The 72,089-nt window shown below is 42.2% G+C and overlaps 2 protein-coding genes across 2 annotated transcripts; one reads left to right on the top strand and one right to left on the bottom strand.

Annotated features, from left to right (window-relative positions):
* Positions 1 to 21,383: 21,383 nt before the first annotated feature.
* LOC126252511 (UDP-glycosyltransferase UGT5-like) lies at positions 21,384 to 50,780 on the bottom strand. The gene is made up of 4 exons (XM_049953407.1): positions 50,747 to 50,780; positions 43,340 to 43,525; positions 39,109 to 39,328; positions 21,384 to 21,660 (listed from the first exon to the last, which is right to left on the bottom strand). Exons 1-4 carry the CDS (start codon positions 50,778 to 50,780, stop codon positions 21,384 to 21,386), a joined length of 717 nt encoding a protein of 238 aa, XP_049809364.1.
* An 11,037-nt stretch (positions 50,781 to 61,817) lies between these two features.
* LOC126252510 (uncharacterized) lies at positions 61,818 to 62,591 on the top strand. The gene has a single exon (XM_049953406.1). It carries the CDS (start codon positions 61,818 to 61,820, stop codon positions 62,589 to 62,591), a length of 774 nt encoding a protein of 257 aa, XP_049809363.1.
* The last annotated feature ends 9,498 nt before the right edge of the window (positions 62,592 to 72,089 follow it).

Genomic DNA, 72,089 nt, shown 5'->3' with positions numbered 1-72,089 from the left:
TGCTTTTCTATGTTTACTTTGAGATGGGACTGTCATTAAGCATCTTTCTGTATGCACAGAAAAATCACAACTTCTATGGTAACTGCCAGTTTGTAATTGCCCGCATCTCGTGGTCGTGCGGTAGCGTTCTCGCTTCCCACGCCCGGGTTCCCGGGTTCGATTCCCGGCGGGGTCAGGGATTTTCTCTGCCTCGTGATGGCTGGGTGTTGTGTGCTGTCCTTAGGTTAGTTAGGTTTAAGTCGTTCTAAGTTCTAGGGGACTTATGACCACAGCAGTTGAGTCCCATAGTGCTCAGAGCCATTTGAACCATTTTTGTAATTGGTGTATTGACTTGCTGCTTCTAATCAGGGATTCCAAATACTAAGCCACCTTGTAAGATGGCTGGCTACTAAGAAGTACTTGTATATTTGGCTATTCTTTTTGGGAATGTTATTGTGGGAATCAAATCAAAGCTGAACAACAGTAACTCCCTAAGTGATTTCAATAATCACTATCCATAATAAGACCAGTGTTGATATCTCCACATATAATTACTTCTCAGTTATTTCTATTAAGTTTTGTCAGTACACTCTATAATTCGTTAATGTAGTTTAACATATTTGTTGTTGGAGGCATGTACCAAAACAACTATCTTGTATGTTTACAAATTTATAACTGAAGTGTAACACTCAAAGAATTGTTCTGCACATTATTCACTGACGTCTCTGGTCTGGGACTGTATTCCCTGTTTTTGTATATAGCTCCCCTTTTCCTCAGATTATGCTTCAGGTAACGATATACTAACTTGTATCCATCTTGTTCTCTTTCTGTAACTTATAAACGATTTCCTGTTATGCATCACACATCTGCAGAAATACCTCTAGATGTTTAAGTAGGTGTGGATACATTATAATTGTTAATTGTTAGGAATAATGTACTCAAATATATATTGCTTATAGAAAGATTTATTCACTGCTGTAAGTGATACAAGCATTACTCACAACTGCATCAAAACAGCTGAAATCAGAATTAAAAAAATAAAGAGAAAGTTACAGAGGGGTGTGTTAATGACCACATCGACCGTGATCTCTGCAACACAAAGTCATTACATATATATAATCATATCAATGTGGACTTGTGTTTTAAGCAGCTTTCACACACTCCCATAGTACCTATTCTTATTTTATTGCGGAATCAAAGATTTAACTCAGTCTTTCATACAGATATTTCAGTTAGTTTCTTCCATTCCAATCAAAGTTTTCACTCAAGATAACATTTTCACTGACAGACTTTTAGAGAAAATGTCTATGCCTGATCTAGTGCTGAAACATTTTCTACATTGATCTTCTCACGCGATAACTGCTGTATATACTGATAATGTGTTTCAGTAAGCTTAGAGTGTTCATAGAATATTGTACCTTTTATGCATTTGATAGTACTTTATCAATATGCAACATAGGAATTGAACTTTCTTGAATAATTTCAATTTCCTCCAGTAATTGATCCTGCCATACTAATGATTTACATTCCTTGCTTGCAACAACCAAGTTGGCTTCAATATTTTGAAATTATAGTTTCAGCTGTTTTTCCTTCTCATCCCATCCGGTAAGTCTCCCCTGACCTAGAGTTCTGGGTGACTTTTCTAAACTATATCCTTCTCTAAACCTCTCCAGTCCTTTTCCTTCACCCCTCTTCCTTCCCTTTCAACTCTTTCACCAGAAGAAGGAGCCACAGCATCTGAAAGCTTGTGAAAGTTAAATCCTTTTGTGTGCGTGTTTGCGTGTGTGTGTGTGTTCCCCTGCTGCTGCTTGGTAAGTAGATTTTTTTATCTGTCCATTTACATTACATTATCAATAATTGATTATTTTCGTTATTACATGAATAATGTTTGTATCAAGTAGAACACCGAATAAATCTTTACTTGAGCATTATATTTTTAAGTGAATTGAGCATAACAGGGAACCATTATAGCGTAAGTGTAAGTAATCAAAAATGAATTTGTGTCTTTTCCAATTTGCATTTTTCATTAAAACTAAAACAAACATTATTCAGGTTATTAAACGAAACCTTGGATTACAAAATAGATCAGAATTTTTCTGCAGTACAAAAAGAGAATCAGCCCTATCTCATACATTCCTAAGGTTATCTGATGTGCTTGGAAAAAAGGGATCACTGTTGATTGTTGTTTCAAAAAGACACCTTAACACATATATCAGACTTTAATTATTTGAAATGGTTGAGACACTTTGTCATCAACAGGCTTGTAAACAAGACTAAAAAGCATGATAACAGTAATAGGTAAGATAGAAACAAATAATTGATGACTCAATGTTCCATATTTTGTTTCTGTTTCATATTTTACAGCTAGCAGCCTTCTCAGTCTTGTTTATGCACCTGTCAGTATCTCACTAACTCAGATTAACTACTTAAATTTTTTATAAGGGGAAATCAAATGAAAATGAAACTAATGGAAAAAGTAAGTTAACTGTTTATCAATTCAAAAATAATCACCATAATTATTAATATATTTATCCCACTGTGGACAATGTGACCAATGCAATTATGAAAAAGTGTTTTGCAATTGGCTACAGAACCAGTATTCATGAGGAGCCTGGATTCCTTACCGTGCTGTCTGCCAGACATCAGCAAGCAGTTAACAGTCCATGGTGACTTCAGTGTAGATTTTCTAAAGGATTCTGATATGAAAAATGATCTGAAACCTTATTTGGATCCTACAATTTGCTCTCAGTAGTTAACTTTCCAATACGGGTGGATAAAGACAGTAAGTCCCTAATTGATAAAGTTTTCTTTGATGAGGCACAAAGCAAGAAAATAACTGTTTACCCAGTAACAAATGCTCTCTCTGATCATGATGCATAGTTAGTCAGGATAAATGACATAGTGCCATACAGTGTAGACACACCTCAGTGGAAATCAGTTAGAATCATTAATGACTACAGGCCAAATGTTTCTAAGACTAGTTTACAAGAAACAACCTGGGATGAAGTTCATAAAGAACCAAATGACAATATAAAATTTAATCTATTCCATGATAAATTCATATCGGTATTTGAAAATAGCTTTCAACATAAGCTAATCGGAAGGGACATTAAACAGTCATGTAAAAACCATGGATCACTAAGGGGATTAAAGTATCATTTGAAAGGAAAAGGGAAATGTACCTTTTGGTAAGAACAAGTAGAGACCCTGCAGTAGTTGCACACTACAAAAAACTACTCAAAATTACTAAGGAAGGTTATTAAAAAATCAAGAAACATGCACATAATGTCAGAAATCAGTATGCCTGATAAAGGAGTTAAGGCAATATGGAACATAGTGAAGCAAGAAACAGGACAACTGACCACAGAAGAAGATAACATTACTACTGAATTGAATGGAAGAGCTACAAATGACAAGTCACAGGTAGCAAATATATTTAGTAATCACTTCTTAAACATAGTGAAAGCACAGGGATTTCTGGGTGGGAAGGCATGCTGGTCCCTGGCAAGAATCCACCCAGTGGATTAGTGTTGAAGTCCAGTGTGCCAGTCAGTCTGTGGATAGTTTTTAAGGAGGTTTTCCATGTGCTTCAGTGAATTCGGACTGGTTCCCCTTATTCCACCTCAGTTACACTATGTCAGCGATTGCTGCGCAATCACTGTCTTCACATACACGTACACTATAATTATTCTACCACACAAACATTGGGGTTACACTCGACTGGTGTGAGACATTCGTGGAGAGAGGGGGGGGGGGGGCACTGGGGGCCGAACCACACAATAACCCCCTGCGTTTGGTGTGGGGCGGTGGTGGGGTGAGTGGACTGCTGTAGCCTGTTGTGGGGTTGTGAACTACTGAGGGCTATGGCGGGGACAAAGCCTCTCTGTCGTTTCTAGGTCCCCAGTTCCATACAATACAATACAATACAAGCATAGGGACCAACAGTTCAAGAGAAAGATCACAGCAGTATGTTGAAGAAGTAACTCTCATGAAATTACATCATATGAATGTATCACCAACTTCTACTTCTGATATTAAGAGGGTCATATATTCTCTCAAGGATAAAAGCTCTTCTGGATTTGATGGTGTTTGCAACAGAGTACTAAAGATTTGTTCCCACATACACATATCAAAAAAAGTTTTGCATCACCCCAGTTCCCAGAACTTCTGAAGAAAACGGTTCAAATGGCTCTGAGCACTATGGGACTCAACTGCTGAGGTCATTAGTCCCCTAGAACTTAGAACTACTTAAACCCAACTAACCTAAGGACATCACAAACATCCATGCCCGAGGCAGGATTCGAACCTGCGACCGCAGCGGTCTTTCGGTTCCAGACTGCACTGCCTTTAACCGCACGGCCACTTCGTCCGGCGAACTTCTGAAGATAGACATTGACTATGGATATTGTATCACAGACACAGTCCCTTTGACTGTTCAGAGATGTCACTATACCCACCAAAAGATGTAAACAACCATGCATGAGCAGCATCTATTAGACGATAACGGCTCCAACAGCCAATCAGTTCCAGTCACTCCACCAGGAAGGGGGTACATGGCTAGTGTTGCCTGTAGTTCAACCATACCTAGACAGTCAATGCCACAGTTTGATCACATCTGTATTGTCTCTTTGTGCCAGGAAGGGCTCTCAACAAGGGAAGTGTCCAGGTGTCTCAGAGTGAAACAAAGTAATGTTGTTCAGACATGGAGGAGATACAGAGAGCCAGGAGCTGTCGATGACATGCTTCACTCAGGCTGCCCAAGGGCTACTACTGCAGTTGATGAGCGCTACCTACAGATTATGGCTCAGAGGAACCCTGATAGCAATGCCACCATGTTGAATAATGCTTTTCATGCAGCCACAGAGCATTGTGTTATGACTCAAACTGTGCGCAATAGGCTGCATGATGCGCAACTTCACTCCCAACGTCCATGGCGAGGTCCACCACACCGTGCAGGACGGTACTGATGGGCCCAAAAACTTGCCAAACGGACCGCTCAGGCTTGGCATCATGTTCTTTTCATCAATGAGTGTCACATGTGCCTTCAACTACACAATCATCGAAGACACGTTTGGAGGCAACCCGGTCAGGCTGAATGCCTTACACACGCTGTCCAGGGAGTGCAGCTAAGTGGAGGTTCCCTGCTGTTTTGGGGTAGCATCATGTGGGGCCGACGTACACTGCTGGTGGTCATGGAAGGCACCATAACGGCTTTACGATATTTGAATGCCATCCTTTGACCGATAGTGCAACTATATCGACAGCATATTGGCAAGGTATTCATCTTCGTGGACGACAATTTGCACCCCCATCATGAAAATCTTGTGAATGACTTCCTTCAGAATAACAATATTGCTCGACTAGAGTGGCCTGCATGTTCTCCAGACATGATCCCTATCAAATAAATTGAAGTTTTATGGAACTGATGGTATCACCAACCAATTGATCATGTCATATCTAACTGAAAGAATGCAGAAAGTTGTACTTAGTAGTAATTCAACTAACAGAATCCAGAGACATAATTCTGACAGGGGAGAAATCACATATGGGGTTCCCCAAGGCTCAATCTTAGGTCCACTACTGTTTGTCATGTATGTAAATGATCTACAATCTAATGTACAACAAGCAGAATTAGTTCTTTCTGCAGATGCCACCAGTATTGTAATCACTCCCAGTATACATTCAGAAATGGAAGAAATGGTGAACAAGGCTCTCAAAAGTATCATTGTCTGTTTTTTTGCGAAAGGTCTCCCCCTGAATTTCACAAAGACACATCATATTCAGTGCCAGGGATTCTGCAGCAGCGATAAGTGTAACACATGTTGATGAAATAATAAATAGAGTGGAAACTTCAAAATTATTAGGTGTCCATATTGATGAGAATTTACATCAGAAAAAAACGCATTTTAGAACTCTTAAAACAACATAGTTCAGCCACATTTGCACTTAGAATCATGGCAAATTTTGGGGAGAGAGAAATCAGTATGTTGACACATTTTGCTTATTTTCATTCAGTAATATGGAATAATGTTCTGGGGTAACTCATCTTTAAGAAAGAAGGTCATCGTTGCCCAAAAACGTGTTGTAAGAAGAATATGTGGTGCTCACCCATGATCATCTAGTAGACATCTGTTTAAGGAGTTGGGCATTCTGACTACTGCTTCAAATTATTTATTCCCTCATGAAGTTTGTTGTAAATAATTCACTACAGTTAAAATGGATCAATGATGTACATAATTACAATACTAGAAGAAAAAATGACATTTGTTACTCAAAATTAAGGTTGTCTTTAGCACAGAAAGGGGTGCACAATGCTGCAACAAAATTTCTTGGCCAATTACCCAGCGATATAAAATATCTGACAGACAGCAAGGTAAAATTTGAAATTGAATTGAAAAAGATTCTCCTTGATAACTCCTTCTATTCCGTAGAAGAATTTCTATGTTTGTAGTGTGTAAAAAGTGGTGGGTAGGCATTGCTAACTCAATCTGTATATCTGGTTTTCATTTCAGGGGGAAAAAAAGAAAAAAATAATTATATGGTGATGTTTAGAGTACAAACAGATGTACAAATTAATTTGCAATATGAATGTAAAATGAGTCATTCCACATCATGAAAATTTATCATGGAAAATGATCCATGGAACATAAAAGTAACTAACAAACTAACTAACCATGATTGTACCCAGGTTCATCCAATGGAAACTGACAGCCACGAATGTCTTCCTTCAGGACTCCAAATACACTCCTGGAAATGGAAAAAAGAACACATTGACACCGGTGTGTCAGACCCACCATACTTGCTCCGGACACTGCGAGAGGGCTGTACAAGCAATGATCACACGCACGGCACAGTGGACACACCAGGAACCGCGGTGTTGGCCGTCGAATGGCGCTAGCTGCGCAGCATTTGTGCACCGCCGCTGTCAGTGTCAGCCAGTTTGCCGTGGCATACGGAGCTCCATCGCAGTCTTTAACACTGGTAGCATGCCACGACAGCGTGGACGTGAACCGTATGTGCAGTTGACGGACTTTGAGCGAGGGCGTATAGTGGGCATGCGGGAGGCCGGGTGGACGTACCGCCGAATTGCTCAACACGTGGGGCGTGAGGTCTCCACAGTACATCGATGTTGTCGCCAGTGGTCGGCGGAAGGTGCACGTGCCCGTCGATCTGGGACCGGACCGCAGCGACGCACGGATGCACGCCAAGACCGTAGGATCCTACGCAGTGCCGTAGGGGACCGCACCGCCACTTCCCAGCAAATTAGGGACACTGTTGCTCCTGGGGTATCGGCGAGTACCAATCGCAACCGTCTCCATGAAGCTGGGCTACGGTCCCGCACACCGTTAGGCCGTCGTCCGCTCACGCCCCAACATCGTGCAGCCCGCCTCCAGTGGTGTCGCGATAGGCGTGAATGGAGGGACGAATGGAGACGTGTCGTCTTCAGCGATGAGAGTCGCTTCTGCCTTGGTGCCAATGATGGTCGTATGCGTGTTTGGCGCCGTGCAGGTGAGCGCCACAATCAGGACTGCATACGACCGAGGCACACAGGGCCAACACCCGGCATCATGGTGTGGGGAGCGATCTCCTACACTGGCCGTACACCACTGGTGATCGTCGAGGGGACACTGAATAGTGCACGGTACATCCAAACCGTCATCGAACCCATCGTTCTACCATTCCTAGACCGGCAAGGGAACTTGCTGTTCCAACAGGACAATGCACGTCCGCATGTATCCCGTGCCACCCAACGTGCTCTAGAAGGTGTAAGTCAACTACCCTGGCCAGCAAGATCTCCGGATCTGTCCCCCATTGAGCATGTTTGGGACTGGATGAAGCGTCGTCTCACGCGGTCTGCACGTCCAGCACGAACGCTGGTCCAACTGAGGCGCCAGGTGGAAATGGCATGGCAAGCCGTTCCACAGGACTACATCCAGCATCTCCTCGATCGTCTCCATGGGAGAATAGCAGCCTGCATTGCTGCGAAAGGTGGATATACACTGTACTAGTGCCGACATTGTGCATGCTCTGTTGCCTGTGTCTATGTGCCTGTGGTTCTGTCAGTGTGATCATGTGATGTATCTGACCCCAGGAATGTGTCAATAAAGTTTCCCCTTCCTGGGACAATGAATTCACGGTGTTCTTATTTCAATTTCCAGGAGTGTATATGGAAATCATGTGAGGAGAGATCGCCATATGGACACTTTGCAAAAATTTAAGTGCACCATCAAGTCCTGTTGCAGGATGATGCCAATAAATATGTTGCCAAGCTTTCTTTGACTACACTGCACAAGTTTCACTGGGCAGGCCTGACGTAATCTTCATACAGTCCCGATCTCTCATCATGCAATTTCCACATTTTAGGAGACGTGAAGAAAGACATTTTTGCTTTGGATGAAGATATGCATGTCTGGATACCATCATGGTCTCAAAGGCAACTGAAAAAATTCTTCCATGAAGGCATTGACCACATTGTGTCACAGAGAGATAAATGTACTAACAGTTATGGGAATTATTTTTGAAATAATAAATAGATTTCTTAGTTTTACCCATCTGTCTTGTTTTCATTTGTCTGCCTCTTGTACATTCTATCACAGACTTTCAATTACAAAATATATGTCAAACTCAACACAGACAATTACAACAACAGGACAGGAAAAACCTAGGGAATTATAATAAGGGAGGCTGGGAAATACACAGAGTGTCTCTAATAACCAAATAAAACATGGCAGCATTCAGGTACAAAAGACATATGTGGATGTCAAAATTTTCAACAGCCTTTATTTTATAATAGCAGATGTTGGCTGTAAGAACACCACAGATGTTTATACTTCTGCCTTAACCTCCCAATTAATGATCAGAACAATGCAACAAAAACTAAAATTAATACTTTAGAATTATATCTAAAAACAAAAATGCTGTAACTTACCAAATGAAAGCGTTGATATGTTGATAGAGACAATAAAAGCAATAAAAAACACACACACAAATTTCAAGCTTTTGCAACCAAAGGTTGCTTCATCAGGAAAGAGGGAAGGAGAGGGAAAGACGAAAGGATGTGGGTGTGTGCGAGTGTATACCTGTCCTTTTTTCCCCCTAAGGTTAGTCTTTCCAATCCCGGGATTGGAATGACTCCTTTGATTTTGTATTTATAACCCTGTATTTACCTGACCAGAAGTCGTCTTCCTCCTGCTACCGAACTTCACTGATTTTCACTATATCTAACTTTAACCTGTCCATTTCGCTTTCTACATTTTCTAATCTAGTGGCCTTTTAAGGGATCTGACATTCCATTCTCCGATCCACAGAATGCCAGTTTTGTTTCTCCTGATAACTATGTCCTCCTGAAGATTCCTCACCTGGAGATCCAAATGGGGGACTATTTTACCTCTGGAATATTTTACACAAGAGGATGCCATCATGATTCAACCATGTAGTAAAGCTGTATGCCCTTGGGAAAAATTACGGCTGTAGTTTCCTCCTTGCTTTCAGCCGTTCGCAGTACCAACATAACAAGGCCATTTTGGTTGATATTACAAGGCCAGATTAGTCAATCATCCAGACTGTTGCCACTGCAACTACTGAACAGGCTGCTGCCCCTCTTTGGGAACCACATGTTTGTCTGGCTTCTCAACAGATACCCCTCCATTGTGGTTGCACCTATGGTACGGCTATCTGTATCGCTGAGGTACGCAAGCTTCCCCACCAATGGCAAGGTCCATGGTTTATGGAGGGCTGGGGGGGGGGGCATTAGCAGCAAAGCCTTGGGAACTCTTCTGCTGGAATACAAGGAGAAAGGAAGAAATTTAAAATATTCTTGCATTCACATGATGCATAACTATGACATACTGTTTAACATATTGTCAAAAAAGTTTCCTGAGAAGACCTCTTGCCAACTGTGTTAGTTCTGTTGAAAAGATGTGTTGCGATCAGTGTATTATATAACAAAATGACACTAGCAGACAAGATATTGATAGTGCAAAAGAATTCAACTCTGAAATGCTTGGAATATAATGTTACCCTACCTATAAAATGGTTTGGGAGTTTTCATGAAAGGTCACTTTATTTTAATTTCACTAAATTGTGTCAGTAGTATTACAATAAATTTTCATACAGTGTTCATGCATGAAAGAATAAATATCTAATGTAAAAGAAATGTAGTAATTATTTGTACAATAGGTCTACTCTTAAGTCCACTTTTCCAAAAATGGAAAATTAGAGAAAATGCAGATCTGTACCCTCCTGGGACTGTTGTTAAAAAATGGAATGCACTAAAAACTGAGATTAAACTTTTTAAATGCAGAAAATCCTATATGGATAATGGTTGTGCATGCTTAAGACATATAAAATCCATAAGAAGATTAATTTCTTAAGGAAAAAACAAGTTGGTTCCAGGATGTCTAAGGAAAAGCTCTATAAGTGAAAGAAATCACTTTTAAAGTTATATAAGTAAGGAACTTGGTAAGTGACACACCTCTATAAGCATGAAAAAGTTTCTGGTCTGTTGAGCTCGTACTGACAGTGATAAGTGTAAAGTCAGTTAAATGCTTTGGCTGAGGGTTTTCATAAAAACAGCACCTAAATGGTATAGGAGAAGGAGCAGTGGCTTTTTCAAAATAGCTGTTTCTCTTCTATCATACACTGATAAAAGTAATCCAAATAATTGGCTTCATTCTCAGTGTGAGCAAATTAGCACTAGTCATAACTCGATGATAGCTTACTTTACAGAAATAGTCAGCAATGGGTGCTTCTGCTAGTTAATGAATAACACGACTTATTCCACAACCCGGAAGACTTTCCTTCATGGCAGGATTTATGGAATATGATCTGTGAACAAATGGCGAAATGAATGGCATAATTTAATTATACTGTTGCCATATCAGTTCATCTGTGAGGGTACAGTAAGTACTGGAGTGACCTGAGGGCCTGGATTGTGTTCTTTGTTGTGTCTTACATTGGTAAATGGTGTGAAATAACTGTGAGCAAATTTACCCTCTTTGCAGATGATTGCGGCATCTGCCAAAGAATTCTGCATGAAAGTCGTAATATGTGATCTAATAAACTCACTCTAATCCTAACCAAAAATTTTGGTGAATATAGTTCCAAAACTCTCAGGGTAGTTAATAATACACAAGTTTAAAAAAAAAATGAAGATGAACAGATAGCTTCAGCAGATTCACCCAATTTGAGAGGCTTACACAATGACAATAGGCTAAACTGGCTTTTCCATATTTTTAATCTGAGTAAAAACTTATCATTTCACATAACTGTATTGACTATTGATAAACATGCTACAAGAACTGTCTATGTATGGTACTTCCACTAACTGTCATCATACGTTATAACTCTTGGGAGAAAATCTTTGTTGGTTGCTAGTTATTTATCCAATCAACATGTGGTTACATCCAAAAGACTGAAGTAGGAATCTTTCACAAACTGTAGAGTAGACACTCACAATGAAATCACTTGATTAAAACGAATTGAAGCAAACTAGGGTCCTTTGCAGAAATTATACATTGTTTAGGCACAGTAGTGTTCTGTGAATCGTCACCACATGTCAAGAACTTTGTATAGACCTAACTCCAAAACTGAAGGAAAACTGCATCACAATATTTACTCTTTTGGTAAACTTTGGAACTTCTGGTAAATAGTGTAGGGTGACCTGACGTTCTGAATTTTAAGAGATCATCCCTTATTTAGCTTTAGTGTCCCATTTCCCAGACAAGGTACTTAAGGGGTGTATATTCACCTATTTTTCACTAACTGTCCTGCATATTCTGAACTGGCTGCCTAGTGAGCTAATTGGTAAAGTGCCTGACTACAAATTCAAAGGTATTAGGTTAATCCCCATTCAGTCCTAGGTTTTTTATTTGTCATTCATCACTTCTTTCAAGTCTGGCAATGTTCATTGGTACTTAAAATGTCAGTACAAACTATTCTAATTTGCTCTGAAGAACGACAGTGGGTTCCCATCTCTCTCTGTTTTCGATACTGCAATGCCTAAAAAAAGGGAAAACCAGTTTATTTCACCCCATATTATATTATGCCTTTGTGGTGTACTGCAAACTCTTCACAGAAATGCCAAAAAGGTAATGTGTATTTACTGGTGAAATTAAGGCTGAGTTTCCATTTCTGCATTTCTGAAATTAGAACAACAAAGTGAGAAATTATTTTGCATACTGCATAAAAATACTTTTTCAGCTGACCATGGACGTCAATCTGCAACATATGAATGTGAAGAAACACGAGCTTGTAGCTTCACATTATACTTCATCACAAAGCCACAAAGTGTAATTTTTTTTGTTACAGAACACAACAACAGTGCCATTATAAATTATGAAGAAAAGTTTATTGTTGCTGAGGAAGATTTGCTAGCTTCCCATGCAATGAAACAACAATTCCATCAGGTCAATGAACTGTACTGCTGCGATGATCAGGACACTGCTTGACAAGAAATTTACCTGCTCCAGAGCAAAGTGTGGATCTATAATAGAAAGTGTTGGCTCCATACACATTGTATCAAATTTTTGAAGAGCTGAAAGATGCCGTTGGCACTTCTAATTACAAAAGTGTAAAATTGGTACTAGTGATCGTTAGATACTTTGCACCAAGTAAGGGCACTTATATGAAGGTCACTGACTGCCAGCAATATAACAAGTGAAACAGCTGATGTTATAACAAATATTATCATGGAAGCTCTTAATAAATTCCATCTGAGGGATAAAATTGTTGCAGTTTGTGGTGACACTGTAAACAAAATGTTTCAATATTTCCTCACTCACACCATTCCTGTTGAAGAACTGGAAGGGTTTTGCGAAGTGGGATGTAAACAGGTGCTTGGTAGAGTTAAAAGCAGATCGCTTCCCTTGGAATCAATTGTTAACAGAATTACTGATACTTATGATGGATTCAGATCTTGTTATTTGCTCAAGGGAAATGTCCTACTGTCTTAAAATCATTCTTTAGGGTTCCTCAATCACTGTTTTGGCTCTGTTTCATTCAGAGACAATTCAGTTCACTTCAATTTATTATCATCCATTAGGTCATGTATATGATATAGGAATTGTCATATCCAGGGTGAAAAGTATTTAAACCGACAAACTCTGGGAGGTTGTAGGGGACATCAAAACAAATATTTTTCCCTGATGTAATTTTTTCCCATGAGGATTATTTAAACAAGTAGAAGCCGTATTACGCTCTTCAGTTGTTAGTGGTTGTATTGCGATCTTCAGTTGTTAGAGGGCATATTATGCTCTTCAGTTGTTAGAGGGCATATTACGCTCTGTGTTGTAGGCAACTGCTGTCCACCAGTGTAGTAATGCATTGTCTCTGTTTGCTAACGGAGCGATACAACTGGAGTGAGTACAGTGATATGGCTGGTGCGTACTACATAGTGCACCACAACGGATGAGCTGCACAGCGGGTTTATCAACAACAATATCCTAATCGCCGTACCCCACATCATACGCCCTTTACTGCTGTGTACCAACGTCTGCTTGAGACCGGGTCATTTTACAGATTACCTGGACAGGGATGCCGTCGCACGGTAAGAATGCTGCAATTGGAGGAAGCTGTCTTGCAGTATGTGGAGCGGGATCCTTCAATCAGCACTTGTGCAATTGCACGTAACATGGGGACGAATCAGACGAATGTAAGAACAGTCCTCCGAGGGCAATTGTTACGTTCATTTCACCTACAGTGTGTCCACAACCTGGAACCAGTTGATTATCCACCCAGAGCAAAGTTTTCGCAGTGGTACCTGGAACAGTGTGAAATGCATCCAACATTTCCATCCTCTGTGTTGTTTACCGATGAAGCAACGTTCGGGCATGATAGAGTCTTCAATATGCACAATTCGCATGTTTGGAGTGAGGATAACCCACATGCCACAGTTACTAGCGCTCATCAAGTGCGGTTCTTTGTTAATGTGTGGGTTGGTGTCATTGGGGACTGTTTAACTGGGCCGTATCTGCTACCTAGGCCATTAAATGGCAGGCACTATTACAATTTTCTCACCAGAGCATTGCCAGAATTGCTGGAAGACGTCCCGCTCCCTACAAGACAACGCATGTGGTTCCAACATGACGGGGCGCCAGCACATTTCAGTCGTTGTGTGCATCGATTCCTGGACCGACGGTTCCCAGAAACGTGGATTGGCAGAGGTGGTCCTGTACCATGTCCTGTTCGATCCCCAGACATGTCCCCTCTGGACTTTTTGTGTGGGGAGGGATGCGCAACCTTGTTTACGCAACTCCTGTTGCATCAGAAGAGCATCTGGTTGCCCGGATAGTAGCAGCAGCAGGAACAATTCAGGATACTCCTGGGGTTTTTGCCCGTGTCAGACAGAACATGATCCGACAGTGTAACCTTTGTTTACGTGTCAATGGAGGCATTTTTGAAAATCTACTGTAATTGAAATTGGGCTGTGTTAATGTGTTGTCTCTTGGTCATAAAAAAATGGAAAAGTGTTTGTTAATTTAATTAATTTGCCGCCAAAGAAATCTTCCTCTACCGGTTTAAATACTCCTCATAGGGAAAAATGACATTAGGGAAACGTATTTGTTTTGATATCCCTTACAACCTTCCAGAGTTTGCAGTTTAAATACTTTTCACCCTGTAGAAAGAGAGAGAGAGAGAGAAATTTATATTTCTAACAATTAAAGGAAATAACATTATTTTTTAATTACACTTTACGTATTTGTGCAATTTGTTGTCTTACTTGTGCATATAGGTTACATAACAACAGGAATAAATCAAGTGATACAACCTAACTGTTTTGATAACAAAGAAATTTATCAACACTATAATATGTTGTTGCAGTTTGTGGTGACACTATAAACAAAATGTTTCAAGATTTCCTCTCTTACACCATTCCTGTTGAAGAACTGAAAGAGTTTTGCGAGTTTTGTGGAGTGGAATATAAACACGTGCTTGGAAGTCTTAAAAGTAGATCTCTTCCCTCGGAAGTTAACAATTCAGTTTCTTTAATTCTCTTTAAATTAATGTAAGTTTTGTAGTTTTTTATTTATCTAGGCAAGGCATTGAACATAATTTTTGGAAGATACATCACACTATTTTGGTACATGGCATTTGAATGAATGTCTCTGTGAAAATCTTACCTGTTTCTGGTTTCATACTTACTTACTTTACTGTTTAGAGTAGAGAACTCTTGATGTGACTTATGACAACATACAGATTCATCAATGAATAAACCAGGGAGGGTCAAAATTTTTAATTCCTTAAAGCGTTCTCAACATGGCTCCCTGTGAGGAACACCCTTAAGAATTCAAATGGCTCTTGTTTGGAGCTTAAAATAATTTTTTTGTAAATGCTGTATTCCCCAGAATATAATACCATACCTTATAAGGCTATGTATATAAGAGTAGCGGGCACATAATACTGTTTCAAAATTGCAGTATTGTTTAAATTTTCTTAATATATAACAGTATCTACTAAGTTTTTTATTCAATAATTCAACATGTTTTTCTCATCTTAAATTTTCGTCCAGCCGTACACCTAAAAATTTGGTGACGGATGTTTGTTCTATTACACAGTTCCCCAACTCTACTCAAGAGTTATTTTTTACTTTGTTCTCTATGTGCCTAAAATTCTTCCATTTTTTTGGCCATTTGTAACCAAACAGTTGCCATGAACCATTCTGCTGGCTCATTTGTTGTTGAAGTTTTTTTTCTCATATGTCAGCTTTGCTCTGTCCTTTCATAAACAGGGTTGCATTATCTGAAAAAATTATTTTTCTCATATGTCAGCTTGGCTCTGTCCTTTCATAAACAGGGTTGTATTTCTGAAAAAATTACTTATTCAGCTCTTGTTAGATGCTTTAGAAAGTCATTAATAGAAACCAAGAGCAGAGGGCTTAAAACAGAACCTTGGGGTGCACCACAGTTAACTTTCTTGAATGAAGAGTAATATTCTTTGCCATTATGTGTTATTTCTACATTTTGATACCTCTCACACAGATACAATTTAAACCAATTTTCCATGAACACCATAGCAATATAGCTTCTCTAGCAATTAGTCATGGTTATTGAGGTAAAATGCCTTGTACGGATCTAAAAATACTCCACAGCTTTAGTCAGCATTATCTACTGCAATTAAAACCTGTTCTAGGAAGTGATACACAGTTGTATCAGTAGACCTGTTTTTCCTGGAGCCATTCTGTGCATTGGTAAAAATTTTACATTTGTCTGGGAAACGCAAGTCTCTCATACATTTCCTCTCAGTAAATTTAGCAAAACCTGATAATTGTGGCAATGGTCTGTAATTTTGTGCCTTACATGTACAGTCTTTCTTTTGTAAAGTGGTTTTATTATTTATTTTTTAAGTGCAGAAAGTAATTCACCAATTTTGAAGGACATATTAATAATATCAGTTAGTTCAATTATTATTTTGTCTGAACTAAGTTGTATGACTCTATCATGAATACCACCACATCCACATGACATTTCATTTTTCAGCTTATTAATTTCATTTCTTGCTTCTGAATGTGTAATTGGATATAAAAAGATTGTTCTTTCACATATGTGAACTTTTATGTTTCTAACTTTTTTAGTTTCTCAAGTTCTTGCTAAGATTTTGAGGAATGTTAATATAGCAGTCCTAAAACATAATTACCAACATTTTGAGGGTCTTCAACAACTTTTCCTCCTTGTTTATAAACAAATTTTTCTCTGTCAGTTAGAATTTACCTACGCTCTATTTTATGACCTTCCAAAGGCATTTGGTTTTATTGCTGCCTTTCTGATAAAAGTCATTGTTCAGCTTTTACTGCTGCATGCACGCCCTTTCTATAGACTTTTCTATAGCATCTAAGATGTGACTTTAGAGCTGCATTACAGTTTGTAAGCCTTCTGGGGGTTCTAGAGCGCCTGCAGATTTCTTAATTCCTGCAGTTAGCCATGAATAATATGTAGCCATGAATAATATGTAGGCTTGTTATTTCAGTTATTTATTAAAAAAACAGCGAGTTAAATATGCTGCTAATGTTGTTTACCGTCGATTCATGCCAGAAAAGGCTGATCCACTCACAAAGCTGGGTTAACAAGGCGCCACAGTGACATACAAACTGTATACACGGGGCAGAAATTGCTAATGACGATCAAGCACTGTGCTATAGATCTGTCTGTTATTGCAGACTTTATTTCATTCTCACAAGCACTGGCATGGCAGATGAGGTGAATATCATGTATTGGACCCCCTGATATCTCGGTAGTGGTGACACATTAATCTGTAGTGCAGGTCGGGGTCTAGGTTAGGTTGGAAGGTGATCAGTTTGTTTTGACTTGGCGAAGCCAAAAGTGAAACCAGAAAATCTCGTTTTCCTAACAAATTGACCTGCCCAAATTTAAGGCCTCCCAACGCTGATGAATGCAATGGTAGAGGGGCAGGTGGCAGTGCAATTAAGTTTTATCGCACGTACACAAACATCTCCGAACTTAACCTAGAAATCGGCCTTCTTTCCGGGATGGGGAGGGTAAGTAAGGAAAATTAACTTCTTTCCTGGATTCACTGTGATGTAACAATACTGGTATTAGTACAGAATTTGCAGTGAATATTACACATTAAACAACTTCTATAATGTTTTAGGCTCAGTATGGGCAACCGTTGGTTCTTTTCTTACCCACACAGATGGGATTCCATATGGTCTGGTTCGTCATTGCGGTTGTCTGGCAGAGCTGAGTGAATGATGCAGTCACTAAGTTTTTTCTTTATTATTTCAAAAGACGTCATTTATTACATGCAGGTAATCTCCTGAGTTTGATTCCCTCTTCTTATCACAAAATAACCGGAATTTTCTTTCCATCATAACAGAGTCATTTTTCGTACTTCTTACAACAATGCCGCGGTGCCCCTAAGAGAAAACATGACATGCTTCGATCTAAACAAATTCTAAGTAATTTCACGTGTCCTTTAACACAAATCTGTTGCTACTGCAGACACGAATGTATTACCTGTATTGTGTATAAAGTTTTGTGCTCTGTGGAAGCGCAAATTCTACATTTATATTTTTCTCCACTTTATTGCGTAGAGTAGGTAAACTTGGTGCCGGCAACTTAATAATTTATGATTTGAAGTATTTCTCAATATATTATGCGAGCGTGTGAGTTTGGGTAACAATTGACCATAATGCGAATTAACTTCTTCGTTAGGCTGTGATGCACTATACCCAGCACGCTGGAGTTACACAGATTACTCATTAGGCATTGTAATTCCTGAAAATACCATAGAAAAAGAATAAGAAATTGCACAGTACCATACAAACTGACCAAGCAGTATCTTCTCCAGTTCGAAAGACAATTATATGAATGCAGCAGAGATTTCAGTAAATCTATGAACTATTTAACAGTTTAATATAAATTCTGTCAATATTTGGAGAGTTATTCCGCAGCAGACTTTTCTTTTGTTTCATCATAACGTTAGGGCTAGCGCTCACGTGTGATTTCTGTCACCGTGACTGTTGTCACTCTTGTCCGATCTGTGGACTGGTTGGTTGATCTTGGGGAAGGGACCGTGGATATAAACGTAGATGCGCGCATTTTAGGATGTGACAGCCGGATGACACTTCTGTCTGCCCATTCGCGAACAAGCCCATGACAAAACTGTCACTGCGCTTCTAGGTTTTGATAGCAGTGCGCGCACGGGTGACAAAATTGTCACTTTCCGTGCATTCTCCACTCTCCATTTGCTTTCCGACCAACGACAGTGACACGCAAACATGGCATCAACGTCTTCGCATCGTTTTGCTTCGCAGAACGTAACTATGCACAAAGCTCTGAAGAAGTGTGAAAAAGACCAGCCCTTTTCGGCTGGATGGATCATTCGGACGTAAATATGAAAGTTAAAGTATATGAAAAATCGGTGGAATAATATTTTCAACTACTTATTATCAGTTGGTACAGGCAGCCTCATGTTCGTATTTTTGTGTGTGAATGCCGATAAAACGCGAAGTAATTCATCAAACTTTCAACACTCATTCGCTCAAAAATAATGGAAAAAAATTCTTGGATGTTGTCGAAGTTTTTGAAACAATGTGTTAAACGTTCCACTTGTAGCCTGCCACACCGAAAGGGGTGCACCCAGCATTATTTTTATAATACTTTCTTTTACGTATCAAGGGTTCGCAAATAATGACCATCTCTTCAAAATCCATCTCGAGAAATGATGTCTAGATTACAAATAAAGATTAGTCATCCTTCGTAAGCGCACTCGACTTTGACGACGTGACGTGACACTGACGGAAACTTTTTTGTTACTGTGGTAAAAATCACGCGTGCGCTCTAGCCATGATCTACGATTATCGGTCTTTCAATTTTTTCCAGTGGTATCATTAATAAACGGTGATATGCAATAGGAAATAATGTTACTTTTAGCCAGTTGAAAATAGTTACTGAAATTCTTTGTATCATATCTCCCTTGGTTCAATAGACAAATAAATAAAAGCAATTTATCTAAATGCTAGCGTAACTAAAAGCTACAACAATTTCTAGAGTGTTACAGAGCAACAGTAAATGATAACGAAAAATGGCTTTCACGTAATAACTAGAGGTAGCACTGATTTACACAAGAACAAGAAGAGTATTAGTTTATGCTCGTATACAATACAACAACCAGTAGAAGCAACTTGCAAATCTGGACATAAATAAACACTTTGCCAGAATATGATGATTACCAGTATGACTGTCGTCAAAGCGTGCCACCAGACAGTAACCCGAGAACTCTTCGTCAAACCAACTGACAGTTATTACAGCTCTCAAAACTCTCTAGATTTCATTAATTGTGCAGCCTCACATGCGAATTTTATTAACTATAGCCCATTACAGGAACAGCAGATAAATAGATATTAGAAACATTAACAATTACAAAATGGATCTGAAATCAACCATCACAATAAATCAATTATTATGACAAGTACAGCAGTTCCAAGAATATCAGAGTCACATTTTGGAAAATAGCTACAATCTGCAGTGACAACTCTCTAAAGCTAAGACGTGGATTTCAGAACATTTGACGGTAAATAAACACTTAATTGTTATTATCTGCACAGATGGCTATATAGAATGTATTTGCACAAAGAGTGTATTTTACTCGACTGGTAACTGCAGCGTATATACCGGGTGATCAAAAAAGTCAGTATAAATTTGAAAACATAATAAGTCACGGAATAATGTAGATAGAGAGGTACAAATTGACACACATGCTTGGAATGACATGCGCTTTTATTAGAACCAAAAAATACAAAAGTTCAAAAATGTCCGACAGATGGCGCTTCATCTGATCAGAATAGCAACAATTAGCATAACAAAGTAAGAAAAAGCAAAGATGATGTTCTTTACAGCAAATGCTCAATATGTCCACCATCATTCCTCAACAATAGCTGTAGTCGTGGAATAATGTTGTGAACAGCACTCTAAAGCATGTCCGGAGTTATGGTGAGGCATTGGCGTCGGATGTTGTCTTTCAATATCCCTAGAGATGTCGGTCGATCACGATACACTTGCGACTTCAGGTAACCTCAGGTAACGGACTGAGGTCTGGGGACCTGGGATGCCAAGTATGATGAAAGTGGTGGCTGAGCACACGATCGTCACCAAACGACGCGCGAGAGATCTTTCACGCGTCTAGCAATATGGGGTGGAGCGCCATCTTGCATAAATATCGTACGTTCCAGCAGGTGTTTATCAGCCAGGTTGGGGATGATGCGATTCTGTAACATATCGGCGTACCTCTTACCCATCACGGTAGCAGTTATTGCTGTCCAGCGCGATCTGTCGAACATTTTGTTCTAATAAAACCCCATGTCATTCCAAGCATGTGTGTCAATTTTTACCTCTCTATCTACATTATTCCGTGGTTTATTAAGTTTTCAAATCTATACTGACTTTTTGATCACCCAGTATTTGCTGATAAACAGAAAAAGTGAAGTAGGTAATTATAAGTAGAAAGTTTGCCTCTTTTGTAATACGGTATGTGTTTGTTGAACTCTACTAAAAAGGGTCGTAACTACTGTGTCTAGAGCCTAATCAGTTGCAGCAAAAGACAAACATTTTAATACACAGTAAGTAGCGTTTGATGAACATACGTTAACTTGACTTTCGTTACCCAGTGCGGGACGTGATTTTGTTGCAGAGAGCAGTCTTAGAGATGATCATCACGATCTCGTGCTCTTCCTATGTCGAACTTCATGCAGCTAACACATGAATAGCCGGTTGTCATGACGTGTATGCTCTAGCGATTTTATCACTTCCCAAGGACACTCGTTAAAGTTGCAGGGATGAGTCTGTTAAGGAGGCGAAAGTCGCGCACACTATAGGAGCACTCCTACGAAATACGACTATAGCATGCAAGAGGTCTCTGCCAGATTTCTGACACGTGATGCAGGGACACTTTCACTGTTTCTTTAGTTTGCTGGGACGAGTGAGCCACGAGAAGAACCACCGAGTCAGCTTGTAGAGGAGAAACGCCGCCACGGCCGCCACAGCCAGTATGAAGGCTATGACGTCGAGCAGCAGCAGCTGCCACCAGTGCAGGTCGAGGGCTGCGCTGCGCAGGTGAGGCGCCCCCTGGTGGCGGATCACGTACTGCACCCACCACACCGCCCTCTCCAGGGACGTGCTCTGGTGCTCCCGGTAGATGGCACAGAAGCGCTTCATGTTCTCCTGGTAGCTGCAACAGAGAAACGGCATCATTCCAAGACTACTAGGTTTAAAATATTTGATAGTTAACAGCTTAGCATGATGGACTGCTTCCTCCAATAATATACTAACAGGAAACTGGCACTGTCAGTTCCAACAGTTCCGCCGCTAGCGTTGCGCAAAGCATTGTGCCTGCCGGCCAGTTCTCAAGAGGCTAAAACTTTGCTGATTTAAAGAAAGAACGTAACTCCCTCCATAATTAAAATAAAGAATTTCAGAATTTTTACATGTATTTGTAGAAGATAGTAGTATTTTTTTAAACGTCAAACTTTTTAAGTATTAAATATTCCAAAAATTGGTAACTAAAGAAGCAAACACTCAAGCTTATACGTAGCAAATGCAATCCGATTTGCAACTTCGGAGTGTCCCCTTGCTGCGATTTGTATTTTGATTGACAACGAAAAAAATATTTCAGGGAGTTCGGTAGCTTTAGAGACACGACGAGACAAGTTTCTATCTGTTTAGAGGCACTGAACCTACGACTTATCTTACACGAAAGATTAAGGAAAGGCAAACCTACGTTTCTAGGATTTGTAGACTTAGAGAAAGCTTTTGACAATGTTGATTGGAATACTCTCTTTCAAATTCAGAAGGTGACAGGGGTAAAATACAGGGAGCGAAAGGCTATTTACAATTTGTACAGAAAGCAGATGGCAGGTATAAGAGTCGGGGGGGGGGGTGTATGAAAGGGAAGCAGTGGCTGGGAAAGGAGTGAGATAGGGTTGTAGCCTATCCCCGATGTTATTCAATCTGTATATTGAGCAAGCAGTAAAGGAAACGAAAGAAAAGTTCGGAGTAGGTATTAAAATCCATGGAGAAGAAATAAAAACTTTGAGGTTCGCCGATGACATTGTAATTCTGTCAGAGACAGCAAAGGACTTGCAAGAGCAGTTGACCGGAATGGACAGTGTCTTGAAAGGAGGGTATAAGAAGAATATCCACAAAAGCGAAACGAGGATAATGGAATGTAGTCGAATTAAGTCGGGTGATGCTGAGGGAATTAGATTAGGAAATGAGACACTTAAAATAGTAAAGGAGTTTTGCTATTTGGGGAGCAAAATAACTGATGATGGTCGAAGTAGAGAGGATATAAAATGTAGACTGGCAATGGCAAGGAAAGCGTTTCCGAAGAAGAAAAATTTGTTAACATCGAGTATAGATTTAAATGTCAGGACGTCGTTTCTGAAAGTATTCGTATGGAGTGTAGCCATGTATGGAAGTGAAACATGGACGATAAATAGTTTAGACAAGAAGAGAATAGAAGCTTTCGAAATGTGGTGCTACAGAAGAATGCTGAAGATTAGATGGGTAGATCACATAACTAATGAAGAGGTATTGAACAGAATTGGGGAGAAGAGGAGCTTGTGGCACAACTTGACTAGAAGAAGGGATCGGTTGGTAGGACATGTCCTGAGGCATCAAGGGATCACCAATTTAGTATTGGAGGGCAGCGTGGAGGGTAAAAATCGTAGGGGGAGACCAAGAGATGAATACACTAAGCAGATTCAGAAGGATGTGGGTTGCAGTAGGTACTGGGAGATGAAGAAGCTTGCACAGGATAGAGTAGCATGGAGAGCTGCATCAAACCAGTCTCAGGACTGAAGACGAAAACAACAACAGAGATCTCTGCAGTGCAAAGTCCCATACTCGGGATATGAGCGTAGGCGAGCAGATGCAGAAACCACCCATGGCAGTGTGCCAGTGGAGGTGGTTTGCCGTTGCCTGCCTCCGACCTGTTATGAAGTGTTAAGTCTGTATCTGTGTCGTGTGCATGAAGTGGAAGAAGGTGAAACCCGGTGGCCAGCACAGCCTTCCTCTCGCGGAAAGCACCGGGCTTAACGTCCCTATCCGACGGACGAATCAACAAGTGTCACATGCCCTCACTTCATGAGACACTGCGCTGAGGTTTGGAACTGAATCCAGGAGTTTGGCGTGAGGACTGGTGAACAGGAACATTACACCAACACCACTTTCCCCCTTGCCGGGCAAATACTGGAAGTGAAAATTGTCATCCACCACCAGGATTCGAACCACTTACCTCCGAGTCGAGTGTCACCGCTCTAGTACGCGTCAGCGACCTCGGCTACTCATAGAGATCTATACCGTACTTGAATTTCAGTTTTTTACTAGACTTTTGTGAGACATAGAAGCTTTACGGAGATTCTCTGTCGACAATGAGAGGGAAGTGCTGTGGGGGCTGCTTGGACTCGTGACAATTTCTTAACTGTCGACACTAAACATCAGACAACTAATTTAAATCAGACTGTAGTTGTTCCAAAAACTATCTTGATCATGTGTTTTTAAGTGCGTTTTGGTGGATAGTTATCTTTGTACTGTGTACAAGTGCAACTACGAAAGGAAATCAACATGCGGTGTACGCCAATATGCAGCGCGGCAGCGTGTATTCCAGTATTGTAACTGAGGAAGAAGCTACATTGTTGTGAACTGTGTGCGAAATGTTAATAATGGCATCAGCAATCGCAAATCTCAACTGACTGTGAAGTAATGGCACTGATTCATTCACCGTGTGAAGAAAAAAAGGAATCGGTATACTTTCTCGATGAAATGTATGCAGTTTATGGAGAGAATGTGAAACATTTATATCGCATGTTTTGGTACGTACGGGCAAGGACGAACTTGTTCAAAAAGTGAGTGAAAAAAGGTACAGAACATTATCTGAGTTTTGTAGGAAAATGGAAGAGTAAATGACAAGTTGAAGCTTAGAGTCAGTCCATAACAATATTTACAGCATTTACAGTATTTACAGCAGATATTAACTACATGTTTTCTCCAATGGGAAATCCTGTCTAACACATTCCGAAAAACATTATAAAGGTAACTTCATCCACTCTTGTTTCATGTACAAGTATCCATATCTATATACGGATCGCGTAATTGGGGGGGTGGGGGGGTACATCTCATGAAAGGAGGTATCTCTTTCCGAATTCCGTTCTGGTTTACAGTTTTAACTTGTCACATATATTTCATTCGATCATTTTCCCGAAGCAGCAGCCGACAGATACGGCTACTGCGAGTTTTGTGCTCTTTTGGGCTCCGACATTTCCTTCAGATGACCGTAATATCCAAGGACGTTTCTGATAACATACGCCGACGAAGGTGATTGTTTTCAATAGTACTTTCTGCAAGAAAAGAGACGTGTGTTCTGTTCGTTTATGGCGAGACAAAACAACAGTCTACTGAGAGAGCTCACCCAAGTTTACAGAAGCTTATGAAGTGTCGCAGACGTTTTCTTAAAAGATTTGCTCAGTGGTTCAGTTTACAGATTAACTCACAATACTCAATTCACCAAAGTACAAGGAAAAATTGAAATCATTTTTTATTACTTAGTCGGCATTTCTTCTGAGGTCATCAGTCCCCTAGAACTTAGAACTACTTAAACCTAACTAACCTAAGGACATCACGCACATCCATGCCCGAGGGCGGATTCGAACCTGCGACCGTAGCAGCAGCGCGGTTCCAGATTGTAGCGCCTAGAACCGCTCGGCCACTCCGGCTGGCAGTCGACATTTATATTTCCCTTGTATAGGCACGGGCTGGCTCTTTAATGAAAATGAAAGTAATACAAATGTACGTTCTAGCGGGACAACTACTTAAGGTGCCTTAATTTCACGTAAATTTATGTTAAGACATAACTTAAGGTTCATGTGTATATAGTAAAACTTGATACATACGTTAATGTATTTTTAATAATAACTGACGTTAATTTCCAAATTGCAATCGTGTTAAAGTTTCTCCTCCTAACATACAGTGTCAAAAAGCGGGGACGGGTAGTGTGAGGGATTATATGCTTCTGTGGAAGGGTGATTTGTACAATGTGACCTCCAGAATACTGACGTGAGCTTCGGGATTTGATGCAGAGTTGATATTGTAGCTGGCAGCACAAATTATTCACCTCCTTCCTAATCGTGCGTGATTCTTAACGAGGTTCGATGATGGCTGCCAGTTTCTGCGAGGCGGACATCTCTGTCCAATCATTCTGTCACAGCAACCCGAGCAGCCTAGACAAATTTCCTGCTTACCGCTTCGGACGTTTGGCACAATTTACCGGAGATTTTCATCTGCATTACCTTCAGAGAGCTTTGTGGACCTACAAAGTCGCCATCTACGTGCGCACGGAATTAGCATGACATATCACCGCCAGCACAGCGACTACGCTGCGACTCTACTCGTGAGCAACTCGGGAACTTCTGTTCTAAAACCAGTCTGCCTCATCTCAGAATTCAAAGAAGGAAAAAATTGAAAGGGGCCAAAACTACCAATGAACAGGACGAACTTTTTCGTGGTACAAGGGATCTTCTCCAGTCAGACAACTGTTCAACATCTGAAATTCGAACGAACGTTTTGTGCCTCGCGCGTGGCTTTAAGAACCAATGCTAACTCTAAGTGCAAACTGAGATGCGTATAACACGTGAGAAGTGACACGATAATACAGCGCGACGCGCACTTTCCGCACATGTCGCGCTTGTTCTGCGCATATTGAGCCGCGTACACATTCTTTGCCCGCGCCGATTGGCGCCGGTTCGCAAACGATTTAACAGAAACTATTCTGTAAAGAAATTGATTTTTACGTTACCTGTAGCTTTATATGTTAGCTTCATGGTGAAGGAGCCATTATTTCACTAATGGTCGTACTTATTGTAATACATTTAACTAAGAGTTAAAGTTTCCGATTGAAAATAGGGGTTGCTATGACTTTGCATTTATTGCATGTTACATTATATGTTGCTGTCTATAAAATTTAACTAAAATATTGAATTTTTCTTTCTCCATTCTTAAGAAAATGGATGTATGTAATGCGTTTACTGCCGATCGCACTCGCGAGAGAATGAAATATTCATAACATCCTAAGTACCTCTTGAACACATTGAGACATCGAAACGAGATTTTGGCGAATGACAGCACATAAGGAGGAGAATATTTTGCCAAATCGTCAACAAATGGTTCAAATGGCTCTGAGCACTATGGGACTTAACATCTGAGGTCATCAGTCCCCTAGAACTTAGAACTACTTAAACCTAAATAACCTAACAGCATCACACACATCCATGCACGAGGCAGGATTCGAACCTGCGACCGTAGCAGTCGCGCGGTTCCGGACTGAAGCGCCTAGAGCCGCTCGGTCACCGCGGCCGGCAAATCGTCAACACATATAACTCCATTATCTACGGCGATGTCGCAGGAGCTATAGTTTTATTTTATTTTTTTTTTTCAATCCAGAACTGTAATCTTTTAAGTCATCGACAGCCAGCGAAAAGAGAATTTCCTAGTATGAAAATAAACATGAAATTTCTTCTGGTATGTTACTGCAAACCGACACAATGAGGATTTTCATAAGCTATTGACCTCCTGGTTGCCAACTGCTTGTTTACCGAGGTACTATGTTTCAGAAATCTGTCGCAATAACTAATGCAAGGTGCGTTTGTGCAAATTATACAGTGTTTTCACAAAAGAAGAGCAATTACACCTATCAACAAGAGAGATGCGACCGTTACTCATAAACGATGATACTTCTTCGAATGAGGAAAAGTAAACAATTCACACAAAAATAAACCGCCAATTCTGTTCCAATTTTGGCGGAATCCCAGTAACTAAGTTTTTAATAAGTGAACAACTGAAATGGAAACTTACCGAAGGATTTTCGTTCTGTTCTTCATGCAAGGAATATCAAAATAGTGAAGAGTGTATGCTTCACACGCACATGCCAGATGCTGGTTCTAGGTCTAGAGGACTGATGACCTCAGATGTCAAGTCCCATAGAGTTTAGAGCCATTTGAACCATTTTTTAGAAGTCATTCCTCGCCAGGTGACGCTGCTATTGCCTGGACTTGATATCGGTAGTAGGTCAGTGGTCATAGTGTTCTGGCTGATAGGTGTATATAGAGAAAAGGAGCGGATCTATCGCACTTCCTTGGGGCAGTGCTGACGATACTTTCGTCTCAGATCAACACTCGCCGTCCAAAACTACGTACTATATTCTACTACTTCAAAAGTCTGCGAGCCACACATACACTCCTGGAAATGGAAAAAAGAACATATTGACACCGGTGTGTCAGACCCACCATACTTGCTCCGGACACTGCGAGAGGGCTATACAAGCAATGATCACACGCACGGCACAGCGGACACACCAGGAACCGCGGTGTTGGCCGTCGAATGGCGCTAGCTGCGCAGCATTTGTGGACCGCCGCCGTCAGTGTCAGCCAGTTTGCCGTGGCATACGGAGCTCCATCGCAGTCTTTAACACTGGTAGCATGCCGCGACATCGTGGACGTGAACCGTATGTGCAGTTGACGGACTTTGAGCGAGGGCGTATAGTGGGCATGCGGGAGGCCGGGTGGACGTACCGCCGAATTGCTCAACACGTGGGGCGTGAGGTCTCCACAGTACATCGATGTTGTCGCCAGTGGTCGGCGGAAGGTGCACGTGCCCGTCGACCTGGGACCGGACCGCAGCGACGCACGGATGCACGCCAAGACCGTAGGATCCTACGCAGTGCCATAGGGGACCGCACCGCCACTTCCCAGCAAATTAGGGACACTGTTGCTCCTGGGGTATCGGCGAGGACCATTCGCAACCGTCTCCATGAAGCTGGGCTACGGTCCCGCACACCGTTAGGCCGTCTTCCGCTCACGCCCCAACATCGTGCAGCCCGCCTCCAGTGGTGTCGCGACAGGCGTGAATGGAGGGACGAATGGAGACGTGTCGTCTTCAGCGATGGGAGTCGCTTCTGCCTTGGTGCCAATGATGGTCGTATGCGTGTTTGGCGCCGTGCAGGTGAGCGCCACAATCAGGACTGCATACGACCGAGGCACACAGGGCCAACACCCGGCATCATGGTGTGGGGAGCGATCTCCTACACCGGCCGTACACCACTGGTGATCGTCGAGGGGACACTGAATAGTGCACGGTACATCCAAACCGTCATCGAACCCATCGTTCTACCATTCCTAGACCGGCAAGGGAACTTGCTGTTCCAACAGGACGATGCACGCCCGCATGTATCCCGTGCCACCCAACGTGCTCTAGAAGGTGTAAGTCAACTACCTTGGCCAGCAAGATCTCCGGATCTGTCCCCCATTGAGCATGTTTGGGACTGGATGAAGCGTCGTCTCACGCGGTCTGCACGTCCAGCACGAACGCTGGTCCAACTGAGGCGCCAGGTGGAAATGGCATGGCAAGCCGTTCCACAGGACTACATCCAGCATCTCTACGATCGTCTCCATGGGAGAATAGCAGCCTGCATTGCTGCGAAAGGTGGATATACACTGTACTAGTGCCGACATTGTGCATGCTCTGTTGCCTGTGTCTATGTGCCTGTGGTTCTGTCAGTGTGATCATGTGATGTATCTGACCCCAGGAATGTGTCAATAAAGTTTCCCCTTCCTGGGACAATGAATTCACGGTGTTCTTATTTCAATTTCCAGGAGTGTATATTTGAGGACCTATTCCGTATGCTCGGACCTCTGTTAACAGTCTGCAGTGCGACACTGTGTCAAACACTTTCCGTAAATCTAGCAATGTGGAATCTGCCTGTTGCTCTGCATCCGTGGCTCGCAGTATATCGACAGAGAAAAGTGAAAGATGAGTTTTTCACGATCGATACTTTCTAAATTCGAGTTGATCTGTGGGTACAAGCTTTTCTTTATCTAGGAAATTTATCATACTAGAATTTAGAATACACTCAATAATTTTTCTGTAAACTGACTTTGGTGGTTCATGGTGTGGGTTCCTGTTGTCATGGCCTAATTCATGAACCATGGGCAACGTATGAGTGGCCAAGTAAGTGGTCCTGACAGTCGGGATACCAGTTACTTTGGAATAAGGCCGGGCATCTCGGACATGTTCTAAGTCGTGGTCACCTTTGTGCTCAGACGGCAAAGACTACCAAATCCACCGGTTAGTCACTCAACCGTTACGGGTAAAACTCAATGGGACCCAGGGCAGGTAAGGCTAGCAACCTGCTTCCCTGGAACTTTAAATATAGTGCTGGCAACAATCAGAGCAAAATGCCTCGGACCTTTGGAGGTGACGGAGTCCCACCTCTAATTGACAAACCAGGGACTCCTAAGATACGACTCGGCAGACGAATGGTAACGAGATGGGGAGCTATTAATATCAATGGGGGCTACTCTGGGAAGAAGGTAGTGCTGGCAGAGGCTGCAAGTAAGATGGGGTTGGACGTTTTAGCTGTTAGTGACATTCGGGTAAGGGGTGAGAAAGAAGAGGAAAAGGGAGAATACAAGGTCTACCTTTCAGGAGTCAAAGCAGGAATAGCACAATGGAGTGTAGGGCTTTACATCAGGAAAGAAATGGAACCCAGTGTAGTTGAAATAAGGTACGTAAACGAACGACTGATACGGATAGGTTTGACAGTGTCTAGCAAGAAAATTAGGATTGTGTCAGTATATTCGTATTGTGAAAGGACAGATCAAGATAAGATGGATAGTTTTTATGACACGCTCAGTGATGTAGTTGTTAGAGTAAAGGACAAGGACAGTGTTCTGCTCATGGGTGATTTTAATGCCAGGATTGGAAATCGAACAGAAGGGTATGAAAAGGATATGGGTAAATTTGGAGAGGATATGGAGGCCAACAGGAACAGGAAACAACTCTTGCATTTCTGTGCCAGTATGGGCTTAGCAATCACAAACTCCTTTTTTAAACATAAGAACATTCACCGGTATACTTGGGAAGGCAGGGGAACCAGATCTGTCATTGACTATATAATAACAGATCAGGAATTCAGAAAGCCTGTGAGGGACACACGTCTATTCATGGGATTCTTTGATAACACTGATCACTATTTAATCTGCAGTGAAATTGGTATTGTGAGGCCGAAAGTGCAGAAGGTCAGGTCCATATGTAAGAGGATAAGAGTGAAGAAACTTCAGGATAAGGAAATCAGGCACAAGTACATAACAGTGCTCTCAGAAAGGTACCAGTTAATTGAACGTAGTCAATTACAGTCATTCAAAAAGGAATGGACAAGGTACAGGGACACAGTACTAGAAGTGGCTAAAGAATGTGTTGGAACAGTAGTGTGTAAAGGTAGGATGAAGCAAACAGCTTGGTGGAATGACACAGTCAAGGCAGCCTGTAAAAGGAAAAAGAAGGCGTATCAAAAATGGCTACATACTAGAACTCAGGTAGACAGAGAAAGTTATGTTGAAGAAAGAAACAAAGCCAAACAGATAATTGCAGCATCCAAGAAGAAATCTTGGGAAGACTTTCGAAACAGGTTGGAGACCTTGGATCAAGCTGCTGGAAAACCATTATGGAGTATAATTAGCAGTCTTCGAAAGGGAGGTAAGAAGGAAATGACAAGTATTTTGGGCATGTCAGGAAAACTGCTAGTGAATCCTGTTGATGCCTTGGGCAGATGGAGAGAATATTTTGAAGAGTTGCTCAATGTAGGTGAAAATACGATCAGTAATGTTTCATATTTCGAAGTACAATGGGATAGGAATGATGATGGAAATAGAATCACATTTGAGGAAGTGGAGAAAATGGTCAATAGATTGCAATGCAATAAAGCGGCTGGGGTGGATGAAATTAAGTTGGAACTCATCAAATACAGTAGAATGCCAGGTCTTAAATGGCTACACAGGATAATTGAAATGGCGTGGGAGTCGGGACAGATTCCATCAGACTGGATGAAAGCAGTAATCACACCAATCTTTAAACATGGAAACAGAAAAGGCTATAACAACTACAGAGGTATCTCTTTAATCAGCATTGTGGGTAAAATCTTCTCAGGTATTGTTGAAAGGAAAGTGTGAGTATTAGTTGAGGACAGATTGGATGAAAATCAGTGTGGGTTTAGGACCCTTAGAGGTTGTCAGGACCAGATCTTTAGCTTTCGGCAAATAACGGAGATGTGTTACGAGTGGAACAGGGAATTGTATCTATGCTTTATAGATCTAGAAAAGGCATATGATCGGGTTCCTAGTAGGAAGTTATTGTCTGTTCTACGAGATTATGGAATAGGAGGCAAACTTTTGCATGAAATTAAAGGTCTTTACATAGATAGCCAGGCAGCAGTTAGAGGGTAAATTGAGTTCATCGTTCAGAGTAGTTTGAGGGGTAAGACAAGGCTGCAACCTGTCTCCATTGTTGTTCATATTATTTATGTATCATATGTTGAAAACAACAGACTGGCTGGGTGAGATTAAGATATGTGAACACAAAATAAGCAGTTTCGCACATGTGGATGTCTTAGTTGTGATGGCAGATTCGATTGAAAGTTTGCAAAGTAACATTTCAGAGCTAGATCAGAAATGTAAGGACTATGGTATGAAGATTAGCATCTCCAAAACGAAAGTAATGTCTGTGGGAAAGAGATATAAACGAATTGAATGCCAAATAGGAGGAACAAAGTTAGAAGAGGTGGATGGTTTCAAGTACTTAGGATGCATATTCTCACAGGATGGCAACATAGTGAAAGAACTGGAAGCGAGGTGTAGCAAAGCTAATGCAGTGAGCGCTCAGCTACGACCTACTCTCTTCTGCAAGAAGGAAGTCAGTACCAAGACCAAGTTATCTGTGCACTGTTCAATCTTTCGATAAACTTTGTTGTATGGGAGCGAAAGCTGGGTGGATTCAGGTTACCTTATCAATAAGGTTGAGGTTACGGATATGAAAGTAGCTAGGATGATTGCAGGTACAAGTCGATGGGAACAATGGCAGGAGGGTATCCACAATGAGGAAATCAAAGAAAAACTGGGAATGAACTCTATAGATACAGCAGTCAGGGTGAACAGGCTTAGATGGTGGGGTCATGTTACACTCATGGGAGAAGCAAGGTTGCCCAAGAGACTTATGGGTTCAGCAGTAGAGGGTGGGAGGAGTCGGGGTAGACCAAGGAGAAGGTACCTGGATTCGATTAAGAATGATTTTGAAGTAATAGGATTAACACCAGAAGAGGCACCAATGTTAGCACTGAACAGGGGATCATGGAGAAATTTTATAAGGGGGACTATGCTGCAGACTGAACGCTGAAAGGTAAATGATGATGATGATGACTGACTTTAACGGTATTAGTATGTAATATTGCATGCCTGTTTTTCTTATATACGGGAGTCATCTGCGCTTTCTTTTTCAGTCACTTGGGATTTCCCACTGAGCAAGAGATTCACGATAAATAGAAGCTAAGGATGGAGCTAAGGGCGAAGAATTCTCTGTGAAACAGATTGGGATTCCATCCTGACGACTTACTTGTTTTCAACTCTTTCTATTAGTCCATTTGCTTGTTATTATTTGCCAAAAACTACATTTCGATATGTTAAACTGTACATGAAATATGAGTGGTCTCGTGACTCATCATGCTACGAGGTGTGTTTTTAAGTAAGTGCCATTTTGAAATTAAAAAAAGATGTGGTGAGAATCAGTAGCTCAATAATTTTATTTTTACATGAAAGCCTGTACCTTAATCTACTTTTCTGCATAATTTCTGTAAATATTGAGGCACTTGTCATAACGTTGTACCAGTTTTTGAATACCCTCCTCATAGAAGTCTGCCACCTGACTTGTTAACCACTGCATCACCTCTGTTTTGACTTCGTCATCATCTTGAAGACGCTGACTGCCCAGGTGTTTCTTCAGGTGCAGGAACAGATGGTAGTCACTGGGCGCAAGATCAGGGCTGTATGGAGAATGATCTATAGTTTCCCATCGAAAAGATGTGATGAGATTTTTGGTCTGATTCGCCACATGCAGATGGGCATTGTCTTCCAGCAAAACGATGCCCTTGCTCAACTTGCCACTGAACGGCGTAGATTGTGCAATGTCTTACAGTAAGCTGCTGCATTGATTGTCTCATTATGAAGCAGAAATTCCACAAGCAATACTCCTTTTCTGTCCCAAAAAACTGTGTACATGATTTTCCGGGCGGAAATTGTTTGCTTAAACTTCACTTTTCTGGGTGAATCTGAATGCCGCCATTCCATGGACTGTTGCTTTGATTCTAGCGTGACGTAGGCCACCCATGTTTCATCGCTCATAACAATTTGGCTTAAGAAATCATCACCGTCATTGTGGTACCGCTCAAGGAAAGACAATGCACTGTCTAAACGTTTAGTTTTGTGCACAGGCGTCAACATTTTCGGTACCCAGAGTGCGCACAATTTTCGGTAATTCAAGTGGTCGGTCACAGTGCCATACAAAACACTACGTGAAACATTAGGAAAGTCATTCTGCAAGGAGGAAATTGTAAAGCGTCTGTTTTCTCTCAACTTATTGTCGACTTCCTGCACCAAACTTTCATTAACGACTGAAGGACGCCCACTCCGTTGTGCATCATGCACATTTGTGCGGCCATCTTTAAATGCTCTCACCCACTTTCTTACCATTCCATCACTCCTAATGTTTTCTCCGTAAACTGCACAGATCTCATGATGAATATCGATCGCTTTTAGGCCTTTAGCACTAAGAAATCTTATAACAGCCCTTACTTCACAGTCGGTGGGACTCACGATTATCGGTGGCATCAGACACTCAGTACACAACATAGACAAGGAAGAATCAGACTGTAATGGCGTCAGTGCGTAGACAACAGGTGTAGGTACGCAGTGCGCATGCGCAGAGCGTCGACCGCAGCGCTGCGGCCGTGGTGTGGCAAAACGGTACTTATTTAAAAAACACGCCTCGTATATTATGCACTGTGCGAGGACGCGATGTATTTGTCTCGAAATAACCAGTTCGCCGCGACGGCGGGCAGTGGCCGCGGCGCCAGATACGCGCTCTGTATGGCGAGCACCGTGCAGCGGCCCGGTCGACGGTGGAGGTGGGCCACTTTGCCTGGACAGGCCATTAGGCCCTCACGCCAGTACTGGGCACATAATGGACGTTACCAGACGAGATGTGCACACCGTGAAACCTGCTCCTATCAGTACTCTTGAATTATATGTGGAGGTCTGTGGGGATGTGGAAATTCGCAGTAATAATTACATTCGGATAAAAGTTAACGGACATTGTTAATGATACAATACGAACTACATTAGTATACTCTCGTCGTGAGAAGTGGCCGTGCGGTTAGTGGCGCCATGTCACGAATTGCGCGGCCCCTCCCGCTGGAGGTTCGATTCCTCCCTCGGACATGGGTGTGTGTGTTGTTCTTAGCATAAGTTAGTGTAAATAGTGTGTAAGTCTAGGGAACGATGACCTCAGCAGTTTGCTCCATTACGAATTCACACACATTTGAACGAGTTTAGTACAATCTCAGACTCAAAAAAAGACACCACAAAGGAATTATCTGAATGGAACGGAAATCGGTAGCTGTGATGTACGTGTACAAACAAGCAACAGTTTCAGAAAAGTTTGATAATTTATTCAATAGAAAGTGCCTAACAAATTGAGCAAGTCAACAACACATTGCTCCACCTCTTGCGTCTTGATATTGTTTGATAGAATTGTTGGATGTCCTCCTGATAGATAGGCGCCAAATTCTGTCCAATCGACGCGGGAGATCGTCAAAATCCCGAGATGGTTGGAGGGGCCTACCCATAACACTCCAAACGTTCTCAATTGAAGAGGGATACGGCGACCTTGCTGGCCAAGGCAGGGTTTGGGAAACACGAAGGCTAGTAGTAGAAACTTCCGTTGTGTGCGGGCGGGCATTATTTTGCTAAATTCCGAGATAGTTGGAGGGGCCTGCCCATAACGCTCCAAACTTTCTCAATTGGGAGAGATCTGGAGACCTTGCTGGCCAAGGTGGGGTTTGAAAATCACGAAGGCAAGCAGAACGTTTGGAGCATTATGGCAGGGCCCTCCAACCAGCTTGGGATTTGGACGATCTAACGCGCCAGTTGATCAGAATTTGATACGATTTCCCTCAAGAGGACATCCAACAACTCTGTCAGTCACCGCCAAGCCGAATAACAGCTTGCATAAGGGTCAGAGGTGGACCAACGCGTTATTGCTTTGATCACCTGTAATATCTATTTGTCTGTATATGTACATCACATCCACCAATTTCCGTCCCATTCGGATAATTCCTTCGTGAAGTCTCGTTTTTTTTTTTTTTGTCTTAGAGTGTAATTTTTTTTTAGATCACTATTATTGCATGTTCGGGGTTGAGTTCCACTATGTTGACTGTAATACATAGTGTGCTGGGCATGGTAGACGCGTTGTTGATATCTGCAAAGAATAAAGATGACGATATAGTTTTCTTTTCTTTTTCCTCACAGTTACAAATAAATCCTATTCCACCGTTCCATACAGCTGTCGTGCCCGAGTCACTCCTACTTGTTTTGCGGTAACAGCTATACCTTATGCCACTACCAAAAGCTGCAACAAAGTGACATGAAGAGATTACGCTGATACAATAGCTCCCTACTTAGCAATCATATGCAACCGCTCGCTCACCGATAGATCTGTACCTACAGATTGGAAAATTGCGCAGGTCGCACCAGTGTTTAAGAAGGGTAGTAGGGGTAATCCATCGAACTACAGACCTATATCATTGACGTCAGTTTGCAGTAGGGTTTTGGAGCATATATTGTATTCAAACATTATGAATCACCTCGAAGGGAACGATCTATTGATACGTAATCAGCATGGTTTGAGGAAACATCGTTCTTGTGCAACGCAGCTAGCTCTTTATTTGCACGAAGTAATGGCCGCTATCGACAGGGGATCTCAGGTTGATTCTGTGTTTCTGGATTTCCGGAGGGCTTTTGACACCATTCCTCACAAGCGACTTCTAATCAAGCTGTGGGCCTATGGGGTATCGTATTAGTTGTGCGACTGGATTCCTGATTTCCTGTCATGAAGGTCGCAGTTCGTAGTAATAGACCGCAAATCATCGAGTAAAATTGAAGTGATATCAGGTGTTCACCAGGGAAGCGTCCTGGGACCTCTGCTGTTCCTGATCTACTGTATATAAATGACCTGGGTGACAATCTGAGCAGTTCTCTTAGGTTGTTCGCAGATGATGCTGTAATTTACCGTCTAGTAAGGTCATCCGAAGACCAGTATCAGTTGCAAAGCGATTTAGAAAAGATTGCTGTATGGTGTGGCAGGTGGCAGTTGACGCTAAATAACGAAAAGTGTGAAGTGATCCGCTTGAGTTCCAAAAGAAATCCGTTGGAATTCGATTACTCGATAAATAGTACAATTCTCAAGGCTGTCAATTCAACTAAGTACCTGGGTGTTAAAATTACGAACAACTTCAGTTGGAAAGACCACATACATAATATTGTGGAGAAGGCGATCCAAAGGTTGCGTTTCATTGGCAGGACACTTAGAAGATGCAACAAGTCCACTAAAGAGACAGCTTACACTACACTCGTTCGTCCTCTGTTACAATATTGCTGCACGGTGTGGGATCCTTACCAGGTGGGATTGACGGAGGACATCGAAAGGCTGCAAAAAAGGCAGCTCGTTTTGTATTATCTGGTAATAGGGGAGAGAGTGTGGCAGATATGATACGCGAGTTGGGATGGAAGTCATTAAAGCAAAGACGTTTTTTGTCGCGGTGAAATCTATTTACAAAGTTTCAGTCACCAACTTTCTCTTCCGAATGCGAAAATATTTTGTTGAGCCCAACCTACATAGGTAGGAATGATCATCAAAATAAAATAAGAGAAATCGGAGCTCGAGCAGAAAGGTTTAAGTGTTCGTTTTTCCCGCGCGCTGTTCGGGAGTGGAATGGTAGAGAGATAGTATGATGGTGGTTCGATGAACCCTCTGCCAAGCACTTAAATGTGAATTGCAGAGTAATCATGTAGATGTAGATGTAGATGTAGAAGGCGGTTGTAGGACACTCCATCGTCTGGAACTTTCGTTTCTGTCCTGACTTTAGTTGTTGCTTCAAATATGACCCAAATAATGCACAGTTTAAAATCAGTGAAGCTCTCAAAATTTTTCTTAAATATATTTACAAGTGCCAATTGCTTATTGCATTGAGAAGTGTAGCACGACAGATGGCTGTAACCTTTGGAACTATCAAGAAAATGAAATGCTATGTTGTATTAAAATGTTGTCATGATCGGGCTCTACGGTTTTACGAAAACTCAGGCCAAGTGCAAGCCTGCCCTCAGAGCTCAGGCATACAGATCGGATTACACTTATTGACAAAAGTTGTCATCCACAAGTACAGATGTGCATGCGAATAAAAGACTTGCGGATGCTGTTAAGGGACTTATGATTGCGGATAAGGGACTTAGCAATGAAGGGCTATACTGTTTTTCTTACCCGCGCAGACCTCGAATTCTGGGCGACAGATGAGTGGTCATAGATTGCGATACGTCCGTAACGCGTCTCGTTGAGTCCATGCCCGGTGCATCATCGGCTTCATTAGAGGGTAAATGGGTGCTGCACGCTACTAGATCATCATCATCATCATCATCTTGGACCGTTTCCAACCTCTGGCAGGGCCTGTATGGAACATAGGCCTCTCCGTCGTCTTCTGTCTTGCCACCATCTCTCTGTCTTCACCTTGGTCCAGTCTTCTCCTTTTTTCTGGACGCATTCCTCTACTCCTTTAAGCTATATGTCTCTCGGTCTCTTTTCTTCCAGTTTCATCTCGTGTATCCCCCTGGGTATCCTCTTCTTCTCCATTCTCTTAACGTGTCCATACCATCTCAGCCTTGATTTCTCTATCTCCTCCTGTAATGGTTCCACTTCCACGAACTCCATGATCCTCTTATTTCTAATCTGTCTATGTCATTCCAATACTGTTTCTCAAGAATTTCACCTCACTAGCTTGTACTTTGCTTTTCTCTCTTCCTTTCATAACCCAGGTTTCTGATGCATATGTCAGGATCGGGACATAGTATGACCGGTATATAACCTTTTTACTGATTTGGGGTACATACTTGCTCCATATCAGGCTTCTGACACTCTTCCGCCATGCTTCTGCTTTTCTGGCTGGCTCTGAGCACTATGCGACTTAACTTCTGAGGTCATCAGTCGCCTAGAACATAGAACTACTTAAACCTAACTAACCTAAGGACATCACACACATCCATGCCCGAGCAGGATTCGAACCTGCGACCGTAGCGGTCGCCCGGTTCCAGACTGTAGCGCCTAGAACCGCACGGCCACTCCGGCCGTTCTCCTTTTCTCCCCCGCTCGTTTATTTCTCTGTCGTTTTCTCCATCTTCCTGTATCAGGCTTCCTAGGTACTTGAAACTCTCCACTCTCCTCAATCGTTCCCCACCAATTGTTATTCCAGTTGTTCCTCTCTCCTTCTTTCTTGTGATAATCATCTCACTCTTACTTATGCTAAATTTCGTCCCATATTCTTGTACTGTTCGTTCCCATACGTCCAACTGCTCTTGGACTTCCTCTTCCTTATTCCCCCAAATCATCAGATCATATGCAAACATGATACTAGATACGTATATCTATTTCAGCTGGTTAGGACAGAATTCACTTCATGGAACACGTAGTGACTTACCTCGGATCTTCCAGAACTTTCCGCAGGGCGTCCAACATAGAATCCTTAGTAATGGCCCAGAAGTCTATTTTGACTCCAATTCCTGATCTGAGCATTTTAGCTACGTTGTACTGCTGATCTCCAAGGAAGGGAACTCCGACGAGAGGGACACCGTAGTATGAAGTCTTGTTGAAACTTTGAAGTCCACCCTGAGTGATGAACAGGCGGATGTTTGGGTGAGCTGCAATAGAATTTCGAAGAAAAATGTGCCAGTGGTACAGGTTCATAATAGAAAATCACAAAACTCCAGGTAAAAATGTTTAACTACTTATTAAGCTGAAAGAATCCAGTCTGTTCTTATTCGTGATAAGCATATAAAAATCTGGAGTTTCAGAAAGCACCTAGATTTAAAATACTCGTATTTTTTGTGGTAAGAAGTCAGCAACACTGTCATTAACATTTTGACCCTTGAGAAGTGTAGTGGAGAAGGGTGGTAACAACTGTAGACTTTTTTGTGGCCCCTAATAAAGAAGTGTACTGGGAGCGGTAAATCCAAGCTCCTAGATTGCCTCAATGTAAGAAGTGGCGCGCAGGGAAAAAGTGTTGGCTCTTTTGTGTAGAATAAAAACATAAGATTCAGAAGAGCTAACCTGTGTGCCTCGCACACAACTGTCGAATGCTTTTATCGAAATCGAAATCGTTTAATGCGTAGCCATGTTCAATAATGTGCACGAAACTGAAGTCAAAAAGCGTATTCAACGATGACTGCCACTTTGCAACACTACTAGCTGATCTTAGTGAATAGCACCAAGTGGAGTACACCCACTTTCAACGAAGCAGTGCTGGGGAGGAGAATATTCAAGAGCCCGCGAATAACATATATGTTAACGTTCATTCGTAACAGTGGAGAAATATAAAATTGCTCAATGCATGAGAGCAAAACCACAGTAAACGAAAGAAAACGATTACATGAAAATTGTTACAAAATTTCGGGCTTCTCGAATCGTCGAATGATTCAGATGACAACGAAATTCGAAGAAGCAGGTCTCACGAACGACAAAGGCCCATAACCCTTCCTGATTATCAGTTTGGTTTCAGATGTCATGATGGGTGACTGTGTTGTATGAATGCCAAAGAAATCGATTCGTCACCGCTCTCAACAGTTGCATTTCTGATCAGTCAACTGGTATCTATAACCTGGTGGAAGATCTCCAATTTCACGTCAGCATAGCCCAGTTAAGAAAACAATTGCAGCCATTCACAGGTAACATATCGACTGTACATGTTGATTAAAAAAGACGGGATAAATTCCATGTGTCAGCTCCTCCTAAAACAGTAACTGAATTTAAATTACAAACGTATGGTTGTATTTACAGGGGTTGGTCAAAACAGCATGAATAATTGAGAAAAATACAAAATGTTTATGAGGAGGCTGTTGATCCTCTTTTGGAATGAATAACATCTTTTATTCTGTGTGATACGAACAACTCATGCACACGCTCCGAGGCATACTAACTCACTTCTGCAGGAAGTTTGCTGATTAAATAAATATTCTTGGATGAGTAAATAAACTATCCACTTTGTGCTCCAAAATGTCTCAGCAACATTCAGTTATAATCATATCAGAGGATTGACGGAGTCACACAACGCGCTTTATTTCGTTATCGTGTGAACTAAATAAGTCTAGGACAGTTCCAGCTACGAGAATGACAGCATTATTCTCTTGAAGTACAGGTAGTTCACTGAGGAGCAAAATTTGCTGCGTTCAATTAAGAGGGGCCTCAGTTTAATTTCCATAACCCCACTCTGTCACCAGCTAATGTAGACCAATAAAGTCACTGTGCAGCTTCACACCTTACAGCATCACTGAATCACCGACATGTTTCTTATTAAGAGGGGACAATCAAATAATAGGCATTCTCCAAAAGTAAATATGTCCACTGGTTGGATATATTGTGGGCGACGATTCATCTGACCAGATGACATTCTCCCATTAATGTCGTGTTCAATTTGTACCCTCTCGATACCAATTTCGAAGTTTTTTCAAGGTAAAATATTGTGCAATTTATGTTTTTGAAACAGCCACTCTACCGTGAATGTTTGTGGCACGTAGCTTACGCCACAAAGCGCATGATGAATTCAGTCGCGATAACAACTGAAATGAATGCACATCTACAGGCAGTTTTATTTGGAGCGCTGCTGTTTTGCAGTTTCTGACCGTAATTCACTTCAAGTTTTGGTCATATTTGTGCTTGAGAGATGTCTAATATAGGCTGTCCTTGCAATCGAAACGGTACTTCTGTCGACACCAATAAGGGCTGCCATTTTCGGTACTAAGGCTTTTTCAAATCGGGCCCTAACAGTCGTGCCTCTTTTGGAACCTTGGAAAGCATGCATAGCAAACTTTTAACTCCTATATATGTTCTGCATATGTCCGCTATCATATAGAGGTGTGAGTGCATTCTTACCCGTCAATTATCACGATTCAACACAAGGGGGCTGGAATATATGACAGATTTCCTTTGGGTACTACTGTTACACAAGTGTTCATACTATTTTTTCCAGTCTTAGATGTAATGTTTGTAAGTTGTAATTTCAACGACGTAGGAATGCATCACCAAGCTGAATAAAGTCGTTCGTTTAACCAGGCTGATGCAGTTCTGTTTGTGATGTTTATGTAAGTCCAGTTAGTTAGCTATGTAGATTAGATTAGATTAGATTAGTACTTGTTCCATAGATCATGAATACGACACTTCGTAATGATATGAAACGTGTCAGGTTAATAAAAGGTGTCTACACAAGATATTACATTAGACAAAATATTACATGACACTCAATAATTTTTTTTAAACTTGTATAATGCAATATCAGTCGGTAAATCAACTAAAAGTATGTGTTATACATATTTGAGATGGATAATTGTTATACTATATGTAATCTTATGAATGGTGTTCAAGTTGTAAGTTGCTACACTGAGTAGAGCAGTTGGTCACATGGCCAAGTTTTAAATAGGTAGTCAGCAGGGCTCATGGTCTTCGTCAATTGATCGTTGGGTTGGTTCTGTTAAGATTTGCGCGGCGAGAGAGTCGCTTGAGGTTAAGTTTTTCTCGGGATTTCTAAACATTTCGATGTGCACCAGCTCGGGACTCCATATTTTGATGTGTACCAATTGGTGACTTAGAAATATTTGTCGCACTGAATGGACATATCTCATCGAGGGCTATCAGTAATTGCCTTTTCACTCGAGATGAATTTTGTTACTTTATATTTCATTAGTACATTTTAAAAAAATTGCGTAATATATGAAAGATCCTATACAAACTTACGGTCATGTACTCATGCTGTGGAGATACGTCTGCAGTGCGTGGTCTTGCGGTAGCGTTTCCGCTTCCAGCATTTGGGGTCCCGGTTTCGATTCCCGGCGGGGTAAGGATTTTCTTCTGCCTCGTGATGACTGGGTGTTGTTGTGTCGTTTTCATCATCGTAATTTATCCCCATTACGGTCGGAGGAAGGCAATGGCAAACCACCTTGCCTAGTAAAGCGGTGCGGGTCTCCCGCATCGTCCCCTACGCTCCTCGGAGTATGGGACCTCATCATCATGGAGATAAGGCAGCAATGAACAGACCACAAATGACTATTAATCTCCATTCGTCGAACTGTTACCGGCCGCCGGTAGCATTGCAGGCTGACTGTAGAGCAATCACTGCTGAATGAATGGTGACGAGATGGACTCATAACAGTGGTGTGACAGGTAGAGTATGCCTGGATCTTTCCAGAACTGTTCGACTTGCTCTGACAACAGCTGAATTCCCAGCAGAGGTTACAGACAGAATGTCACGATGAACAAGCTGGCACAGATAGCTGGAAGCTGGGCTGATATATTGAGCGTCTCGAGCCACTTACTGCTGACACTATACCATAGACAAAAGTCACTTGCATGGTGCAACACCAGAGCCAAATTGGATATAAAATGGTGTTCTTTGGCGTTCAGCGATGAGTGTCGCTTCTGTTATTGGCGGTTAGATCGATGACATCGTGTCCGTTGACCATTTGGTGAAAGGTCAAAGGAAGCAGCGATCCTCGAGACCATACCTCACCAACTACTGGGATCGTGGAATGGGGACTTACCGGACAGGAGAACGGTCAGTAACCGTACTGTCGCCTAAAGTTAATGACATTTTCCTCTTTAGTGTCATAATTTCGTGAACACTGGTGAAAATTAAAAAATATTGGAATAATGGAACCACTTACCCAAAACTTCTTCTTGAGGTAGCCACTTTGCAATCATGACATTGCTTGGCTTCCCTGGTAGGGAGGCTTCCTCGAATTTCCAGAGCACCCTTTGCGGCAATTCGGCAAAAGCATCCATGAGGGCTTGTCGTGTGAACACAGGAAGGCTGCTGCTTTTTACGTTGGAACCAAGACTGAAGTACACTCCTGGAAATGGAAAAAAGAACACATTGACACCGGTGTGTCAGACCCACCATACTTGCTCCGGACACTGCGAGAGGGCTGTACAAGCAATGATCACACGCACGGCACAGCGGACTCACCAGGAACCGCGGTGTTGGCCGTCGAATGGCGCTAGCTGCGCAGCATTTGTGCACCGCCGCCGTCAGTGTCAGCCAGTTTGCCGTGGCATACGGAGCTCCATCGCAGTCTTTAACACTGGTAGCATGCCACGACAGCGTGGACGTGAACCGTATGTGCAGTTGACGGACTTTGAGCGAGGGCGTATAGTGGGCATGCGGGAGGCCGGGTGGACGTACCGCCGAATTGCTCAACACGTGGGGCGTGAGGTCTCCACAGTACATCGATGTTGTCGCCAGTGGTCGGCGGAAGGTGCACGTGCCCGTCGACCTGGGACCGGACCGCAGCGACGCACGGATGCACGCCAAGACCGTAGGATCCTACGCAGTGCCGTAGGGGACCGCACCGCCACTTCCCAGCAAATTAGGGACACTGTTGCTCCTGGGGTATCGGCGAGGACCATTCGCAACCGTCTCCATGAAGCTGGGCTACGGTCCCGCACACCGTTAGGCCGTCTTCCGCTCACGCCCCAACATCGTGCAGCCCGCCTCCAGTGGTGTCGCGACAGGCGTGAATGGAGGGACGAATGGAGACGTGTCGTCTTCAGCGATGAGAGTCGCTTCTGCCTTGGTGCCAATGATGGTCGTATGCGTGTTTGGCGCCGTGCAGGTGAGCGCCACAATCAGGACTGCATACGACCGAGGCACACAGGGCCAACACCCGGCATCATGGTGTGGGGAGCGATCTCCTACACTGGCCGTACACCACTGGTGATCGTCGAGGGGACACTGAATAGTGCACGGTACATCCAAACCGTCATCGAACCCATCGTTCTACCATTCCTAGACCGGCAAGGGAACTTGCTGTTCCAACAGGACAATGCACGTCCGCATGTATCCCGTGCCACCCAACGTGCTCTAGAAGGTGTAAGTCAACTACCCTGGCCAGCAAGATCTCCGGATCTGTCCCCCATTGAGCATGTTTGGGACTGGATGAAGCGTCGTCTCACGCGGTCTGCACGTCCAGCACGAACGCTGGTCCAACTGAGGCGCCAGGTGGAAATGGCATGGCAAGCCGTTCCACAGGACTACATCCAGCATCTCCTCGATCGTCTCCATGGGAGAATAGCAGCCTGCATTGCTGCGAAAGGTGGATATACACTGTACTAGTGCCGACATTGTGCATGCTCTGTTGCCTGTGTCTATGTGCCTGTGGTTCTGTCAGTGTGATCATGTGATGTATCTGACCCCAGGAATGTGTCAATAAAGTTTCCCCTTCCTGGGACAATGAATTCACGGTGTTCTTATTTCAATTTCCAGGAGTGTATATGAATCCGTGTTTCGCACCGTTCAGGAAAGATTGTATCTCCTAAAATGATAGTCACGTCTCACACTATTGGTGGCACATCATATAAGGTGACTCAAAAGAATGGGAAATTTTGGAACATCTTGTGGCAACGCTGCGAGGTAGGTGGTGCCGAATGACATCCAGAATGCGGCTCGCACTGTGTTGCCGTTCAGGAAACAGTAGACATAGAGTAATGGAACGGTGTGTAGCTTGCCTTTACGCCAAAAGCCTATTACAAGAATGGAAGTGTGGAGGCCGCGCGTAGAGAGTTTCGGCGTCATTTCAACATCGGACTGCACGGTCATGTTCCCTCCGCGCATGCCGGTCGGAGTGGCCGAGCGGTTAAAGGCGCTACAGTCTGGAACCGCACCATCGCTACGGTCGCAGGTTCGAATCCTGCCTCGGGCATGGATGTGTGTGATGTCCTTAGGTTAGTTAGGTTTAAGTAGTTCTAAGTTCTAGGGGACTTATGACCACAGCAGTTGAGTCCCATAGTGCTCAGAGCCATTTTTTTCCCTCCGCGCACGCAGTCGTTACCTCGGTCCGCAATTTTGAAACAACGGGTTCTGCATTGAAGAAGCAATCTGCAGGGAGACTGTTCAACGAACACTGAAAGTGGATTTAAAGTTCCATCCGTACAAGCTGCAGTTCGTTGAGCAACTGCAACCTAACGATCTGCTAATGCGTAATCAGTATGCTGAAGGAAACTTATTGTCAGATTAAAACTGTGTACCGGACCGAGACTCGAATTCGGAACCAGTTCGAGTTCGAGTCTCGGTCCGGCACACAGTTTTAATCTGACAGGAAGTTTCATATCAGCGCACACTCCGCTGTAGAGTGAAAATTCATCCTGGAATACGCTGAACGCTTGTTAGCAAAAGTGCACGATGATGACAGTTTCATTAACAACATGTGGATGTCGTACGAAGCTCACTCTCACCTCACTGGCTTTGTCAATAGACAGAATTTTCGCTGCTCATCTCAGCAAAATTCTCGTGGGACCACTTTAAGAACGCTGTTTACTGCACTCGACCTGATACCACCGAAGAACTTAAAGCAAGAATACCAGAGAAAATCTCCAGGATCCCAATGAAATGTTAGCTGGAGCTGTGCATAACGTTCAGGAATGCGCGCGCCGAGGGGCAGCTCATATGTCGGATGTGATGTTGAAGAAACAAAAATGCTTGTGGCATACTCAGTTTTGTACTCTGACGTAAATAAATATGTATAAAGTATTTTTGCTCATTCATTAATCTACATTCCAAAATTTCCCATTCTTTTGAGTCATCCTGTATATTCGTTCTAGAATGAGCTATTGTAACACATACCTGAGGGAGTGGTTTTTGGGGTCCCTTAATATGAAGTACAGTCATCTGTATCAGAATGAGATTTTCACTCTGCAGCGGAGTGTGCGCTGATATGAAACTTCCTGGCAGATTAAAACTGTGTGCCCGACCGAGACTCGAACTCGGGACCTTTGCCTTTCGCGGGCAAGTGCTCTACCATCTGAGCTACCGAAGCACGACTCACGCCCGGTACTCACAGCTTTACATCTGCCAGTATTTCGTCTCCTACCTTCCAAACTTTACAGAAGCTCTTCTGCGAACCATGCAGAACTAGCACTCCTGTGGCTAAGCCATGTCTCCGCTATATCCTTTCTTTCACACAGTTTTAATCTGCCAGGAAGTTTCATATCAGCGCACACTCCGCTGCAGAGTGAAAATCTCATTCTGGAAACATCCCCCAGGCTGTGGCTAAGCCATGTCTCCGCTATATCCTTTCTTTCAGGAGTGCTAGTTCTGCATGGTTCGCAGAAGAGCTTCTGTAAAGTTTGGAAGGTAGGAGACGAGATACTGGCAGATGTAAAGCTGTGAGTACCGGGCGTGAGTCGTGCTTCGGTAGCTCAGATGGTAGAGCACTTGCCCGCGAAAGGCAAAGGTCCCGAGTTCGAGTCTCGGTCGGGCACACAGTTTTAATCTGCCAGGAAGTTTCATATCAGCGCACACTCCGCTGCAGAGTGAAAATCTCATTCTGGAAACATCCCCCAGGCTGTGGCTAAGCCATGTCTCCGCTATATCCTTTCTTTCAGGAGTGCTAGTTCTGCATGGTTCGCAGAAGAGCTTCTGCAAAGTTTGGAAGGTAGGAGACGAGATACTGGCAGATGTAAAGCTGTGAGTACCGGGCGTGAGTCGTGCTTCGGTAGCTCAGATGGTAGAGCACTTGCCCGCGAAAGGCAAAGGTCCCGAGTTCGAGTCTCGGTCGGGCACACAGTTTTAATCTGCCAGGAAGTTTCATCTGTATCACATTAGGTTGTATTGGATACGGATAGCTGGAAGAGAAATGACCACTTGCAAGCAATAGGCTTGTATTATATTGTAATACAGCGATGCTAGAAACTTCACTTCCGAAGTGAGTTCTCATTATTTCGTCTTGAGATTCTATCAGTCTTTCGACGTCCCTATAGTCAGTCATCAATTGATATGCGTTGTCAGCTCTTTCCCAAAACGTCATGTGATCCGTGTAGGGAGTAATCACTTTTGGGATATATGCAGGATTAATCGGGTTAGCCACCATGCGATGCATCTGTGGAGTCATTTGAGCCAAAAGGAAGCCAACTACTGGTGGATGTCCCAGTTTATGAACGAGACCAAAGTAGCAGAAATATAAGAACATTTCCATTATCACCAGATCGAATTTTTCTCCAAACCTAGAACAGAAGATAACAAATAAAAATGAGAACTAAGAAAGTTGTTACCTACTTTCATCAGAAAGTAAAGGCGACAAAAAGACAACTGACACACAGAACTTTGGAACGAAACCCAGAACATGTATACCTCTCATGCATAAGCTCTTGTAAAAATAGTCCACATATTCAGAATACATAATAGTCTACAACATACTCTCCCAAATAAGACATATACACACAAACACACACACACACACACACACACACACACACACACACACACACACACACATACGCTCATCACATACACCAGTCAAACACTACATAAATGAGTTGCAGTACCAAACTTACAGAGATGTTTACAAACGCAACAGTTAAAACATCAATGCATACTATACTAACAATTACTTCAAATCAGCATTAGCTACCCACGTTATTGACACGACAGCAAATACTGGGTGTTACAAAAAGGTACGCCCAACATTCAGGAAACATTCCTCACACACAAAGAAAGAAAATATGGTATGTGGACACGTGTCCGGAAACGCTTACTTACCATGTTAGAGCTCATTTTATTACTTATCTTCGAATCACATTAATCATGGAATGGAAACACACAGCAACAGAACGTACCAGCATGACTTCAAACACTTTGTTACAGGGAATGTTCAAAATGTCCTCCGTTAGCGAGGATACATGCATCCACCCTCCGCCGCATGGAATCCCTGATGCGCTGATGCAGCCCTGGAGAATGGCGTATTGCATCACAGCCGTCCACAATACGAGTACGTGAGTCTCTACATTTGGTACCGGGGTTGCGTAGACAAGAGCTTTCAAATGCCCCCATAAATGAAAGTCAAGAGGGTTAAGGTCAGGAGAGCGTGGAGGCCATGGAATTGGTCCGCCTCTACCAATCCATCGGTCACCGAATCTGTTGTTGAGGAGCGTACGAACACTTCGACCGAAATGTGTAGGAGCTCCATCGTGCATGAACCACATGTTGTGTCGTACTTGTAAAGGTACATGTTCTAGCAGCACAGGTAGAGTATCCCGTATGAAATCATGATAACGTGCTCCAATGAGCGTAGGTGGAAGAACATGGGGCCCAATCAAGATATCACCAACAATGCCTGCCCAAACGTTCACAGAAAATCTGTGTTCATCACGTGATTGCACAATTGCGTGCGGATTCTCGTCAGCCCACACATGTTGATTGCGAAAATTTACAATTTGATCACGTTGGAATGAAGCCTCATCCGTAAAGAGAACATTTGCACTGAAATGAGGATTGACACATTGTTGGATGAACCATTCGCAGAAGTGTACCCGTGGAGGCCAATCAGCTATCAGCTGCTGGTAGTGCCTGCACACGCTGTACATGGTACGGAAACAACTGGTTCTCCCGTAGCACTCTCCTTACAGTGACGTGGTCAACGTTACCTTGTACAGCAGCAACTTCTCTGACGCTGACATTAGGGTTATCGTCAACTGCACGAAGAATTGCCTCGTCAATTTCAGGTGTCCTCGTAGTTCTAGGTCTTCCCCAGTCGCGAGTCATAGGCTGGAATGTTCCGTGCTCCCTAAGACGCCGATCAATTGCTTCGAACGTCTTCCTGTCGGGACACCTTCGTTCTGGAAATCTGTCTCGATACAAACGTACCGCCCCACGGCTATTGCCCCGTGCTAATCCATACATCAAATGGGCATCTGCCAACTCCGCATTTGTAAACATTGCACTGACTGCAAAACCACGTTCGTGATGAACACCAACCTGTTGATGCTACGTACTGATGTGCTTGATGCTAGTACTGTAGAGCAATGAGTCGCATGTCAACACAAGCACCGAAGTCAACATTACCTTCCTTCAATTGGGCCAACTGGCGGTGAATCGAGGAAGTACAGTACATACTGACGAAACTAAAATGAGCTCGAACATGGAAATAAAGCGATTCCGGACACATGTTCACATAACATCTTTTTTTTATTTGTGTGTGAGGAATGTTTCCTGAAAGTTTGGCCGTACCCTTTTGTAACACCCTGAATATTGAAACGGTCTTCATATATTACATGAAATAGACAAAGGATAACAGAAGAACTTATATAGAGAACTTGACCTATCCATAAATGGCACAAAATATAGAAACGAGTTCCTGAATGACAAGATAGAAAGCAATAATGTCATTTTTTAAAACATTCTTCATAGTCGGATACTTGTTTTCAGTAACAAAGTAGACAGCTGTGTATTTCTTGAACCCTTCCTTCAAAAATGTGTTGATATGAAATACATTTTCTTGTGTTTTCTGGGAGAATAAAGCATTTATTTTGCACTAATACCTATCGTACTGTAGTTCAAGTGTGATATAATTCTTTCAGAATGTAGCTTTCACTTTGATTCGAGTATGCACCGTTTTGAAAATTCCTAGCAGAAAAAAATCTGTATGTCGGACTGGGGTTAGAACCCGGAGTTTTCAAGCTGGGTTCGATACATCTCACTTTAATCTGCTTGGAAAGTTCATAACAACACGTGGTCAAGTACAGCATCTTATCAGCAAATCTCTGATTCCAGCAAAGGAGCTCTGTGGAAGTGCAAGCGATGTTATCGTTTTCGTATGGTTCTCTGTGTGCCAAAAACTGGAATACATGCTCACATCATACGTAAGTAATAAATTTTTGCACTGAACATATGTGACGTAAATTTTTTTAAAAAATTGATCGTGACTCATAAAACATTTCTCTGCAGAGCGTTGCCACCTAACTTCACTTTCAAACACAACAAAATAAAAACATCCCATCTTTGGCATATGAAATCATAATGTATGGTTAATAGATGGGAGCTTGATGGTAGCAGCTTGTTGCCGATACACGTCGTCACTAAACAAATATTGGTATTAGACGTGATGAAGCAACAGAGTGTGTTCTGTATAAAATTCGTAAGACGGTCGCTGACCTTATTCAGATCTATATAAAATGCATAAATTTCAGTAGAAACTTTCTAAAATCTCATTTACCGTTTTATATTGGCCTTTTAGTTCAGCGCCCGAAGACTGTTACGGTAAACCTGTACTTTTCGCTAGTGATCTGAATCAGTGACTCACCATCAGTGTTTGGATTTTGAAGGGAATGAGCCATATTCGCGTGTTTGTGGTCGAAGAAGGATAAAAAATGATGCTGTTGTAGCCCGTTATCAGTTAATACAATTGTAAATGTTTGTGGGGAAATCAAAACTGATAAGCTTTTGGTTGATTCCTGTGATGTATACGTGCCCGACTGTTCCGTATTTTCTGTGTTGGGAGAGAATGTCAGGTCGAATTACGGATTCAGCACAACGCGATTAGCTGTGAGAGCGGTATCGTCATGCTCCAAATATCGCAAGGAAGCCGCACTGAAAAGCAAAGGAAGACTGGTTATTGGATCATTTCTTTGGTGGCCTAGCGAAATTAATAGAATACAAAATCCACTGGTACTTCTGTGGCGGTAGTTTGGCGGACGAGCGTTTCCTTTTTGAAATGCTTAAGTTATGAAGGGGATGAAGATACCATTGAAATAGCTGAAGCGGGATCTTTGAATACTTACTGCTCATTACAAATACGGATAGTGCTGGTCCCGTGACTGTTTTTCTGTAGTATTAATGGAAGGAGTGAAGTGATCAGAGAAATCTGAGTGTTTCCAATGTGTTGAAAATATACAGAAGTGGCAAAATTTAAAATTCATTCTTTGAGGAAATAATATATAATTTATTTAATCATGTCGAATAAAAATATTCCTGAAAAATGTGATTTATTTTCTTTATTGTTATGCCGCTCCCATCATCACATGTCGGCGGGGTGGGCTCCCAGCGATAATTCAACCCTCTCTTCAGCCAAGGGTCAAGTGGAACTAACCAGAAAAAAACACTAAGATGAAGGTTTCACAAGTGAAACAATTTTTAAAGACGAAATTAATGGAAGATTTTATATGTAAGGAACATGGTTTTCTTCGATTTTATTTTATGGCAGGAATAATAAAAAATGAAAGCACAAACAATAAGAGTAGGTTCAAAGCATTAAGCACTATGCAAAACACTGATTTTAGGCAGACAGCGTTCAGGGCTGGAAAGAATGCCAATGTGCACTCGATGTGGCTGTCGGGGGGTATCACCCAAGATGTGGCGGGGGCCTTTCCTGCGGCAATCTAGCATCCAGAATGCAGTCATCAGCAAATTGTTGCTCACGTCGGCACCAACTACGCCCGTCGCATGACTTCTGAGGCAATCCTGTTCGTACCGGTGGCTGGCGGAGGTGGTTAAGACAGCTGATATCGCGCGCAGTGCAAGCAGAGCTCGCAATTTTGCAGCATTGTTCCCAGAGTTGATCGGGGTCCTTTGGTTTGGAGGCGAGTGGACGTTGTTGTTGTTGTTTTTGATGATGGTGATGATGATGATCGGCCAAGTGGAGGGTCTCGACCAAAGGCTTCGTCGACTCTGTGAAGGTTTCCACTGCGGATTTATAGACCCGTGTTATCGTGTGGGGATTTGTAGGACTACCCTTCATTAGTCAGGGATGCACTACACAAAGGAAGCAGCTACTCAGGTAGCAGAGTACTTGTAGACTGCACATGAAGGTGTTTTAGGCTAGGCAGTGGTCTGAGGTGCTCTGACGAACACTTGCCAGTCGATATGTAGCAACGGGAGTCAAACGGCTTTCAGAATAGACACTTCGACTGTCATAATTTTATCAGTAAATTGTAGAAGTATTCGTAATGAAGTTCCCAGATTTACTGCTCTCCAGGAAAGTACTCGCACTCAAATTTTTATTGGGACTGAGAGATGGCTGAAACCCAAAGTGGAAAACTCAGAGATATTTAGCGAGTAGTGGAACGTATATCGGAAGGACAGATTAAAGACTATGGGGGAGGGAGGGGGGGGGGGAGTGTACTTGCACTTGACAAAAATATTGTCTCTAGTGAGGTCGAAGTTGAGTGGGACAATCATGTTATCTGGTCACGTATAACAGTTGTAGATGAAAGCAAGGTGATTGATTGGTGTTTTTACCTTCCACCCGATTCTGCTGTGACAGTTCTAGTCATTACCGAGCGAGGTGGCGCAATGGTTAGCGCACTGGACTCGCATTCGCGAGGACGACGGTTCAATCCCGCGACCGGCCATCCTGATTTAGGTTTTCCGTGATTTGCATAAATCGCTTAAGGCAAATGCCGGGATGGTTCCTTGGAAAGGGCACGGCCGACTTCCTTCCCCATCCTTCTCTAATCCGATGAGACCGATGACCTCGCAGTTTGGTCTCCTCTCCCCAACTCAACCAACCAAGTTCTAATCATTCAAAGAAAGTCTAGGGCCAATAGAACGTTAATCACCAGATCATGCAATACTAGTTGGAGGCTACCGATTATAGACTGGAATGTCTATGGATTCATTGCTGGGGGTTACAGACAGACAATCATGCGAAATACTTTTGAACGAGTTTTCTGAGAACTGTCTTGAGCAGCTAGCTCGTCAGCCCACATGCAATGGAAATGTCTTAGATCTTGTAGCTACAAATAGGCCGGACTTTATCGACAGTGTGAGTATAGAAACGGGGATTAGCGAACATGTCATTATAGCAACTATGATTACGAAAATTAATAAATCAGTCAAGAAGGCTAGGAGTTATTAGTATCTCACTTAGATAGTGAATTGGGATCACTTAGTTCCTCTAAGATTATGGGCAAAGATTAAGCAAATTGTGAATCGTGACATAGAGAATTTTGAGCCTAGTAAGTGGATATAGGATGGAAAACACCCACCATGGTTTAGTAATGAAATTCGGAGAATGTTGAGGAAGCAGAGGCTGTTGTACTCTCGGTTCAAAAGCGGACGCACAAATGACGATAAGCGAAAGCTAGAAGAGATTCGGGCGTCTGTGAAAAGATATACCGTCACAACTTAGCAAAAGATCTGGCAGAGAACCCGAGGAAATTATGGTCTTATGCAAAATCGCTAAGCGGGTCTATGGCTTCCATTCAGTCCCTTGTTGATCAGTTTGGAGTGGTAATTGAAGATAGCAAAACGGAAGTCGAAGTTTTAAACTTCACGTTCAAGAAGTCGTTCGCACAGCAGAATCGTACAAACATACCGTCATTTGATCATCGGACAAATTTCCGTATAGACGACACAATAATAAGCTTCCCTGGGACAGAGAAACAACTGAATGATTTGAAAGCAAATAAATCACCAGGTCCTGATGGCATCCCAGTTCGGTTTTACGAAGAGTACTCTACGGCATTGACCCCTTACCTAGCTTCCATTTACCGTGAGTCTCTAGCCGAGCATGACATCCCAAGCGACTGGAAAAAGGCACAGGCGACTCCAGTATATAAGAAGGGTAAAAGAACGAACCCGCAAAATTACAGACCAACATCCCTAACTTCTGTTTGCTGCAGAATACTTGAATATATTCTCAGTTCGAATGTAATAAACTTTTTTGAGACTGAGAAGCTTATGTCCACGAATCAGCATGGTTTTAGAAAGCATCGCTCTTGCGAAACTCAGCTTGTCTTTTTCTCAACTGATATACTGTGAAGTATGGATGAAGGGCAACAGGCACATTCCCTATTTTTAGATTTCTATAAAGCATTTGACACCGTGCCCCATTGCATGCCGTTAACGAAGGTACGAGCGTATGGAGTAAGTTCTCAGGTACGTGAGTGACTTGACGTCTTCTTAAATAATAGAACCAATTATGTTGCCCTCGACGGCAAGTGTTCATCAGAGACAAGGAGTGCCCCAGGGAAGTGTGATAGGACCGCTGTTGTTCACTGTATACATAAATGATTTGGCGGAAAGGGAGTGGGGGGGGGCAGCAGCAATCTGCGGTTGTTTACTGATGACGCTGCGGTGTACGAAGAGGTGTCGAAGTGTAAGAAGATACAAGTACAACCCATCTTACACAAAATTTCCAGTTGATGTGACGAATGGCAACTAGCCCTAAATGTGGAAAAATTTTAATGCGGATGAGTAGGAAGATCAAACTTGTAATGTTCGGTTACAGTATTACTAGTGTCCAACTTGACACAGTCAAGTCACTTAAATATTTGGGCGTAACGTTGCAAAGCGATATGAGATGGAATGATCATGTGCTAACTGTGGTAGGTAAGGCGAATGGTTTATTGGGAGAATTCTAAGAAAGAGTGGTTCACCTGTAAAGGAGAACGTATATAGGACGTCGGTGCGACCTATTCTTGAGTACTGTTCGGGTGTTTTGAGACCCGTATCAGGTCGGATTGAAGCAAGAAATCGAAGAAATTCAGAGGCGCACTGTTAGATTTGTTACCGCTAGGTTCGAACAACACGCAAGTATTACGGAGATGCTTCAGGAACTCAAATGAGAATCCCTAGAGGGAAGGCGGCGCTCTTTTCGAGAAATACGACTGAGAGAATTTAAAGAACCGGCATTTGAAGCTGACTGCCGAACGATTCTATTGCCACCAACAGACATTGCACGTAAGGACCAGGAAGATAAGATACGAGAAATTAGGGCTCATACGGAGGCACATAGACAGTCGCTTTTCCCTCGCTCTATTTGTAGTGGAACAGAAAAGAAAATGACTAGTAGTGGAACAGGGCACCCTCCGCCACGCACTGTACGGGGGCTTGCGGATTATCAATTTAGATGTAGTTGTAGATCTTAAAAGGAGGTACTTCACTGTGACTAAAACTGGAAGGTCTTGCGTTGGGAAAGACCTATGATTCTGCAGCGGAAAAAGATTGGACGTTGAGGAGGGTAGGAGGGTTGGGATATAAGAACGGAGGACTTATGCCTAATGTGGAGGAATCGTGAGTTTATTAACGGAGGGAGGTGTGGGGGGTAAAAATTGTAAGCAGATTCAAATGGATGTCGGCTGCGGTAGTTACGTAGAGATGAAGAAGCTTGCACAGAATAGAGTCGGACTGAAGATGTCAGAAAGAGGGGGACTAAACGAGGAAATTAATATAAGACGCTGAAGAAATGCAGCAACCGCTAAACTATTATTCCTGCAGTACTATCCATTTGCCTGCCATTATGGCGTCGTCTCGGTGTTCTCTCATCTGCTAGAATACTGTGAAGAACCTCCTTCTTCCATCTACTTTGTATTACTCTGGTTAAAATTTCCGTATTCCATTCCCCAGACAGACATAATTACGTTTCCCACTGCTGTATGTTGTTTGATTCATTTGTTTATTTTCCTGTAAGGCCTAGTATTTCACGATGTGCAATCCTCATTTCTTGAAGATTTCTGTATAAAATGTCCTCATCTTCCCGCCACGAGTCAAACCTTGTAATATACACTGATTGCAAACGTCCAGTGTCAGACACAGCCCATACTGAATACTTTATTTAGTTATCTGAAGCATTCTAAATCGTTGTTACACTCCTGCTTTTATTTTGTTGTCAATCGATCCATGTTCCCTAATCGCTCTAAACAAGAAGCTTGTCAATTAGTGCCATGACTTCGTTGTTAATCTGAGATGTTTCCTATTCAAAATGTTTCTCAGAAATTATTTTAGGCTCATTATAACTGATTTTGAGTGCCCGCGTAGGTTATCCGTCCTGATATATATTCAAATTTGAAATGGCTGTTCAGTGCAATTAAAAGAGCCGTTAAATAAGGAAACAGTACCCTTAATATTTTGGACACATGTACGTATACTGAAACATGGTTTATATTTACCCTCGTTAAAAAATGTATATACCCTGTTTTCTGTTGCGAATAACAGTCTTGCAGTGTCATCGCCCTCAGCAACCTCGCTTCTGTAGTGGAAATTAGCTTTTTCCTTACGAGAACACAATGTGAATACTGTTGTACCACATAATGTACCTCAGATATGAATTGTTTTGAACTGCAAAAAATCCTGCACCGTTAATTCATCAAAGCGCATGTATGATTATTTGTAATTATGTCCAGTGAACATTTAAACGTATCTTACAAAACAACATCGAATTTTCATTATCAATGCCAACGTTATTCCTATTACTTCATCTACACAAATATTGCATCTTTCTATCTCTTTGTCCTTCGGTGTGACACCTTAGCGATCTCCTTCTAGGCATAGCCTAAAACAAATATAGTTTATGTAGTTTTCATGCAATAATGGAAGTCGGATGTCATGGTTACTCAAAATAAAGAAATTAAAAATTACCATGCTTCAAATTTTCTGGTACGCCGGCAAATTAGCACAGTTACCCCTACAGAAAAGTAAGTGAAACAACGACGTAAATATACAACGTTATTTACAGACATAGTTACTACAATATTTTGATTTCCATTACTGACATCATCGACCTAGCAATTGTCGTATTGTTGCTGCCCGATACGTGTGTGTTACCGTAAATTAACGATGTGGGCATGAAAGTCCCTAGAATACGTTTCTATGAAACATTGTTACTTTCCTGTGTCATTTCCACCATAGCACCTAATGGGTGCGCAGAGCAGAAGTTGGTAGCAATTCAATTCTCGATGTTCGCGAATTGGAGATCTTAATGCGTGATAAAGAAGATATCATCAAAGCTGTTATGAATATGGAAGTACCAACTTCCTTTTACCATTCTTAATTGTTATGTACAGACGATTTTTACTTCGTGCTGATCTATGGCAAAGGACATACCGAATTATGTTAAGTTTCATTGGTCTCCTTGTATAATTAATATTAAAAATCGGTACTTCAATTTACATGCTCATGTATTAATGTTATGATGAAACTACTGGGTAGTGGAAAATGTAGACAGATTACTAGACAGTAAGCATTTTCTGCTACTCCATGCCACCGTGGTAGTGGAAGGAGGCGGAGGAGAACGGTTCTCAGAGGGGCAGCACCTGTAATAACTGCTAGTAAAACCTGTTGTGGAACATACTTCAATGTGAAGTCATCAGTTCCTGCGAAAGAGTACTTTGCAAATGTTTGAATACATAGTGAATCTTTCATACAGTGTGACTTTAAGACGCCTATGGAAAATCAATCAGCGAAGAGATAATGCTGAGAGGAACGAAACGTTATGCAGTTTTTTTCTTTCTTCACGCAAACCAATATTTACGGAGCTATAACTACTTTTCTGTACTTCACAAATGACGAGTTAGAAGGACATAAAAGTAATTAATTCATACGTAAAATGATCACATTATAAATATACCATGAGTTGCTTCGTCTAAAAGCAGCACGTTGGCCGCTAATGCACGAATCGTGTCAGCAATGAGTGAAATTTAAAAAAAAGAGATCGTAACTTTTGATAGCATAACATTAGATATCAGTAACGCCCCATCGGAGAGAGTGGCTGCGGTGTTGTGGGACTCCGCCAAAGAAGTGTATGCGAGCCATTACAGTTTGACAGAGATATGTGGAGAGCAAGGCGAAGGCAACTTGGACGACTGGATGTCCCAGCATTCAACGACCAGCTAACGAGGTAGTAATGGGGACTGCTGCTAAGAAAGCATAAATGGCGTAGATTCGAGGAGTATAAATATTGACAGCTATACCTATGTGAGAAGGACTGGTCGGACACTTGGTTTCTAGTATTCTGTCTACATTATAATCTGAAGCTTTCTAAAAGAAGATTCTTGTGGTAGAAATGCTCTCTCTGTGATGCTTGTCCTTGGACCCTACACGCACGGAGAATGTGCTGATTTTGCGAATTTTCGTCAAATAATAACGATTTATTAAATATTACTACAACCACATACGAGGGCTTAAATGGAAGCCATTGGGAAGTGCCTTCATTTTCCCACAGCACCAACACTACCCACTTCCAGTCTCAACTTTTACAGGCCGACGATTACATTTATTTGTTATAAACAGTTTATCATATAGGTTAATTTCACTGCACAAACAGAAAACAGCGTCTAGTAGGCTCAAGATACTTCTAAGACAATGTAATGAAATATTCATATTTTTCAAGATTTAAATACATTTCTCATCATGACAAGTTTATCATTTAAACAATTGTCATAATTCAAAAACGTCGCACGATACTCAAAAACTAACTGCCGTAGTGAAATCAGAAGGTAAACAGTGCACATTAATGTGCCACATGTATTGTTTCTGTTAATTATTGTATCATTTTCTATGACAGGATATCTGTCGCATTTTAGAAAAATTGTAATAAAGGATTTTAGATAGTTTGACTTCCCCCATGAACCATGGACCTTGCCGTTGGTGGGGAGGCTTGCGTGCCTCAGCGATACAGATGGCCGTACCGTAGGTGCAACCACAGCGGAGGGGAATCTGTTGAGAGGCCAGACAAACATGTGGTTCCTGAAGAGGGGCAGCAGCCTTTTCAGTAGTTGCAGGGGCAACAGTCTGGATGTTTGACTGATCTGGCCTTGTAACATTAACCAAAACGGCCTTGCTGTGCTGGTACTGCGAACGGCTGAAAGCAAGGGGAAACTACAGCCGTAATTTTTCCCGAGGACATGCAGCTTTACTGTATGATTAAATGATGATGGCGTCCTCTTGGGTAAAATATTCCGGAGGTAAAATAGTCCCCCATTCGGATCTCCGGGCGGGGACTACTCAAGAGGATGTCGTTATCAGGAGAAAGAAAACTGGCGTTCTACGGATCGGAGCGTGGAATGTCAGATCCCTTAATCGGGCAGGTAGGTTAGAAAATTTAAAAAGGGAAATGGATAGGCTAAAGTTAGATATAGTGGGAATTAGTGAAGTTCGGTGGCAGGAGGAACAAGACTTTTGGTCAGGTGAATACAGGGTTATAAATACAAAATCAAATAGGGGTAACGCAGGAGTAGGTTTAATAATGAATAAAAAAATAGGAGTGCGGGTTAGCTACTACAAACAGCATAGTGAACGCATTATTGTGGCCAAGATAGACACAAAGCCCATGCCTACTACAGTAGTACAAGTTTATATGCCAACTAGCTCTGCAGATGATGAAGAAATTGATGAAATGTATGACGAGATAAAAGAAATTATTCAGGTAGTGAAGGGAGACGAAAATTTAATAGTCATGGGTGACTGGAATTCGTCAGTAGGAAAAGGGAGAGAAGGAAACATAGTAGGTGAATATGGATTGGGGGGAAGAAATGAAAGAGGAAGCCGCCTTGTAGAATTTTGCACAGAGCATAACTTAATCATAGCTAACACTTGGTTCAAGAATCATAAAAGAAGGTTGTATACCTGGAAGAATCCTGGAGATACTAATAGGTATCAGATAGATTATATAATGGTAAGACAGAGATTTAGGAACCAGGTTTTAAATTGTAAGACATTTCCAGGGGCAGATGTGGATTCTGACCACAATCTATTGGTTATGAACTGCAGATTGAAACTGAAGAAACTGCAAAAAGGTGGGAATTTAAGGAGATGGGACCTAGATAAACTGAAAGAACCAGAGGTTGTAGAGAGTTTCAGGGAGGGCATAAGGGAACAATTGACAGGAATGGGGGAAAGAAATACAGTAGAAGAAGAATGGGTAGCTCTGAGGGATGAAGTAGTGAAGGCAGCAGAGGATCAAGTAGGTAAAAAGACGAGGGCTAATAGAAATCCTTGGGTAGCAGAAGAAATACTGAATTTAATTGATGAAAGGAGGAAATATAAAATTGCAGTAAATGAAGCAGGGAAAAGGGAATACAAACGTCTCAAAAATGAGATCGACAGAAAGTGCAAAATGGCTAAGCAGGGATGGCTAGAGGACAAATGTAAGGATGTAGAGGCTTGTCTCACTAGGGGTAAGATAGATACTGCCTACAGGAAAATTAAAGAGACCTTTGGAGAGAAGAGAACCACTTGTATGAATATCAAGAGCTCAGATGGCAACCCAGTTCTAAGCAAAGAAGGGAAGGCAGAAAGGTGGAAGGAGTATATAGAGGGTTTATACAAGGGCGATGTACTTGAGGACAGTATTATGGAAATGGAAGAGGATGTAGATGAAGATGAAATGGGAGATAAGATACTGCGTGAAGAGTTTGACAGAGCACTGAAAGACCTGAGTCGAAACAAGGCCCCGGGAGTAGACAACATTCCATTAGAACTACTGATGGCCTTGGGAGAGCCAGTCATGACAAAACTCTACCATCTGGTGAGCAAGATGTATGAGACAGGCGAAATACCCACAGACTTCAAGAAGAATATAATAATTCCAATCCCAAAGAAAGCAGGTGTTGACAGATGTGAAAATTACCGAACTATCAGTTTAATAAGTCACAGCTGCAAAATACTAACGCGAATTCTTTACAGACGAATGGAAAAACTGGTAGAAGCGGACCTCGGGGAAGATCAGTTTGGATTCCGTAGAAATGTTGGAACACGTGAGGCAATATTAACCTTACGACTTATCTTAGAAGAAAGATTAAGAAAAGGCAAACCTACGTTTCTAGCATTTGTAGACTTAGAGAAAGCTTTTGACAACGTTAACTGGAATACTCTCTTTCAAATTCTGAAGGTGGCAGGGGTAAAATACAGGGAGCGAAAGGCTATTTACAATTTGTACAGAAACCAGATGGCAGTTATAAGAGTCGAGGGGCATGAAAGGGAAGCAAAATTTCAACAACAGTGGAGCGTGCAAACTATCATGTCCCATTGTCCTGCCTACTATGTAGGGAAAACAGTCAGAAACTTCAAAACCCGTTTCCAAGAACGCGTAAATGCTTTCAAGCTCAACCACACCAAAAAATCAGTTATTGCACAACATATGTTGGAAACGAAACATATCGTCAACAGCCTAGAAAACAGTTTGGTAGTACTGCATAATGAAGCCAATGATAAGGAACTAAATCTGTTAGAACAACTGGAGATACAGCTTCATAAAATAAAAAATTATGTTAAATGAACAAACAGATCTCGCAAGCCACGGTTATTTCAGTGGTTTTAAAGATCTATTCCAAAGTTATTCCCTGCATTTGTCAATTGTTTAATAATTCGATCTCTGGCACTTCTAATAAATTCATCTTTGATCACACCTATTACAGCAACATCTGTGATGTGTTTGCAAAAGTGTGTATGAAAATGTGGCTCGGGGGGGGGGGTGGGGGGCGGGGGAGCGGCGGCCAAATGGCCTACGCAGATCGGTGAATATTTCGTCGTTCTGCGCATGACGTCAGCATAGGAGCACGTTGTGTCGAGGCGCCAAAAGAGCTGTTTTACCGGTGTTGTTGTTTTGCTTTAGTTTGTGGTGTTGTTGCGGTGATTTGTAAAAGTGTTGCGTTAAAATGCCTGGGTGTGCAGTAACAGGGTGTCTGTCGTACAGCCGAAAGACAAAAGGCACGGATATAATTTATCATTCGTTCCCAAAAGACGTTAAAGTGCAGAAGGCCTGGATTATGAAGTGCCACCGAAAAGATCGCTTCAGTGTTGCGACGTCAACTGTTTGTTCATTGCATTTCACATCCGATGATTATCTACGTGACTTGCGAGCGGAACTTCTCAATCTACCACCGAAGAAAACACTTAAACCAGACGCAGTGCCGAGTGTGAATATACCAGGAAGTGTTCCCAATGTTAGTGGAAATTCAGGCCCTGATGACACAGTTTGTCCGAATATGGCAGACAGGTTGCAGGCAAGAAAGACAATGAAAAATGCAATTGAGCACCTGGTTAGTGTGTCTCCGAAAAAAAGAAAAATAGACCAGTCAACAGCGACAGATGACTGTGACACTGATAGTAAACAGATCAGCGAACTCTGTAAACGTATAGAAGAATTAGAATACAGGAACCGCAGACTGACAGCCATGTGTGCAAATCTCAGGTGTAGTGAGAAGCGTTTGAAACTCAAAGTGAAAGCTTGTGGTGAGAAAATAAAATATCAACAAAAGTGTCAAAAGAAGCAAGTACAGGAGAAAGTGACTCAAATATTAGGCAAATTGTTTTCGAAAACACAGATAAACTGCTTGTTGAGTGGAAAGAAACGAGCAAAATGGCAAAGGGACGATATTTGTAAAGCTGTTACACTTCGTGCTGTGTCTAGGAAGTGTTTTTGTTTATAAAAAATCAGGTCGGTTCCCACTTCCAGGACTGTCAACACTTAAGAGATGGACGTCCCGCTCTTTCAGATGCTTTCCTGATGTGCTGACAGACGTTTTGCAACTAATGAAAGCCCACTCATCTGTATTGACAAAAACTGAACGTGTGTGTGTGCTATCATTCGACGAAATGAATGTAGACAGCAATATTATTTATGATCCTATTGAAGATCGTGTTGTAGGGCCACACAGTAACGTGCTATTTGTTATGGTACGTAGTTTGTTTTCTGGGTGGAAGCAACCCATTTACTATGATTTTGACACACAAATAACAGCTGATCTATTAAACAGTATTATCTTCTCTGTACAAGATGTTGGTTACGATGTTGTTGCGGTAGTGTGCGACCTTGGATCAAAAAATCGATCTGTGAGGAAAGATTTTAATGTGACAGAAACTAATTCCTGCTTTTCCAATCCGCAGTATGAAAATAAACGAATCTGGGTGTTTTCAGATGTTCCGCATTTGTTTAAATTAATGAGGAACCACTTTCTGGATGACGGACTAAAGCTTCCCAGTGGGAAAATTGTTAATAAATCTATTGTAGAAAGACTGCTCGCATTAGATAGGAGTGAAATGAAGTTGTGTCCTAAACTGTCACAGCTTTATATCTCAGTGTCAAGGGGAGAGAGCGTCAAAGGATTTATTTGGCAATGCAACTTTTTTCGAGTACCACAGCTAAAGCCATAAAGTACCTAATGCCTGAAGAAAAGGAAGCAGCAAATTGGTCCAAAATGGCTCTGAGCACTATGGGACGCGACTGCTGAGGTCATAAGTCCCCTAGAACTTAGAACTACTTAAACCTAACTAACCTAAGGGCAACACACACATCCATGCCCGAGGCAGGATGCGAACCTGCGACCGTAGCGGTCGCGCGGTTCCAGGCTGTAGCGCCAGAACCGCTCGGCCACCAGCGGCCGGCGAAGCAGCAAATTTTTTTTTTTTTCAGTTAGCAAACGACGCATTTGACAATCTGAATGCTCGGAGGTACAATAAGAATGCGTTATTATGTGGTTATGGGATACATAAGGATGTTCAATAAAGAATATTGAGAGAACTGTATACGTGTGCCGAAAAAATGCGCGTAGGCAATGCAAATCACTTGCTCCCATTCCAGAAAGGCATTATGACAACTGTTCGGTCATTATTTGGACTGTTTTCAGATCTTCAGCCACTACAAATAACATATATTTTAACTGCAAGATTGAACCAGGGTGCACTGGAAAATTTTTTCTCACAGATCAGAGGAATTGGTCATTTCCATTTGAACCCTTCTCCAACAGAAGTAAAATATCGATTACGGCTGTTACTGCTGGGACACAATGCTCATGACATTCCTCTGTCAAGTGATACATCAGTAGTAGCAGATGAGTGTGACGGATTTTTGACGTCACATCTGTTCACAGGAATTTTGCCTGACATGAGCGAAGCACTGCAAATGATAGATGGTGAAAAAGAGCTACGAGATATTAACTTTCCTGTTCAACCTGCACCAGAAGAATCTGCTGTCAAAGAGGGATGTGACTGCTCTGCAGAAGGATTCCGTTAACTGGCTGGCTACATTGCATATTGTGCAAAGAACTGTGACAAGACACTGGGAACGCCGTCTGCTGATATTTTAAGTCCTCCAACAAATGACAATTATGGTTGGATTGAAGCCCTATCTCGTGGTGGGCTTACAGTTCCAACAGATGAGTGGCTACATAAGGTGTCTCAGTTTGAACTAATTTTTAATGAATTTAATGGATTGGATAGTATTTCCAAGGAAAAAAATATAGTGAAAACAATATGCACAGCTGTCCAAACTAAATATTCGGAATTTTCGTCACACGTTATAAAACTGTATGTCAGAACACGACTTTTCATTCGTATGCGGTTCCTCAATACGAAGCATAAAATGCAGAAAGCACCAGCAGCACAGAAGCGGAAATCAAGACAGTGGCACTCTTCTTCTACTGCAAACATCTAAACAGGTAAATCAACAGTTTTAAATAATTTCCTGAGAACTTATTGGTGTTATAAGTAGTTGCTTGTCCTTAGTAAGAGTCGCTTGCTGCGCTAGCCGCTGCCTCGCTTTGCTCCTACAGTGACGTCACTGCGCCAGCCAATCACAGCCGATTTAGCTTCGGGCCCAACCTCCCTTTTAAATAACCTTGATGTGGCTCTTGAGTGAAGTGATACTGCGAGACAACAGGATGAATAAACCAATATATGATGTTTCCAGAATGAGATTTTCACTCTGCAGCGGAGTGTGCGCTGATATGAAACTTCCTGGCAGATTAAAACTGTGTGCCGGACCGAGACTCGAACTCGGGACCTTTGCCTTTCGCGGGGACGGGGCGTGAGTCGTGCTTGGGTAGCGCAGTTGGTAGAGCACTTGCCCGCGAAAGGCAAAGGTCCCGAGTTCGAGTCTCGGTCCGGCACACAGTTTTAATCTGCCAGGAAGTTTCATATCAGCACACACTCCGCTGCAGAGTGAAAATCTCATTCTGAGTTTGAGATGTTTCCAAAGTTACGACACCTTCTAGCTTGGCTGACTACTGAAACTTTTTGTGCTTTTTGCGAGCAACTTGCTTTCTTTTACCTGTAGAGGCTCAATGAAACCTTTTTAGTATGACTATTTTAAGTGCGAAGTAGTTTTATGTTCCAGAATGAGATTTTCACTCTACAGCGGAGTGTGCGCTGATATGAAACTTCCTGGCAGATTAAAACTGTGTGCCCGACCGAGACTCGAACTCGGGACCTTTGCCTTTCGCGGGCAAGTGCTCTACTATCTGAGCTACCGAAGCACGACTCACGCCCAGTCCTTCGCAGGAGAGCTTCTGTAAAGTTTGGAAGGTAGGAGACGAGATACTGGCAGAAGTAAAGCTGTGAGGACCGGGCGTGAGTCGTGCTTCGGTAGCTCAGATGGTATCCTGCAACGGACACGATATGCTAACGTCTATTTGGCGTCACGTATCCCCCATTTTGCACAGATACTCCCCGTACCACCTACCCTGGCTCACCGCATGTTGGCGGTTTTGGGATCCTTTGTTAATACGGGCATGTTATTTAAGATTCGTTACGAGTCCCTAACCCTCCCGAGGAGCAGAGGGGGTTTAGGCCTTTGTCATGTTCAGAATAGAGCGAAGGCCCTGTTCGTCAGCTGTCACCTGCAACTGTGGCGACGAAGTCCGACGTGCCTCACAAGTCTCTTACTGGAAGCCTTACGACCAATCTCACTCGCACCCCCTGTGATGATATCGGACATCCCAGCACCTTTCTTCTACATTAGCCAGTTCTTCCTTGAATTAAGCTACATCCGCACCGCACTACTACCTACACGCTTGATGATGAGGAGGGCGGTATATGCTGCCATGCAAATGAACAGGACGCCGAATGTGATTGAAAGCAAACACCCCAACACCAAGTGGCGCGCTGTGTGGCAGGCAGTGAATGCCACCACCCTTGATACTAACGTGCAATCTGCATGGTACGTAACTGTTAATGGGAAACAGTTATGCCAGTCCCGCCTACATCACATCCACCTAGCTGATTCACCCTTGTGTGCCACATGCCAAGTGATTGACACGGATGAACATCGTTTCGAATGCGGGTCGTCAAAGGACGTTTGGTATTTGGTGCGTCAGATATTGGCTTTTGTCACACGCACGACTCCCGACAGGATAACTACCCGATCACTTCTTTTCCCTGATAAGATTTATTTCCCAAGAGCAAAAACGAACTCTGTGACGTGGATCAGCGGCCACGCTGTTCACTACCTCTTCGGTAATGGCGAAAAGACGGTACCCGATTTTTGGTATTACCTCAACGAACGACATTGTGCGATCGTCAAGAACTCTAAATATAGGCAATATTTTTCTAATTTTCTTTGGAGCGCTTTCCATAATCCGCCTCGCAGCTGGATTATCGATGACATGAGAAGATAACCATAGCACCTCTTCCCAGTTCCTTTTTTTTTTTATGAGATTGAACAAACTACGGAAACAACACAGCAACGAGAAGACGGTCATCGAAAAATTCGCAGCGGGCTATAGTATGGAGCATCCTTTGTCGTAACGGGACGACTTCCTATTATTCTGTTTATGTAGCCGAAGAGGAACGGCCTTCCTTTTATCCATTTGTATAAAAATAAAAAAAAAATAGATGGTAGAGCACTTGCCCGCGAAAGGCAAAGGTCCCGAGTTCGAGTCTCGGTCGGGCACATAGTTTTATGTTTTTCTTATTTGTCATTCGAGAACTACAGAAAAGCAGGGATAGTTCCGTAAATATTGGTCTAAGTGAAGAGTGTTGCGTATCTTATCGACTACTTTCAGCGATATCTGTACGTTACCCTTTAAGTGACACTGGTAGTTCTATATACCACTGGTAAACAACTGGGATTACCAAGTACAGTTTTTTTTCTATTAGTTCATTGGTATGACTACTTAATATCTCATATCCCGTGATAAAATTAAAAATGCATAATATTCATTGCGATTCTCAAAGGGTAAATGCTGACACGTATTTCACTGTGATGCTGGAAAAACCTTTTGTCATTTAAAGACTTAATTTCTCCTTTTACCTCGGAAAGTCAGCCTGTTTTTCATTTTCCATAATGCCAACATAATTCAAACGGACGTTTGTTGGAATAGCAATGACATATATTTTGTTAGACAGTTCAGGGTAATGTAAAGAGAAAGGTTACACAGACAACCTTCGATCTATCTGAACCGACTCGCCAGGTCAGCTTTCTTTGTTTTCCAAACCGTCAGCTGTGTTCCAAATATACGATTCATGTATATTTAATTCTAAGCTATAAGACAGTGTTGCCATCATGCTATACCTTTTTTAAGGAAATCTGTTTTCGCTTGTGTCAGTCTGCTGTAGAGGCATACGAAATCTATCGGATCACATCTAACCGTTGGGAAAGCAACTGGAGGAGGTCCTAAATGTGGACAGATTTGTACATTTATATAATGCCATTACAGATGCACCAAAAACTGGTGTAATGTTTATTTATTCATGAGAAACCAATTTCGGTCAAACTACCAGCTTCGTCACGGATTAATGCTGCACCACATAAAGAAAGTTATTTGATGTCAAATCCGCAATTGCTACCAGTTTCAGCATCTGTAGGGGAAACACTAAAAGCACATTATAGTCCATAATACGATGTAGGAAAACTTTAGCATTCAAAAGGGTTTCCAGTCGTCTCGGAATGGATAAATACAGATCCTGTACGGTTTTCAAGGGAATCGTATACCATTCGTAGAACAAAACAGTGGCAGTTCAGGTAACAATGATGGAGGTGCACAGTGATAACGCACCCTTTCTCCAAAGTAGACCACAAAGTCTGAGTAATATTGAGATCTGGTGACAGTAGTGGCCAGGGGAGACGTGACATTTCATCCTCGTGCTCATCGTATCAGCCCCAGACGACGTGAGCTGTGTTAACATGGGCTTTGTCGTCTTGCAACACAGCATCACCATTCGAGAGCAAACATTGTACAATGGGATGGATCTGAACAGCCAAAATGGTCACGTAAGCCTTGGCAGTAATACGACATTGCGGAGTCCTAAGGGGCCTATGAAATACCATTGAAATGCCCAAATCATCACCAGACACCCGCCACGTTTCACTCTTGGAACGTAAGCTCGGTCAGAAGTTGGAAGTAGTATGAAATTAGACTTATCCGAGAAAATAACTGTCTTCCATTGCTCTCTAGTCAGGATTTTATGGATTCGGCACAACATTTTCCTGTTTTGGGAATTTACGTCAGTGATTAATGTTTTTGGAATCCCAGCTTGTCCTGAAATTCCTTGGTTATGGAGCTCTCTTCGTGTCGTTTTGGTGCTCACAGTGTTCGCGAGTGCAACATTCAGTTGTGCAGTGACATTTGCAGCTATCGTCCTCTTACTTCTCCTCACAATACTCTACAATGATCGTCTGCCACAATCACTCCACACACATTTTTGTCTGCGTTGTGACTTGGCGGTTGGTGTTTTTCCGCTTTCCCTGTTTGCGATATGGCGCCTCTTGAAAAGCAAACATTTCAGGTACCTTGGTTGCGGAAGCATACGAGCACCAACAATTTGCCTACATTCGAGCTCACTTAGCTTCGACCTAATGCACTCACTACGACACAGAACACGAGTGACACGTGAAATGCAACTGAGGACATTGCACAGGTTCCATTCTTGGTCAAATACAATAGCGCAACTTACAGGATTGTCTGGCATCTGCATCTATGTTTAAGCATGCATTTGTCACTGTGTTCCATATTTTTATCCATCTATTGTCTCATACATTTTTTCCATTAGTCACTAAATGCACAAATCGACCACCGTCGTGCTCAGCGTACTATCTGACCAAAGTCGTATCATTGGATACGACCCAACTTCCGTGCATTTTAAAAGTGTGACACTACTTTGTGAGTATCAGCTAGTAAGCTACTTCTTGATATACACCCTAAACGTATTTTTAGAAGTATTATGTTGTTGTCGATAAAGTTGTACCAACCGTCTTCGCCTCTTAGCATTACATGTCTTACACTGAGACTTACAACGCGAAGAAAAATACACAAAATGATTTGGAATCCTTATCGATTTCACTGTACTTGGAATTATGACAAGACAAGTAAGGCCATCATGGTTTGATACTACATGCGAAATAGTAACTGAAGAAAAGAACAAAGCATATAGAAGGAAACTGCGATCACACTGTACGAAGAGGATAGTAGAAGAATACAAAGAAAAACGGAGGATTGAAAAGAGGACTCAGCAAAGAAAAAAGAGAGAATGGATGAAATCAAGTGTCAAAGAAATGGAGCTCATGAGAAGCAAAAATGAAATAAGAAAATTCATAGAGAGGTGAATGCGGCACGGAAGCCTTTTGGTAGCAAAACAAGCTTAATAAAAGATGAGACAGGGAATATAATAAGTGAAGGGAAGGGAATATGCGAAAGATGGCGCAGGTATTTTGATAGTCTCCTCAACCCTAGAATAACTATACCAGAGAACCCAACAGACACGAATGGGGAAGAAGACCCAGACAACAACATTACACCACCAAATATAGAAGAAGTGAAAACTGCCATGAAGAAATTGAAAAACAACAAGACGGCATGGACAGATGGTATTCCAGCAGAACTGTTTAAGCAAGTAGGCAGAGAGCTGGAACAAAGCCTTCTGAAAATGGTCACCAGAATATGGAAAGAGGAGAAAATGCCCCAACAATGGAAAGGGGGTATCATATGTCCCATATATAAGAAAAGAGATAAGATGTAATTTGGGATATAAAATACTCTCTAATATACTATTCGACAGAATACTCCCAATCATACAGAGGGAGACGGGGCCGTACCAATGCGGATTCCTTCCTGGGAAGTCAACCATAGATCGAATATTCTCCTTAAGACAAATCCTGGAAAAAACAAACGAAAACGGAGTTGGCACGCATCTCCTCTTTATAGATTTCAAAGCAGCTTATGATAGCATAAATAGAGAGCAGTTATATCAAGCTCTAGATAAACTGGGAATGTCTAGAACGTTGGTAAGGCTGGCGAGAATGACAGTGAGCGGAACACAAGGTAGTGTAAGAATAGGAGTGCGACAAGGGGATGCATTGGCATGCCTTCTCTTTAATGCCGCCCTGGAGATGGTGATGAGAAACGCAAACCTTCTGAACAGAGGAACGATCTTCTATAAATCGGTGCAGATACTGGCCTACGCAGAAGACATAAATATAAAATGGAAGAGACATTTACAGCTCTTGAACAGACCAGTAGGAACATGGAGTTAATTATCAGTGAACAAAAAACAAAATATATGGCAGCTGGAAAAGCACATAGAGAAAATATGCCAAATGTAATAACAATGGGCAATTACACATTTGAGAGAGTTGAACATTTCAAGTATCTGGGCTCGACAGTTACACTCCTATGAAATTAAGCAGAGATTAATACTGGCCAACAGAGCCTGTTTTGCCCTAACAAGACTTCTATCCTCAAGGCTCCTGACTCGTACCACGAAATTAACTATGTATAAATCACTTCAGTAGTACAAGTTTATATGCCAACTAGCTCTGCAGATGATGAGGAAATTGATGAAATGTATGACGAGATAAAAGAAATTATTCAGGCAGTGAAGGGAGACGAAAATTTAATAGTCATGGGTGACTGGAATTCGTCAGTAGGAAAAGGGAGAGAAGGAAACATAGTAGGTGAATATGGATTGGGGGGAAGAAATGAAAGAGGAAGCCGCCTTGTAGAATTTTGCACAGAGCATAACTTAATCATAGCTAACACTTGGTTCAAGAATCATAAAAGAAGGTTGTATACCTGGAAGAATCCTGGAGATACTAATAGGTATCAGATAGATTATATAATGGTAAGACAGAGATTTAGGAACCAGGTTTTAAATTGTAAGACATTTCCAGGGGCAGATGTGGATTCTGACCACAATCTATTGGTTATGAACTGCAGATTGAAACTGAAGAAACTGCAAAAAGGTGGGAATTTAAGGAGATGGGACCTGGATAAACTGAAAGAACCAGAGGTTGTAGAGAGTTTCAGGGAGAGCATAAGGGGACAATTGACAGGAATGGGGGAAAGAAATACAGTAGAAGAAGAATGGGTAGCTCTGAGGGATGAAGTAGTGAAGGCAGCAGAGGATCAAGTAGGTAAAAAGACGAGGGCTAATAGAAATCCTTGGGTAACAGAAAAAATATTGAATTTAATTGATGAAAGGAGAAAATATAAAAATGCAGTAAATGAAGCAGGCAAAAGGGAATACAAACGTCTCAAAAATGAGATCGACAGAAAGTGCAAAATGGCTAAGCAGCGATGGCTAGAGGACAAATGTAAGGATGTAGAGGCTTGTCTCACTAGGGGTAAGATAGATACTGCCTACAGGAAAATTAAAGAGACCTTTGGAGAGAAGAGAACCACTTGTATGAATATCAAGAGCTCAGATGGCAACCCAGTTCTAAGCAAAGAAGGGAAGGCAGAAAGGTGGAAGGAGTATATAGAGGGTTTATACAAGGACGATGTACTTGAGGACAGTATTATGGAAATGGAAGAGGATGTAGATGAAGATGAAATGGGAGATAAGATACTGCGTGAAGAGTTTGACAGAGCACTTAAAGACCTGAGTCGAAACAAGGCCCCGGGAGTAGACAACATTCCATTAGAACTACTGATGGCCTTGGGAGAGCCAGTCATGACAAAACTCTACCATCTGGTGAGCAAGATGTATGAGACAGGCGAAATACCCACAGACTTCAAGAAGAATATAATAATTCCAATACCAAAGAAAGCAGGTGTTGACAGATGTGAAAATTACCGAACTATTAGTTTAATAAGTCACAGCTGCAAAATACTAACGCGAATTCTTTACAGACGAATGGAAAAACTGGTAGAAGCGGACCTCAGGGAAGATCAGTTTGGATTCCGTAGAAATGTTGGAACACGTGAGGCAATACT

This window comes from Schistocerca nitens, chromosome 4, assembly GCF_023898315.1.
Source record: "Schistocerca nitens isolate TAMUIC-IGC-003100 chromosome 4, iqSchNite1.1, whole genome shotgun sequence".
Lineage (NCBI taxonomy): Eukaryota > Metazoa > Arthropoda > Insecta > Orthoptera > Acrididae > Schistocerca > Schistocerca nitens.
This window is presented reverse-complemented; position numbering and strand designations above follow the sequence as displayed.

Bases quoted from the DNA above. Each gene is read 5' to 3' on its own strand.
- LOC126252511 (XM_049953407.1), bottom strand. From the start codon at position 50,780: ATGGCTCATTCCCTTCAAAATCCAAACACTGATG. The intron at 43,526-50,746 runs GTGAGTCACTGA...TTCCATTTCCAG, and splicing joins TCAAAATCCAAACACTGATG to GAGTGTACTTCAGTCTTGGT. The intron at 39,329-43,339 runs GTAAGTGGTTCC...ATTCTATTGCAG, and splicing joins ACCTCAAGAAGAAGTTTTGG to CTCACCCAAACATCCGCCTG.
- LOC126252510 (XM_049953406.1), top strand. From the start codon at position 61,818: ATGCCTGGGTGTGCAGTAACAGGGTGTCTGTCGTACAGCCGAAAGACA.